Genomic DNA, 72,089 nt, shown 5'->3' on the forward strand with positions numbered 1-72,089 from the left:
TGTTTCTGATAAATGACAATATAGGACCGCATCCGAAAATAAGCCCTAGTGTTATTTCTCGAAAGAAAATTTAGATAAGACCCAGTCTTATGCCCGGGGAAACACGGTATGTTGCTATAGCCTACATGAGAATGAATAAATCAAAGGTCAAGTAAGAGTGAAATATTTGTATTAGTGTTAATTAAATCATCGAACTAAAAAACGAACTCAATCCTATAACGTTCTGCCCGGTGCGGCCGCCTCTATGCCACCCCTCTGGATACGCCCTGGGTGGTCGCATGAAAGTTGAACCCGATAAAGGTAATTTGCGCTGACAATTGTAAATTCCCTTGTTCGTAGCGAAGGTCGTGAATGATCGTCGTATAAAAATGAGTAGTCTGATTGGAAGTCAACCGGTTCAATGAATTAATTGGAAACTACCGTCAGGTATTGCAGTCTGAAAACATAAATAAATCTATTACAGAATTGCAGTCGTTTCATTTTTATTTGTCTGACGCTTTTGTGGGCCGCACTAAACTTATTCATGGGCCGCATGTGGCCCATGGATCACAGTTTGTCGGCCCCTGTTCTATTGCATAAACGTACAAAAGACATCTTAGCAGAAGAATGAAGACGAGGAAATATATCCTAAACTTTTCTTGTCAAAACATACATTGCAGAGATACTTGAAAAAACTTTTTTTCGAATTATTTTAATTTGACATAGTGTTGTTGAAGGTCTATTCCAGGAGTGGCCAACCCGCGGCTCGGTTTTATGGGTTTTTTCGCCTTGGTTATGAAAATAATACCTTTCAAATTACTATTTATCATGTTTTGATTAAACATATTATGATACACTGAGAATTCTTCTTGTACGTCGTCTTGCGCTTTCTTTGACTTTACCGTGCAGTCGCCCATTATTACGTTCCAATCGCATTCTTTGTTGTGAAAAGCATTTATTGCACTACAACGGTTGTCGTAATCGTATGAAAAACGAAATTCGGCGGCTAACGCGCACTATACTATTTGAATGTAGTAGTTGAAATGCAGATAAAACGTCACAGATTGCGTGGTCGACGACTCATTTAATTCTAAGACGGATTGTTTAATATGCCCTCAATATGCCTCAGATGAGGCTGCAACTGAGTTGAAGATGATCGATCTTAAAGGAGGCGATCAACTGAAATGCGCTTTAAGGGGCCGGACCATTGGGTTATGAAAAAGTATGCCAATGGAAGAATACTCAGATGCCAAACGTTCTGCGCTTTGGATATTGTTAATGTTTGGGTCAACATACGTCTGCGAATCTGTGTTTTCTACCCCAAATTACGGGAAAGCACGTCATTAATCTGCTCTGATTGACGCCCACGTGAAGGAACTGCTTCGATTGGCTACAACGACATACAAGCTAAATTTTAAGAGGATTGTTCAATCCAAGAAATGCCAGAAGTCCCACTAAGTAGCCTGCATAACAATGAATGGTTCGCCATATGATTAGGCTGTCTTATCGACTTTCTTCTCTTCCGGATTTAATTTGAAAATCCCATCTCATGATTAAGCCATCAATGAAAACATGAAAATTAATCGTTACCCGAAATCTTTTGCCAACATAGACTGGTTCAGAACAGTCGAGCTGGAATCGGCTAGAAATTTGACAATAATGAAAATGTATCCCGCACTTGTGTTATCAAAACCGGTATTCCAGAGATTTAAAAACGCAACCATATCTGCTTAAATTATTATGTATAAAATATGGTGCGAAAATAAGCTAAAAAATTCCTTGTAAACTCAAAAAGAATTATTCTTACAAAGCGTTTTTTTACAATATGACCTCAACAAAGCATTGAGGAACTCATCTCGAACTTTGACTGCAAAAAAAGATGGCGACAATTTGAAGTTTTTGTCTGAATTGATTCAAATAATTTACTTTTCGATTCAAAATGCCCAGCCCTAGTTAGAACCAGAGTGGTGGAATGGGAGTATACTGTAGTCAATGTAGGAGCCGTATTTTCAATTTTCGGAGTCGTATTCCACAGAATATGTCTCACGAAAATATGCCGAACTCTTATATGACGACCTAGTACAGGGGTGGGCAACCCCTGTTACGTGAGCGAGGCCTCGGAAACGAGATCATTCTCCTTCAGATAAAAAGTTTCAAGACTGAATTATCTGATGAAACTGTCTGTTAACAATCTGTTATTTATTTTTGTCCCTTTTTGTCCTTTCATGACGTATGGCTACAAAGAAATATAGTATGACGTAACAAATGAGTAGTGAGCTTTCGAGAAAAGCGCTGCATTCATTTTGCTACATTCTGAATTAATATAGTTCGTCTGTGCCACCCTTTTCCTTCATTTATGCTTGATTTATGAAGTCGTAAAGCTCATGTTAGCTAGAGTTTACTGCTATTAATGGATTTCGAAAGAAATATAAGCAATTAGGAAAGGGAATACAAGAGAGGAGTGCAGAAAACAAACTATTGCGTGATTGGGATGCCATTCCGACAATTTTTCGTGTCCTAAAAACTTGTCCTAACTTCATGTTTTTATCTATATATGCTTATAAATCTCTTCTTATGAATCTCTTGTTTTACTTTATTAGGTCTCGTATTAGGAGCAGCCTGAAAGATGAAACCAGTAGTTGGTGTATTTTTCAGGAAGGTATAAAATATAAACCCAATGTAAAATCTCTATCAGCTGTAATGCAGCAGCAGAAGTCTCACTGATATAGAATAAGAAAAGTAATCAAATATATTTGTCGGACCGATATTTTCCCGATTAATGAATCTGTCTGTACATGTTTGAAAGGTTTATAATTGTGTATCTCTGCTTTGATAGTGGCAAAGCATTGTTACTTATCGATTTTAATCGGTAAGTATGTTGATAGGTATTTGTCTGTATGTCTGTTAGATGCACGCGATATCTCACGAAAGCGAGATTGAATCTGCTCCAGATTTTGCATGTGCATTCATCTTATCTTGGACCAGAAGCCTATTGATTTTGGGCGAATTATGTCGTATAATTAGCGAGTTATCAATCAATTATTGATATAGTGATCTAGATTTTTGTAAAGCGAGAGAATTTTGAGACCCGCCGAGTGTGTGTGTGCGATGCGCAGTGCGCAAGTTACAAGAGCGGATGAATCTAAACTGCAGTTTATGTTTTGGGGGATCCCCTAACAATCGATCGATAAGTCTTCGGTTTCCAACCGATGTTCTCGTTTTTAATTTTGGTCGGCACGCGGAATAATTTCGTTGTTAAATTTATCCGATTTTGGCACGCGAACCGAAAGAGGTTGCCCACCCCTGACCTAGTAGATCCCTCGTTATTACAAGATATGACACCGTATTATGCAACACATTTTTTTAACTTTTTGAATGACAGCCCATCGCAGAATCGGAGGCCAATAGTGCCAACTAGCGACAACAATTTTTCGAGATAAGACTAAAATGAAAACCATATAAATTACCGATTAAATCGTAGCTCCTCACATACTGTTAGATATCAGTGGGTGACTGTACACCAGGGGTTCCCAAACCGCGGGCCCGCGGGCCAAATCCGGCCCGCGTAACAATTTAAAATGGCCCGACGAGCTTACGTGAAATAGTGTTCAACAGATTTCATTTCTACCTTTTTGCGATCTAGATACCGCTAATTTATGTCATTATCAGAGTTCAAGCATGTGTTTATCGTAACAATTCAATTATACCAGTATATCAATTATGGGTACCGGTGTTAGGATTACATAGGGCAGTAATTTAGTTATCAGCCATATAGGAAAGCTTAAAGATGTCAGAAATCAAACGAAAACTAGACTCAGAAAACTGACGTTTCTTGAATAAATGGCACTATTCGTATTTCTCCATTGAAAAGTATCAAACTTTAGAGATTTGTCTACTTTGCCAACGAACTATTCCAGTTCTGAAGGAATACAACATTGAGCGCTATTATGAGTCTAACAAACATGTTTCAAAAAATGTCAAATGAAAGTGAATCCACTTTTGGGCGCTACATTCTTCCGGCCCGCAAACATCTTTCCGATTCTAAGTTTGGCCCGCGGCCAATAAAGTTTGGGAACCCCTGCTGTACACGGTCTTGTTCGGAGTAAAAGATGTGCATAGTCATAATCTACCATTTTTTTTATAATGTCGTTTGTGCCGTAAACAAAGACGACGACAATTTTCAATTGTATACATATGTATTGTGACGCACCATTGCATTTCTACAAATGTATTATGATGTAACATGAGATCTCTTGTTTCACAATAAATGAACGATACAGTGATATACGAGAGTTAGAAAACAGAGAACATGCCTAGGTTGTATGTATATGTGGCCCATTTTTGATAGATTGTAACATGGTCTTCTATCAGTACTTCTTCCACTTTTATTTGAGGACTCGCAACCTTACTTCGAGCAAACTTGCAACCCCTCTATCAGTACTTTTTTACTTTTGGTTGAGGACTCGCAACCTTGCTATGAGCAAACTTGCAACTCTGCTATCGGTACTCTTTATACTTTTAATTAAGGATTCGCAACCTTGCGTTGGGCAAACTTGCAACTCTTCAATCAGTACTCTTTCTACTTTTAGTTGAGGTCTTTAGAACTTGCTTTGGGCAAACTTGCAACTCTTCTATCAGTACTCTTTCCAATTTTAGTTGAGGGCTTGAGACCTTTCTTTGAGCAAACTTGCAACTCTTCTATCAGTACTCTTTCCAATTTTAGTTGAGGGCTTGAGACCTTTCTTTGAGCAAACTTGCAACTCTTCTATCAGTACTCTTTCTACTTTTAGTTGAGGTCTTTAGAACTTGCTTTGGGCAAACTTGCAACTCTTCTATCAGTACTCTTTCCAATTTTAGTTGAGGGCTTGAGACCTTTCTTTGAGCAAACTTGCAACTCTTCTATCAGTACTCTTTCCACTTTTAGTTGAGCGCTTTAGAACTTGATTTGGGCAAACTTGCAACTCTTCTATCAGTACTCTTTCCTATTTTAGTTGAGGGCTCGATACCTTGCTCTGGGCAAACTTCCAACTCTTCTATCAGTGCTCTTTCCATTTTTAGTTGAGAGCTCGGGACCATGTTTGGGCGAACTTGCAAGACCTCTATCAGTACTTTTTCCCGTTTTGGTTAAGGGATCGCGACCTTGCTTTTAGCAAACTTGCAACTATTCTATCAGTGCTCTTTCCATTTTTAGTTGAGTGTTCGAGATCTTGCTTTGAGCAAACTTGCAACTCTTCTATCAGTGCTCTTTCCACATTTAGTTGAGAGCGTGGGACTTTGTTTGGGCGACCTTTCAACATCTCTATCAGTACTTCTCCGTGTTCAGTTAAGGGCTCGGGACATTGCTTTGGTGAAATTGTTACTCTTCTATCAATACTCTTTCCACTTTTGGTTGAAGGCTTGGGATCTTGCTTTGAGCAAACTTTTATCTTTTATCAATACTATTTTTATTTTTAGTGGATGGCTTGAGACCTTGCTTTTAGCAAAGTTGCACCTCTGCTATCAGTACTATTTCCAAATATATTCGAAGGCTAGGAACCTTGCTTTGAGCGAACTTGCATCTCTTCTATCAATACTCTTTCCACTTTAGTTGTGGGGTCGGAGCCTTGCTTTGGGCAAACTTGCAACTCTTCTATCAGTACTCTTTCCAATTTTAGTTGAGGGCTCGGGTCCTTGCTATGAGTCAACTTGCAAGTCTTCTATCAGTACTCTATCCAAATATAGTTGTTGGCTCGGGGCCTTGCTATGAGCTTATTTGCAACTCTTCTATCAGTACTTTTTTCCACTTTTAATTAAGGGCTTGAGACCTTGCTTTGAGCCAACTTGCAACTGTTGTATCTGTACTCTTTCCACTTTTAGTTGCGGACCTTGCTTTGAGCAAACTTGCCTACTACCCTCATTTAGTTGAGTGCTTGGGACGTTGTTTTGCGCAAACTTGCAACTCTGCTATCAGTAGGCTCATTCTCTTTTTAATTTTGTGCTCGGGGCATTGTTTCGCGCAAACTTGCAACTCTTCAAATCAATACTCTTTCCTCTTTTAGAGGTGGACTCGGGGCCTTGCTCACATCAATATTACACACGTCTCTTCCGCATTCTCAATTTTTGATCAACTCAATTTTTTTATTATTAGAAGTCGCTTTCTCTAACTTAACACGCAACCTTCAAAGCAGTGGTTCCCAACCGGGGGCTCGTGGCCCTCGAAGGGAGAGCAGTTGGAGGAGGCCACCATGCCAGGCACAAAACTGATATTCTTTTTCACTCACTTCACAAGAAAACTCTCCGGTATTCCTAGTTCCATTGCTTGATAGGGATACTTCACAGGGTGTTTTCACTTTTTTGAGCGTGCATTGTTTGAACACAATGCACAACACACGGAACTCGTGCTTACGCTTACTCATTGTCTAAGTCAGGGGTTCTCAAACTTTTGGTGTTGCGGAGCCCGTGAAGAGGTTGACCATTATTCACGGAGCCCTAAAACAAATTTTAAAATTGTTACTTTCCGATTAATATTATTGAGTGTGTTAAAAGTACTTTACTTGATTTAATTGCTAATCCTTTTTTAATAGGGTTAATACAAGTCATAAATAAATCTAAATTTCAATGATAAATCATATATATTGAGGCTGTAAATTTGACATTCGACAAACATATTAATAAACTAGAGGTAGAATCTTTTTCCTTTTGATATTTTTGGAAGACTTAAAAGGTTGCTGCGCGATTGTATTTTGGTCCATTGGCGACTGTTTTCGAGGGCGTGAAACGTTATACCTTAAACATCTTTACGTCGGTGTTTATTCTCCCTAAATCAAAAATTTCCTCCGGCATATATGTGTATTGTTCCACAATGACAACGATAATTGCTTTTTTGTTCTCGTGGGGAATTATGAATTCGATGTGAAGAACATGTTAATTTAATATAGTCATCGGCGACGAGATGCTAAAATTAATTAAAAAAGAATCAGCGGTGAATCCGCAACTCAAATTTTTTGATTGAAAAGCGGCATTATGTAATATTAAAACTAAAACTTAAAACGGAAGATAACAATATAAGTTTTGTTTCAGCAGACTCACGATACGACATGACAAACACTTTTTTAGACATTGCAAATGACAATATATATTTGATGATATGTTAGGTTTACTTTGGTTATTCATCATAGCAACTGAAATAGAAACACAGTCACAATTGTGCGCGCTATGTACCTTTTATTCATTCTGAAACTACCAACGGAGCCGCATGCGATAACATAAATTTCAATCGTTCGTATTTTGCCCAGACCTTGTTATTTTTTGGACGATGATATCTTGCAAAGAATCTGAGTGGCAGACCTGCGATAGGGTGGAGTCAGTGTTGCAAGAAAGGCTCAAAGTTGTCGAATTCGCTAAATCGTTATAATCCACCAATAAGTCATGATTACGATTATGATCGGGACGGACACAAATATCTTATCAAACTTCTGGCACCGGTAGTAGGTATGTATGTTATTTTGTGGGCAATATGACTTCGTTTCTAATATCTTATGATATCAGCGTTGTTCAGGATATACAGTAGTCCACAAGAACTTCGTTCACTTAACTTTGTTTCATTGTTTCTCATTTTATGTCCGCGGACTGCCGTGGTTATTTGAGAAGTAATGATTTTCTATTGTGAGTGACACAACCGCAGGTTACGTTTAACAGAATTATCCCAATAAACAAGTCATTTCAAATATGCCCGCAATGGTCATAGATTGCACAATTTAACGTCGACCTCGGAATTTTTGTAACGGCGATATCTTGCTTAAAAATAATCTCGAGTGCGAAAAAACAAAAGTTTGACAAATCCCAAGATCGCAAAAATACCATTTCAATTTATTTATAGTTGGCAGTTTATCACGTATTTTATGGTATTTTAGAATAGTAATTGTTATGACAGTTTATTTATTATAACCAAAATTATGGCTTCAAGAAACTAAAAACGCATCTTAACCTAAACACAAGAACATGCAACATAATTACATCGAGTCACTAAGTATAGCCAAACTTAACCGGACTACCGTCTAATACTCGTAACGGCACGTAACTAATGCAGTAAGGCAAATGCAGTCTGTTGTCGCTTGACGATAATCAATGATCACAACACAAAGAACGATAATGTAATAATGACGAAATATAAACAAAGTGTAGCACACTGCAACAGGAATAACTGAACTTAATTCTCATAACATTCTCCCCGTCTATATTTCAAAACCATAGCGTTCTGGTGGAACACCAATGTTAGTTCGAGTTGAACGACGTGTGGCAATCCTTTCATTATTAGCATTGTCAGAGCTAATTGGAATTTCAATTTTGAACTCTTCATTTCAGTCAACGTTGCATCCATCATATAGTGGTGACGCATTAGTACTTGTTTCACTATCTTCGTCCATATTGAATTCAGGAGAAAAGTCTTGAGACTCTCTATCGTGACTTGAAGATCGTTGGGAGACTGGACAAGGGGACAAGTCTCTTAACGATAACGATACCGTACTCTCCCGCCCATCAGAAAAACGAACTCGAGCATATGCGGGATTCACATTTTTTAGTTCCACTTGTTCAACTAAATCGTCATTTTTGTGCGAACGAACGAATTTCCGCAGAAAAGCACGTTTTGATTCGCACAACCAGGTAGGCAATGAATGACCACTGGGAGAGCGGTGTTGGAAGTTGAAAAATAGTTCATGTGGAGTTGCATTGACTGCTGTGCAAAGCAAAGATCGGAGCGATTGAAGAGCTTTCGGTAGCACATATTCCCAATGTGTGATAGGCAGATTATATGTACGCAAGCATAAACGCACGGCTCTTCATATGATTCCATTGAATCGTTCAACTTGGGAGTTTCCAATTGGGTGATAAGGCGAGGATTGACTGGTGGCTACACCACGTTTCAGCAGAAAATCCCTTAGTTCCGCAGACATAAAAGATTTTCCTCTATCAGAGTGTATATAACCAGGTATTCCGCACAGAGCAAATAATTTTTCAAGGCAGCTTATTACTGAAGCGGAAGAAAGATTGGTGCATGGAAATACAAATGGAAATCTAGAATATTCATCGACAATGGTTAACATGTATACGTTCCTTGTCCGCGATGGCAAAGGTCCCTTGAAGTCCATACTCAGTCTTTCAAATGGCCGTGTGGCCTTGATTAATGTGCCATACGGTGGGGAATAAAATTTCGGTTTAAGTTCCGCACATACGCGGCATAATTTACAAGTTCTTTTTACGTCATCAGTCGAGGAAGGCAAATTTTTCGATTTGACGAAATGTAGAAGTCTTGTGACGCCCGGGTGACATAAACCTTCGTGTATTTTTTGCAATGACGTGGGAAAAACTGATGCGCATGTAGAACGTGTTAAAGCATCAGGTGCGGCATTTTGTTTTCCAGGTCGATATCTAACGTCGTAACTGAAAGAGGCTAGTTCCAGCCTCCAGGACTGAATTATATTATTCTTTATTTTGGATCGACGACGGTTATCTAGCATGAAAGAAACCGATCGCTGGTCGGTCACGATAGTGAATGGACGTCTTGCCAGAAAATGGGCCCACTTTCGCACAGCTTCAATGATTGCCGTTGCCTCCTTTTCTACAGCGGGATAAAACCTCTCGCTCTTCTGTAGAACACGCGACCAAAATGCCACTGGTCGCCCTCCTTGATTCAGTGTGGCTGAAATTGCAATCTCCGATGCGTCGCATTCTACAACAAATGGAACATGCTCATTTTGTCTGAAAAGTTTACAATCCATTTCGAATAATACGCAAAAAGTCCAATTATTCTTTGCAGAGCGCGACTATTTGTTGGAGGTAGGAGTTCTCTTAATAGAGCTAGGCGTTCGGGATCTGGAGCTACTGAATTATTACCCACTGTATATCCCAAAATGTTAATTTTTCGTACACTTGATACTGTTTTTGCATCATTTAATGTTAAATTGTTTTTCTTAACAGTATCGAGAAATTTCTTCACGTTATAGTCATGCTCCTCTTTTGTATGTCCAGCTATAGTTACATTGTCGAGGTATGGAAATGTATCTTTCAGATTGCCTTTTTCCACAATTTCATCCATTAGCCGCTGAAAAGCTGGTACTCCATTGGTCACTCCGAATGGAATACGATTGAATTCCCAGAGTTTACCATCGCCTTCAAACGCAGTGAAAATTTTATCTTGCTGGCATATTGGAATCTGATGATACGCGGATTTCAGATCGTAGGTGGAAAACCAGGAATATCCAGCAAGTTCGTTAACCATATCATCAATTCGCGGCAATGGATAGGCGTCTAGCTCTGTATAAATGTTTATCGTTTGTGAATAGTCTATGCACAATCGTCGTTTTGAGGTCAAAGGGTCCTTCACAACTAAAGGCTGTGCTCTCCACGGCGAAGAACTTGGCCTGATAATTCCTTCGTTGTACATTCTCGAAACTTCTTTAGCGATGAATTCTTTGTCTAACGCGCCAAAACGGCGAGATTTGACGGCTATCGGATGACAATTTTTCATGAGATTAGAAAATAACGAAGCCGGTGTGTAGTTTGCAGCAGCTAAACCACATACTTTTGATTCATATTGAACTAGAAGTTCAGGACGAGAGCCGTTAAAAGGGAAAATGACTCTTTCATGTTGTCTTTGAAAGTCCTGACCAAGCATAACAGTAATCTTTTATTTAAGTAATTCTCATAGTCATCTTGAATCAAACGTCAGTAACGACGAGCACAGTTAAATTATTATGACAAGACATTTTAAATGCTCGAATCAGTCATGGATTGAATATTTTACGTAACAGAAATCTCGTTATCCATTAAAAAGTTTTTTTACTTAATCGCGAATAACGTTGCGCGGAAATTTCCGATTTCAATTTTGATCCCCCTCCCTCTTAAGAATCCTGGCTGCGCTCCTGCTTATAAATAATGTCATTTTTTAATTCCGCCTCTTTGCCATATTTCGAGGCTATTTGTTGTCAAATTTTATTAAAGCTGTTGTTGCTTACTTGGACAGTTACAAAATTAGCTAAGTCAGTCTTTTGGAAAATAATCAAATAGCTCGCGGAGCCCCTAGGCTTCTCTCGCGGAGCCCTGGGGCTCCGTACGGAGCACTTTGAGAATCTATGGTCTAAGTTATAGGTTGTCTCTACCGTTATCAGATACAGTTCGTGTTGAGAGTGAGCGAGTCCGAGACATGAGGTCACGCTGGAATGTGGATAATTGATACGTCTCAATAATAACACATCGAAGCGCGAATACGCGTTGCGTATAAGGATCCACGGGAGCTTTGTACACAGAACATGAATGAATTGGTGACCGTACATTTGAACCCACGTACATTTGAACCCATGTGTATATCCACGGGTTCAATCTATATGTGGGTGCTAAACCCATGAGTTAGGGTTAGTATGGGTTCAACTATCTGTAAAACAAAAAAAATTCCATAGGTGCAATAGCATACAGGTGCAATTATCATCGGTTCAAATGTACGTGGGTTCAAATGTAATGGAACCGAATGAATTATTCATGTTTCTAAGATAAAAATAAGCACGCAACTCAAAAATAAGCACCTTACTTAGAAATAAGAACATCGTCACTTTATAAGACCCGGCTAGAAAATAAGCACAAATCTTATAATTAAGCACGATATGCTAACCCTTGCTATAACGGAGGAATTATTACTGTTGTCTGACTGTAACTTTTGTGATAGAAACACAGCGCAATCAATTCAGACATCTGCACAATGCCAATGTGGAATGCCTATTTCCAGATACCCTTGGTTCCTCGATTCATTATCGTTATTTGTAGAAATATTAGGGTTGAATTTATTTGAAAATTGCAAAGAGGCGAATTAGAGAATGAAAGCTGAGGAACATTGGTTATAAGGATATACAGAGATCAAAATCGACAACAACAGACCGATGCGATATAGATTTCTGAATATTTTCTACATTGCTGTTCGTTGGCAATGTATAGAATGTGACGTAAAGCTGATGCCAGACATATGCAAGTTCAAAGCGGCAAAATGTTAAACGCTCGTTTCCTGCTTAATGGTTTATTGTCGTGTAGTGATCGATTAAAATTTTTGATCATAATTATCACGCGATGGGCTGTAATGAATTGGAATAAAGTCAAAACAGAGTTTATGTCGATTACTCAATGTTGAATCGGACAAAGGTCGAGAGTTAGAAATATCAGTGATTATTGTTGTGTTATGCAACGTGGCCTTATCCTTATGTCCTTACAGTGGGATGGAAGTAACATATATTTTGTTTGCGTTTCAATGTAACAATCGAGTAATCAACGTTATACGACGCTCGTAATACTCGTACCGTTTGCTCCGATCAAAGCCAGATAGAAGCGGCCACTGCAATATCTCGACAGATTAATCTTCGCTGTAGAAGTTATCATCTCGGTTGTTTCATTTGGACAAACGATTCATGAAAAGTCCGTTTTTCAGTAAATCCTTCAATAATAGAGCAAAATGGTGTTTGAAAAATCTTAAAAATTTTTGCCTCACTGCAAATGCCGCAAAATTACATTTAAAAAAAATGTTTAAAATTTGGTCATTACTGCAGCCTTATCAGGGTAATGAATATTTTTTTAGTAATAGAATCGTTGCAAATTATATTAGAGCCAATTTCATTCATTTATTACCAAATGTACTATGTTGATCGTGCATTTACCATCGGTAAATGGTTATTAACCTCATATATTTCAAATGATATGTTCATTAAAACTAATGGTTTTTGTGTTTTATAGAGAGGTTTTGAGTCATTTTACGACCATTTTTACCACAGCCCTGGTAACAAATTATTGATAACAGGCCGCTTAGAACGAGAAAAGTGCGCGAGGCATCATGGACTGTGAGAAAAAAGCTTTTCTCACTCGCTGATATTCACTATTCTATAAATACCGTCACTTTGGGTGTGGCAGTTCATATTTGTCAGGAGATGGACAATTTAGGGAATATTCTACAGTGTGTCCATAAAGTCAAATTTGGAAAAATTCATAATTTGGCTTTATAATATCAATCTTAATGTCTTTATGGACATCCTGTTAAACATTTATTTTTTTAGAATTTTATACGTTATATTCTGTTTTAACCTGTCTAAGACTGTAGGTTTTTATGTGTAGTAAGCGTTTTTAAAAACGAACTATGCCTCATTTAAAATAATCTGATATATGACAAACGGCGAAAAGGATTGAGAATGCAAATATTTCGTATTATGTACCGTTGTAGGCAGGGCCTTATAAAGTCCTTATTTCTAAGATTTGTCTATGTTTTGAAGGACTTTGTCTTGGAAAGTATTTTTGTCCTTATTTCTCAGAAATGCCCTTATTTTGGACATTTTTCCTTGCTTTAGTTTTATTTTATGAGTAGAGGTTCTTATACCGGGCACATAGATTGTTTCATTCGGATGATTGATTTTCTAGAAATGATATTAATACCTCATTAATTTCTACGCGCATCCATGATGTGATAGCAGCGAATTAATTTCCACAATTACAAAACAATAGATACTGGCAAAGATCAGTTTGTGTAACTTGAGTCAAAATACTGTAGTGAATCAAAGATTTGCAGTTGACGAGTAGACTTGTTTAAAATCACATCGATTTGATAAGTGTAGCAGTAGCCTACTTATTGAGTTTTCTGCCGTTCTGAACGACCCTCTCCTTCTCAAGCATTTCGCATGTGTTAATTCCGACTTGATAACTTAATAACATAGTCGAGAATCAGTGATTCAGAAAAAACACGATTATACCGGTAAATTATACTTCAAATTTAGTTATCTTATTATTATGTTTCCCAGATGTCCGTTTTTTTGGGTTCATATTGATGGCAGCGCTGGTTATAGGTTTTCCTCAACATCGGCCCGGTCGATCCAATTCGCGAGCATTTGTAGGCTTATTTGTCAGCCGAATGTTTTTCACCACCCGGTCTTGAATTCTGTGAAACATTTTTCGGATTGAAAGCGTGAGGTAACGCCCCATGAAAATATTCTGAATCCATACTCTGGCTCACTATAACACTACTTTCAGCGCACCAAGTCCACTAGAAATGGATTACATTTTTTTTTCTTATCAGTTAAGATACTAAACAAATGAATATGGGTAACATAGGTGCAGTAATATCGCTATGTCTATTGTGCTTGATAGCTCCTGATCCAGTGAAAGCAGACAGCCAACACATGATATGCAAGACTGTTGAAAGTCTGCCTCATCCATGTCCACTCGGCCCACCTGGTGAACGCGGTTTACCCGGGGAGAAAGGTGAGAAGGGCGATTCTGGTATCTTGAACTTCGACAAAATCAACTCAACAATACAAGAAATGGTTCAAGCAGGTAAAAAAATAGGAAATATTCAAGTGTCGATATTGCTCGACTGCTTGGTCTGTCACTAGTAGACTTTTGTTACACTTTTGTAAGACTCTCACAACTTTGCTCCCAACAACGTTTAAAGCAAGCAATTATTGATTTATTAGAATTTTAATATGTTGTTTGAAACATCCGAAATCTTTCTAATTTGCCATTGTCTACCCAGAATAAGACTGTACGGTCATAGACTTCATTCGAACCAATATTTACGGTCTATAGATTGGATCAATCCGTGTTATAGACTCATATATATGCATTCGAAATCCATACATATAGTACTCTTATATCTGTTCAGGTATGGACAAAATGGCGAACATCCTGGAGAAAAGTATATTAGAGAACCTAAGAAATCAAACAGGTGAGAGCAAAAACTCACATTTGCCAGTATTTCCAAATGTTTTACTTCGACCTATTTTTTTTGTTGTTGTCTAGGAGGTGGATTGAATCCCTAAGTATCTTCCTTCGCATTTCCTAGATACCACGCATTCTAGCTTTTAATTGGACGTGTTTGCGTTGTTTCATGAACGTTTTATCCATTCAGCGCCCTGCTCGGTACCGTTTGAAAATTCTATAAACTTGAAAGCTATTAATAGAATATCTTCCGCTGATGCGCATTGACTACATGAGAAGCTACGATGTTTTTATTGAAGGAGAGAGATCTTCCTGGTACAGCACTGCCTGCATAATTTATACTGATCGACGCAATACTTAAAACAGTTCGTGTCATTACAATCTTGAAAACTAGCTCCAACTCCAACAAGCATTTTGTTTATTTATTTTGAATGACTAATTGACGCCTAACTTGTATAAAAAATTGCGTACATGATCATTTCAACACTTTCTTGGGCGAACAGAAATATAAATGTAATTTCATCTTTACAGAAAATGAGGCGACCACAGAAAATACTACTCCAGTAATTGCGACCACTCAAGGGCTCTCAACTAAAGGTATAATAATTCGAATTAATACTTGGCGTTTGATAATGAGGGGTAAAAAGATTACGTGCGGCCAATGGACTGTATGAACATTATAGAATACGATGAAGATATTCACTCAGAACAAGGCGCTGTACAAACGGCTATTGATAGGTAAGGAGCTAATATTTCTAAAATACCCGTGGGATTTTTACACATTGAATGGGAAACTCTGCAGGCAACCACTGATACTATTGAATAATCGTGGCTTCCACTGGCAATCATGTCGGTTGCCTACGAAATTGTGTCATTGATTTTGAAAATTTTAGTTATCTCATATTCACTACGTAATAAGCTGAATTTTTTCAAATCCAATCGGTCTGTATTATCCAGCGGATATTTCAATGCTATATTTCTTTAGCTTGAATAACTCACCAGTAATTAGCCCAGAGATGCGTCTAATTTATCTCTTAGTGAGCTTGCGTGACCTTGCGTGGAGGAAATGAGATGAAGTAAGATCAAAACCACTAAGGGGCTCACAATCATAAATTTTCGTGTTTTTGTTTATTTTGAATGACTAATTGACGCCTAACTTAAAAACTGCGTACGTAATCATTTCAACACTTGCTTGGGCGAACAAAAATTTAAATGTAATTTTATCTTCACAGAAATTGAGACGACCACAGAAAATACGACTCCAGTAATTGCGACCACTCAAGGTCTCCCAACTAAAGGTATAATAATTTGAATTAATACTTGGCGTTTGGTGATGAGGGGTGGGGTATAAAGATTACGTGCAACCCTACCGTATGAATATTATAAAAGCATGATATAAGACCTTCACTCAGAACAAGGCTCTTTATAAACGTCTACAGATGGACAACTAACTAATATTACTAAAATGCCCGGGGGATATTTACACATTGATTGCAAGTAGGAAACTGTGCAGGCACTACTATACCGTTGATTATTCGTAGCATTCACTGGCTTGCGTGTCGGTTGTCCATGAACTCGCGTCGTTAAGACAAGAAGTTTTTTTTTAAACTCCAGGTATCTAAAATTCAGTACGTTATAGCTTTTTCCTGATCGAATTAAACTCAATTTTTTCAAGTCCAATAGGTCTGTATTATCCAGCGCATATTTCACTGCTGTATTTTTTTAGCTTGAATTGCTCAGTTGTTGCACGTAATTTGCTTAGAGAAACGTTTACTTTATTTTTGAGTGAGTTTGCGTGACCTTGTTTGAAGCAAATAGGATGACGTATGATGAAAACTACTGAGATGCTCACAATTAAATTATTGTAAAGTAAACTATAAATGACAATTATTTTGAATTAAATAAATGGAATTTATCAATGAAAATAAATAGTCCTTTTTAGTAATTGTGTTCTAAATATCTGACTTCAAACTTTTTTGGTCTCTACTGTCATTTATCTTTCAGAATGTGGCTTTATCTATAATTTGAAATGTTTCCGAGCGATCGTATATGACACGCGGAACGTCTCATTAAGCGTCGCTGAATCTATTTGCAAAAACAAACTTGCTAACATTTATGACATCACACACTACCAACTGCTTCGAGATTATTTACGACCAATGATCCCTGATTGGTGGCCAAGAATTGGGATTCGTACGGGAATGACTTACAAGGTAGATCGAGTCTGAATCATGTTGCTTATATGGCCATTCATGAAACTATTGTAAAATGTGGCCGATATTGTTACCGCATTACCATGTGCTATCATATTTTATCTTGAGGGTAAACCGTCATGGCTTTAGCACAGGAGATAAATTTCGGTTTGAATCGGGTCATTTATAACACTAATTACTGATATGAAATTTGACTTTCTTACCGGATTTAAAAAAAATTGTTTGCCAGCGTTCTCCAGTTTCTATCCAAAAATCAACCACAAACTCTCGCCTCCTCTATATTCTCAAACTGCTATTTTTTATATTTCTCAAAATCTATTTTTTATGTTAACAGAACGGTCAGAAATATTCAACGACGGGTCAACCTATATCTATGCCACCCGAGGTTTGGTATCCTGGTAATCCCCATACCGATGCATCGTACACAACTGTTGGTGTTGATGTCAGTAGAGACCCGGAATACGCATATCAAGGGGTTTATAATGTTCCTCCTCTCTTAGAATCTCACGGAGCCGTATGTGAAAATGAATTATAACTTTGAATGATTGATAAACAAAAAATATAGAATTACTTGAGTTTAAAATTGTTATTCACATTTGTAATTTAACACCATTTACACAGTTTAACTTACTTGAACAAGCACAAGTAGTAAATAGATCTTGCGTGAGGTATATAACTCTCACATGGGATAGCGACGGGGTGTAGAATAACTACTAACGTGTTTGAAAGTTTAATTTACTGTTACTTTTAGTTAATGAGTGCTCATCTTTAAAACGACATGATGATAGAGTTTGCGTGAAATCCCGAGACTTTCTATATTGTGTCACTGTGAACAAGGCTCTGTATATGCGGTCACTTACACCTGGAAAACCAAAAATCGAATATTTTTAGCTTCTAGACCGAGAAGGGCTCGAATCGGGATACGTAGAACACAATTGGCCAGGGATACATAGGTTAGATTATACTGTTTTGCTTTAGTATATTATCTTTTTTTTTTCTTTATATCTTTTTTAACGATCGGAAACTTTTCAGAATGTCATATCTTTACTAAAATCACTTTGTTTGTCATAAAAGTACTTTTGTTGAGGACAACCGCTTTTACTGACTGAAATATTTCAATTGTGTTGACTGAGTTTTCAATTGTGTTTTATATTTTGACACATTTTTCAATTTTTATTAAATTAAAATTTCATTATGAGCTGGAGGAATATAAGAAATTTAAGTTTTTCAAAAAGTTATCAAAACTGAAAGCAATTTACAACATTGTCTTTGCTATACAATCAACCAGTTTTATTAATGACGCCCTTCTTTACATTTTGTTTTTCTTGTGTGTGAATTATAGGAATTGATATTTTTTATTGTATTTGTTCTGGCATTTTATATGTCTAAATTTTACTGGATCACGCCATTAAGTGGAATATTTTCCAAAAAAATGATTCCCGGTTATTTGATAGTTAAAAAAGCTTTCAAACAATTTAAAATATAAGTGTGACCTGGACAATATAAGAAAATGTTGAAAATTCATCAGAATTGAGAGAAATTACAGCCTTATCTTTTCTTCAAAACAAGCAAATTTTATATTTTGTATTCCCTCCCCCCTCTCCCGGGCTCTCAAAGCATGGCAAAAAATCAAATCATTTGTTTCGTTTTTTAATTTTCTTGGTGTGTGAATTATTGAGATATACAAATTTTTCATTAACCTCGCTCTTGTATTTTATTTGTTGGATGAATTTCTCAGAATTTTTTGGCAAAATTTACTTTCAGTAGGAGTTCAATTTATTTTTCACCAACTGAACTGCAAAAATGAAATTCATCAAAAATATTGTGAACTTTCAATGATGAATCTTATTTGCTACTTTGTGTGAATAAAATTGTCTTGTAAAGCGTTATCGATGTATTTTTAAAATGATGTAGACTATATTTATTCCCCAGAAAACTAAGAAATTGAAATTTGAAAACAATTCTGTCGAAATAAAAATAATTTCTAGGAAAAATCGTCGAGCATGGCGCATTGTAGCATAGAAAGGTGGGATATGATTTATATATTTTATTCCGTGAAGAAATAAGCCGATAAAACGGCTTAATCATATGACGTACCATGGCCTCTCATCCAATGTCAATGTTGTTTCTGGGATTAGTTGGACAGTTATTCGTTTTATATGCATGAATTGGTACACCTGTAGAATGTGAACCAAGATGGCGGACACCGAAACGTATTATGTGTACCAGGTTAGGGTAAGAACTAATCTGGTCCGCCATCTTGGTTCGCATACTACAGGAGTAGTCATGTATTCGATATAATAGAATAGGAAATAAAATCCCTAAAAATCTATTTTCAACTACGAACTCCAAGCAAATCAAATTTTGTCTGGACTCCCAAAGATTCAATTTTTGACTCGGAATCACAAAAAATTAAAAACTAGGTATTTGCAAATTTTCAAAAATCCAACGTTACTATGAATCGCGGTATTTCAATGCATTTCTATGTATTTTATCGTATTACATTATTATATGTATTCATAGACAAATGTCTATTTTGAAATAAAAATACGAAGAAAAACCGTGATGTCTGGTATACTTTGCGAAATGTCTAGACCTGTGTTCAAAATTGCCGACAAATACCATAGAAATGCATTGAAATTCCTGGACATAAAACACGTTGAATTTATCCACTTTGAAAATTTGCAAGATGTTCGCTTTATCGCTTGATTTGTAATCCCATGTGTGCGGGATTGCAGACTTTCAATGACAATAAAATGACTCAAAACTTTTCAATAAATCTCAAAAACATTAATTTAACCGTCTTTCTAATAGTTTTTTTTTCGGCTCGGCATTGTTTACCCACCCCATTTGTGACACCTTGGGTATGGAATTTGAACCCAATATATGAAAAAAACGCTTTAACACCGCACGAGAAATGTTGCCTTACTTGTAAGAATTACAGTTATTTTCTACCTTTTTAACGTAAAATTACGGCTTTATGGGGCAGACTAGTTTTATCCAGGGCGCGATTCTACAATATGAAATTGGTCTGGTCCAAACTGGCTTTGACATAAAAATCAATGAGCGCGCAATGGTGCTTATGCTGGCAAAAAGAGTAACAAAAAAATGCATTTTTTTCTGTTCTAAGATAAGCTCATACTCAATATACCAAAATATTGATAATTTGTTGCACGTTCCATCAAAAACTACAAATTTCAATTAGTTGGTATTTTAGTGCAGTGATATTTAACCGGATATACTATATACCCAAGTGTATACTAAGTCAGATCCCAGGTATATAAATAACTATTCCGAACGCGAAAAAAACATTTATTGGTGGAAAGATAAACAGAAAATCTGAGGGTACCTTTGTTATTTGCGAGATACATACGAATGAAATAGATTGAATAGCACTGTTTAGTGTATTAGATTGGGATCATTCGTACAAAGCCCTCAAAACCAATGCAAAAATGCGAGATATGATAAAAATCCCATTGCAAATCAACAACCCTCGAAATTGTGACCCAGCGATCAAGAGGGTCGTATTTTTAAACTTTGTCATGGCCGCAATTTTGCGTAGATACATCCCTGCAAATAATTCAGAGTTTTCCCCAAATTTATGAATTATTATTTATTTGGAATGATCTGTCAGTACATTGTGTTGCACCTCGTCATATAAATTACTATTAACAAGTGTGTTATATTTAACCTTCTTATGAGAGTTCTCTTTATAGTCACAGATAAATGCAGACCTAATTTCATAAGATTCTACTCGCCGTTTTAGAATATAACAGAGTACAAATATTATTATTACAAGAAACTACCCAATGACGTTTTTTTCATTCGTAGCTCCCGCTTGTTGTTCATTCATGATTTTCGTTGTTACTCTTTTCTTTTTCGTTTTTCCCATTTGCTGTATCCCATCCTTTTTTGCTTTTCTCCACTCTGATCAACTGATAAACCGCTCTGATCTTTTCACAACTACCAACCGCTGGGCACCACCAAACTACCAACCAACCAACCCTGCCGCTGTTCCTATTTCATTATTCTTCCGCCTTGATGTGATTTTCTCCTTGGTTTCCGTTTTTCCCACATTCCGCTGCATCCATCCATCCTTTTGCTTTTTTCGTTCGTTATTAATTTCTCCACTCTCGCTCGATAATCTTCTTTGGTCCTGCCGCTGATCACCTGGTAAGTTGGATGTTTTCTCGTATAGCCTATTTCATTCACTCTCGCTCGATAATCTTATTTGGTCCTGCCACTGATCTCCAAGTAAGAAGTTGAATGTATTCTCGTATAGCCAGCCCTGTTTCATTCACTCTCGCTCGTTTTCTTCCAGCCTTGATGTGATTTTCTCCTTGGTTTTTTTTTCGTTTCCCACATCCCGCTGCATCCATACATACATCCTTTTGCTTTTTTCGTTCGTTATTTATTTTCTCCACTCTCGCTCGATATCTTTCTTTGGTCATGCCGCTGCTTTTTTAGATCCTTATTATTTTCTCCACTCTTGGTAGTAAAGTTGGGCCCTATTTCATTCACTCTCGCTCGTTTTGTTCTTTTTCCGTTTTTCAATCCTTTTCCTTTTTTTGTTCGTTATTATTTTCTCCACTCTCGCTCGATATCTTCTTTGGTCTTGCCGCTGATCTCCTAGTAAGTTGGATGTTTTCTGGTATAGCCAGCCACCAACATGGGATCTTGCGCCTTATCGCCTGATCTGTTTTCACTGGGGGGCTTTTTCATTTTTGTTGGTCCTGCCGTAAGTAAGTAAGTTTTCTGGTATAGCCATCGCTCTCTTCTTTAATTTTTTGCTCTCTCTGTTCACGCTAGCCTAATATCGCATTTTTTACGGTCTACTGATTTTGGCATACTGATTTTGGTCTTGGAATTATGGTCCTACATCCGGGGCTTTGCTCAGCTGCTTTCTAGGATTGTGAATAGGATGAAGTGTGCTTATCTCAGTTTAGGGTTAGTAATGCTAAATTTTGTGGGTTTCTGGCCTATATGGGTTTCATCAGACAAACTTTATATAGATGTATGATTTTATATTGTTGCAGATTTTGTTGTGCTATGTACGCTGAACGTTGTTAATCGTTTGCTATAATAACTGATATCTCAATTTTGCATTGCCGTTTGCCGTCTTCAATCTTTACAAAGAAAATTACATTGCTGCATTGGTTTTCGTTTCTACAACTTGTGTTCTGTGTGTTTCACTGGATTGGGTCATCGCTGTCAGTTTTTCAGTTCAAGGTAAACGCATTTCAACCAGCAAACTGGCAAACCAGAGAATTAGGCAACATCAAATCTTAAATTATCAATAGAAAACGCTGGCATCTCAAGGGGTCTGGCGTGGGATAGTTCTAAATGATCACTGTCCTGAACATTAAATTAACAACGAGGCGCAAGTTTAACTAAAGAATTTAAAACTAGATCGTATATAACAATGGCTGAAGATTCTGCACCGCAATTGCAACATGTGATCTCCTCTGGAACACCAGTTGCTAAGCATGACGATGCAGGCTCAACTGGTTCAGCTCATTCTGTTATTTCTAATGAGTCTGTGCGTGCAGAATACAATCTAAAGATGGCTCAACTCAAGTTGGAGCAATTTGATCAGGAAGAGAAACTAAAATCTGAGCTGTTAGAAGCAGAGAGAAGAAAAGCTGCTGAATTGCAAAGATTTCGGCTTGAACAAGATTGTAAGGAAGCTGCTCTTATGGCTGAAATGGCTGATGTGGAATCTAGTGATGGTTGGAAGTCTGTTGACTTGGCCAATACAGCTCTGGGAGATGCTCAGAGGCCTGTGGCTGTTGGTTCCTCAAATGTCAAAAGAAGATTATGTAAGAATAGGTTTCCTGAAGAATTCAATTCTACATCACCTGAAATGTCAGTTCAAGAAAAAGTTCATTTTCTGGGAAATGTTTCTAGACCCAATCAAACGGTTAGTCCAGGCAAAAATGTTGACAATTCAAAGAGTAAGGCTGAAACGCAATTCTCTGAACATCTATACAAATTGACTCAAGCGATGCAGCAAGGCTTTTCACTTCCTCGTGCTGAGCCATTATCATTTGATGGTGACCCTTTGAACTATTTTTCATTCATGAAATCTTTCGAAAATTTGATAGAAGGCCAGGCATACGATTTTCGCACTAAATTTCAACAATTAGAACGTGCATGCATTGGTGACGCTAAAAGGGTTATTGAGCGTTTTACTTATGAAGAAGATATCGAAACTGCATATTATTCTGCTTTGAATGACCTAAAAGAGGAATTTGGTCGCCACGATCAAGTTATTGAAGCTTATCGTCAGAGTTTAACTGAGGGCCGTGTACTAAAGATGAATGATCTGTCTGCATTGCGGGAATATGCTTCTGAATTGAAAACATGCCTTGCAGTTTTAAAGGCATGGAAAAAGCCAAATGCAATGGATTTAAGTGAATTTCTAACTAGAATTTTTGCACGTTTGCCAGAAGATCTTCAACGAATGTATTTTGCGGAGCTCTTAGCTTCTTCAAAAAGGTCAACGTTTGCTACTTTGGTAGACTTTGCTTGCAGAGTAGCTCGGATTACATCTGACTGTTGTGTAGCGTCTTACATGAAAAATGCTGCTCGGGTATCTGATAAAATTGCTAAGAATCGAACAAGGGATGCAATTTACACTGCAGTTTCGTCATCCGTTGACGATCAACTTGAAGCATCCGATGCCGTTCCCAGCTCTACACTTCCAGAATGCTTGTTTTGTAAAGACTATCACTCCATATATAAATGTGAAAAATTCATGGTGGAGCCTGTTGAGTCTCGTCGAAATTTTGCTCGCGTTCAACGTTTATGCTATAACTGTCTAAAGCCCAACCATATGGTTGGTAGTTGCCCTTCGCAAAGTAGATGCAGGGCTGAAGGATGTGGTGCTCGTCATCATACGTTGCTCCATATTGGTCATGTGAACAGAAATAATCAGTCAGTCCCTGCGACAGTACATGGGGCCGGTAATAGCATTTTTTCATCTCTTTCAGTCAATAAAAATGTTTGCTATGTTAGACTTCAAGTTGCACCTGTTAGGGTATTTCTCAATGATATGAAAAAATCAATTGAAGTGTATGCCTTTCTCGATCATGGAGCTACTCGCTCATTTTGTTCCAAGTCTTTATTAGATAGAATGAATATTTCTGGTTCTTCTGAATCTTGTTTGATTAATGGTATAAATGACCCAAGGCAATATATTGGCCACAGGGTAAACCTCAAAGTACAGGGAATTGGGGAATCAACGGTTGTGAGATTAGATAATGTTTTGGCTTTAGACGCTCTTCCCGATTTAAGAGGTTCTTTACCAAGCAATGATATTACTGCAAAATATCCACATTTGTCTAATTTGAAGTTTTGTAACTTGAATGCTGATTACATTGATCTTTTGATCGGTGCTGATGTTCTTTCCAGATATCCACCAACAGAATATTTGCAAGGCGATGACAATGCTCCTACAGCATGTCATACAATTTTTGGTTGGACACTGTTTGGTCCGGATATTCTGCATGGAAACTCAGAAACCGAAGAAGTGTGCGATTCATTTTCTAATGCTAATTGTGTTTTTCATATTTCCAATCCTGTTGTCAATGATTGTGATAGTTTCAGTGCTCCAATGTGTAAAGTTTGTGCCCATGAATTTGCTGATATTAATTGTGACCCATGTTTAACTGGTTTGTCTGTCAATGACAAGAGAGCTCTTGAAATTATGGAAAAAACGACCATCACTGTTGATGGTCGTTTGCAAATAGGACTCCCGTGGAAGAGTGACAACGTCAAACTTCCCAACAATAAAAGAATGGCAGAGACCAGATTAAGGTCTCTGAAACGTCGTTTTGAAACTGATAATGATTTTTTCTGTATGTATAGGTCTAAAATGAATGAGTATATTGAAAATGGTTATGCCGAATTATGCCCTGATGCTTTTTCACATACTGATAGAACTTTTTATATTTGCCATCATGCTGTGATCACATCGGGAAAATTTAGAATAGTTTTTGATGGTAGCAGTGTCTTTCAAGGCACTTCTCTGAACCAGAACCTTCTTTCGGGTCCCGACTTGAATAATGGCCTATTGGGTGTTTTGTTGCGTTTCCGTCAAGAACCCATTGCGTTCACTGGTGACATCAAGCATATGTTCCACCGAGGTAAAGTGAGCCCTATTGACCGTGATTCCATGCGTTTTTTGTGGTTTGAGGATGGTGACATGACAAAACCTGTCCTTGAGTATAGAATGTCGTCTCATTTTTTTGGTTGTGTGTCTAGTCCTTGTGTTGCTACATTTGCTGTGAGAAAGGTTGCTGATGATAATTTGAGTGGTGCTGATTTTGACACTGTTCAAACACTTGAGAGAAATATGTATGTTGATGATGTTTTGAAAAGTTGCGAGTCGTCTGAGAAAGCTATTAGTTTGATTAATCAATTGTGTGAATTGACTGAAACAAAGGGGTTTCATATGACAAAATTTGCTAGTAATTCAAGTGAAGTTAATTCATCAATTCCTAATTCGGAACTTGCTCCCTCACTGAAATGTTTGGATTTGAATGGGTCTGGTGTTCACCACGCCCTTGGTGTGAAATGGAATATGGGGCCGGATGAACTGAAAGTGTGTGTGGATATTGAACCAAAGCAAGCAACTCGTAGGGGTATATTGAGTGCTGTTTCGTCTATTTTTGATCCACTTGGCCTAGTCTCACCTTTTGTTTTGCCTGCTAAGCGTATATTGCAAGATTTGTCTAGTGAGGATTTTTCATGGGATGATACTATTTGTCATAGTCATAAGGTTCGATGGGAGAATTGGGTTTCACAGTTGGGTTCCCGAGTGAATGATAGTTCTCCCCCTTCAAGTAGCAATTTGAAACCATCCACGAGTAATTCTTCGAAGTTATTGTTGAAGTTGAATCCATTTTTTGATGAAAATTGTCATGTGTGGCGAGTTGGTGGACGACTGAAGCATTCCAATTTGCCTTACAGTCAGAGGTACCCAATTATTCTGCCTCAAAGTCATCATGTCACTGAGTTGATTGTACATATGTATCATTGCAGGGAGGGTCATTGTGGTACTTTGCATACATTATCTGCTCTAAGAGGAAAGTTTTGGATCCTCAGAGGTCAGTCTGAGGTTCGGCGAATATTGGCCAAATGTATGGTTTGCAAGTTACGTTCGGCAAAGTTTAGTAGTCAATGGATGGCACCTCTCCCTAAATTTAGGATTGAACCTGGTCGAACTCCTTTTGATAAATGTTCAGTAGATTTGTTTGGCCCACTCAAGGTTAAATGCGGTAGGCGTGAGTTGAAACGTTATGGTTGTATTTTTACATGTTTAGCCACGCGAGCTTGTCATATTGAGTGTGTTGAGTCGATGGATACACCATCTTTTTTGAATGCTTTGTTTCGTTTTTCTGATGTAGGAATACTCCGTCACTTATTTATTGTGACAATGGTTCAAATTTAATTGGTGCAAAGAATGTGTTGGCTCAAGGCATGAACAATTTGGATTCTACCCGTATTGAAGGTGAATTGGCACGGAAGGGAATTAAATGGGAACATAGTCCTCCTTCCGCCCCTTGGCAAAATGGTGTTACGGAAAAGATGGTTCATTTAACTAAACGTATTTTGTATGCTCTTGTAGAAAGACGAACATTGACAGATTTTTCCCTTATTTCATTTCTCACAGGCGTTGAGAGAATTTTGAATGATAGGCCAATCACGCCACTGAGCGATGATTGTAGAGATTTTGCGGCCCTGTCGCCCAGTGCGATTTTGCATGGTTGTCTTGACACCTCCCTCCCTGCCGATCGATTTTTGAAAACTGACGAGTATAGGGATTGTTGGCGCAGTGTTCAACGTCTATTGGATATGTTTTGGTCAAGATGGACCAAGGAGTATTTGCCCCTCTTGCAGTCTCGCAAGAAGTGGACCTTGTCTGGTCGTAATCTGAAAGTTGGTGATCTGGTTCTTGTTCATAATGAGAATTTACCGCGTGGTTCTTGGCCTAAGGCCATTGTTGAGAAAGTTTTTCCGGATGGTGATGGCATGGTGCGTAGGGTCGAAATTAGAACTGCTACATCTAGTGCTATGCGGGATGTAAGACGGCTGTGCTTACTTGAGGGTAGTGAATGATGTTGTTTGATATTTATATTTTCTTCATTTTACTATTATTCAGCTTAATTGTATAATTACACCGTTTTTGGGCCAAGTGTTTTGGGCTAGCTGTTTGTGTTTGGTAAATGATTCTTAGTTTCCCTGAAATTTGAATAATTTCCCGGGGCCGGTTATGTTCACGCTAGCCTAATATCGCATTTTTTACGGTCTACTGATTTTGGCATACTGATTTTGGTCTTGGAATTATGGTCCTACATCCGGGGCTTTGCTCAGCTGCTTTCTAGGATTTTCGATGTGAAGTGTGCTTATCTCAGTTTAGGGTTAGTAATGCTAAATTTTGTGGGTTTCTGGCCTATATGGGTTTCATCAGACAAACTTTATATAGATGTATGATTTTATATTGTTGCAGATTTTGTTGTGCTATGTACGCTGAACGTTGTTAATCGTTTGCTATAATAACTGATATCTCAATTTTGCATTGCCGTTTGCCGTCTTCAATCTTTACAAAGAAAATTACATTGCTGCATTGGTTTTCGTTTCTACAACTTGTGTTCTGTGTGTTTCACTGGATTGGGTCATCGCTGTCAGTTTTTCAGTTCAAGGTAAACGCATTTCAACCAGCAAACTGGCAAACCAGAGAATTAGGCAACATCAAATCTTAAATTATCAATAGAAAACGCTGGCATCTCAAGGGGTCTGGCGTGGGATAGTTCTAAATGATCACTGTCCTGAACACTCTCCATCCTTTCTTGCTGCCGCTGTCCCATTTTTGCCATGCTCACTTTTCTTTCTTTGGGCCTTTTTCATTTTTGTGTTCTCTCGCTCTTCTTTATTTTTTGCTCATCCTTTTATTGCTCCCGCTGCCGCTGACCCTTTTTCCTGCTCACTTCTTTCTCTCTCTGCTTGCTGCTGCTCTGGCCTAATAATGCAGGCTGATTTACTGCCTCGCTCTCTCTTCTTGGCCGCCCCCTGTGGGGGTTCGAGGCCACCCCCATTCTTATCGTGTTATTTTAACTTTCGCTCGTTATCGCTAGCCACGCTGGTTTCACTATCATTTGTCTCCTAGCTCCATTTTCATTCGGCCCTCGAAGACACTCTTGCTCGTTATCGTTAGCCTCGCTGGTTTCACTCTCATTTGTCTCCTCGCTCCATTTTTACTCTGCCCTGATCGCCTGGCCTTCCCCTTCCCCGTGCTATGTATCTTTCTATTCATTCTGACACGCGTCATATTTCCCCGGACTCAGATGAAATATCAACTAATCAATGTGAAGGCTATGGTCAAACAGTCTTCTATTCTATTATAAATGCATTCATTCCGGCTCGTTTATGGGATTTTCTGCCCCATTTTCATGGGCTCCTTAGCACGTGATTATTTTGACTAAGAGACAATCCATAGTATGGATTAGTAGTAATAGTAGCACCAACGACTAACATACTATGATGCGCAACTAAAGCCTTGACCAATGAGAAGTGTCTAACGCGATACGCTCCATTGCGGCAACTTGATTCGTTAACGCCCACTCGAGTTCCAAGCGTTTTGCTGCAGTTTCACCATATCTGTTGGTCGCCTCGGACTCAAGGGCTGTAGTTATTATATAATCAGTGGCTATTATGGCTAATAAAGGTAAGTCTACCATTTATATACGTTAGATATATACTATCAGTATGTTTCCATTAGCGGGTGACTATTCAGGGAGCTACCATGTGCTGATATATGACAGACAGAGTTTAAATCCCTGAATCAGATCTTGAATTTGATGATACATTCAGACATTACCTGTCTGCCTGTACCGTACTAGACTCATTCATGTTAGAGGATCATAAACTGACAGTATTCATGGATCTTGACGAGGCAAAGGAAGAAAAGTTTATCTTGAATGAGCAAAAGTAAGACAGCTATTGAAAAGAGAGCTACAGACAGACAGAGGGCAAAAAGTGTTAGGAGAGATTTAAAGCAGGGCCCCCAACAGATCATGCATTCAATTAACTTACCATCAATATATTTTCTGGATTTCATTCTATAGATAGAGACATACTTAAATGTGATATTTTCATGACAATAGTTTTGCTAATAAACAACCTATTCTGAGATTTATAAAAAATAACTTATGTTTTATTTCAAGGTGCTCAACGTGTCAAAAGTTATTTTCCAGCGTGGCATCTTTGGCTCAACATATTCACAAACAAGGTAAGATTTACATAATTATAGACTCCTACATAAATTCCATAATTACTAATACAACTCCCACAACTCAAGATAAACATGAAGTGCAAATTTTTTTTAACCACCATGGGAGAAATCTGTCAAAATAATTTGAATTTATTTTTAGGCAGAGATATTAGTGTGGGGAGAATTGTAGTGGAAAAATTGTTGCTGAAGAAAAGTCCTGAGTGATCAAATGTTGTCCTTCAGTTAGCGTTATTCCTCACACTCGAACAGAGTATTCCAGGTTTACTATACCCTCCAGTCTGTCGGGAAATTATTTGATAGATTCACAGCCAAAGAAATGGATAAAACGAAAGGTGTGGTGCTTAATATTTGTCTGGATTTGAGTATGTTAGATACCATAATTTTACGGACCATATGACTAACTGGGTTTTTATTCATACATAAGGCTATAAAACGCAACTGTTTTCTATGCAATATTGGTTTTGAGTGTAGGCAATAAAGCAGTACCTGATTCATACATTGTGCGCACCAGCTTAACAGGCGCTTGATCGACATTCATGGTAATCAATAATGCGATATCCTAATATTACACACCTGTTCCCTATGTTTTCCAGATTCACTGGATTAAAGTTCTATCATATTGAATGACGATGAGGTCCATATAATCCAATACATTGCTGGGTTTATTTTACAAAAAATGCAAAAGCGATGCTAAGACCCGGAAGACTGCAAAAATTCAGTCATTATTTAATCCCGAACCGGACTGTTTGATAACTGACTCTATGATTGCAGTAATGCAGGAAACAGAATATGGACGCCTAACCGTACCATTGTCCAGTGTCCAAGCTGCTCGAAATTGAATTTAGATTAAACTATGCTCATGAAGGTGTTACAGCCACAGTTTTTGAAAATTTTAATATAGAATCATTTGGTATCGCCCAAAACGATACTAGCATGCTGGACATCGTGGAAAAATAAGGTGCCATCAAACAGAATTTATCCCTACAAAAACTGCTTAAAAATAAATGTAGATGAAGAGCATGATCTCTTTTCACTTTATTTTGCAAGGTAGTGCGTTTAGATGTGATTCCAGTTTTATTTTTATTACTTTAGCAGTAATTAAACAAAGCAATCTATTTTTCAAAACAAAATTTTCATTGCAATATAGCATATTTTCATGACAATAGGCAATGTAAGTTGCATAATAAAAATACAGCATATCTAGAACTGTTTGAGTTGTCCCAGCGACAGATGATTTCCAGTTGCGTATTTCTGGAATGAAAAATATTTTCAAGCCAAATCAGACGCTCATCAATGCTATGGAATGGTCGGAGCATTTTTTCAGGCGCTCCCGTAGTATGTGTACCAAGATAGCGCACAACCTGATAACCCCAACCTGGTACACATATTACGGGAGCACCCTTTTTTATAACCAAAATTTGGCCAAGTATTCATAATATCAAACCATTTATCCATAGACCATGCTGACCAAGAGCTCTGGCCCACCTCTCTGCTGCATCAATCTTGCAGCAGTCTTAGATAGTACCTGGGCTGCATATTTGACACACACTTTTGGGTAGCTTTGTAAGCACAAGTGGGATTCCGTCAATTTGCAGGAGCGGAACTCTTCGGATGAAAAAGAAGGGTACTGCACGAAAATGGTCTTCTTTTTTAATAGACGAATTCCACCAGCGTGACTCGCAAACACATTATTGCGTACTGTGTTGAGTAAATGAAATGATCAGAACCATTGAAACATGTATATGGGAAAGTTAACCTCAAATTATTTAACTCATGGAACATTTTACGGTTTGCATTGAGTCCATCTGTAATGAGCCCCAAACCCACTTCTCCAACACTTTCCCAGAGAGTGCTAGCGAGATGGTCTGAGCGGATAACGTCAAAGGCTTTGAAAACTTCCCAATGAAACCATGTGCATAAACTTGCAGTGTATTGTGTGCAGGAACTTTTTCTCTGCTTTTCTCGACTCTCCAAAGTCAACAAAGCCATCATATCTTCTTTTAAATTGTAGACAATATTTTGTTTGACTAAAAAGATAGGTTTATTTTCAAATATTTTGAATCGACTAAGTTATGTCAGGTTTTGAACCAAATTTTGCACATTAAAGTTTGTTTACTAATACTAATTGTACAATTATAAATTTGGGCACTCAACTAATTTTGTTCGCCTACTTTACATCAATTTGTGTAAAGGAACTGAAACTTAGGTGTATGTATATTCAATTGGCTATGAGTCCCTGAGCTCGTAATAGAAGTGAAACAAGGGAAATCTTCAAAACACTGTTCCCATCTTTTCCCAGATGAAATAAATATTTCACAATTTAGTGATCTAAAATAATGATAAAAGAAATTTCTTATTATTGCTCAGAGGAAGTGCCCACATAGCAGTGTTGTTATGTCATTCGCAAGATGATACTGTTAATGGAAGTAAAAATAGAAGGTATTACGCTCAGACAAACAAGCTGAAGTTACTGATTCAAGTACTTTGTTAGTGAAAAAATTGTAAAATATTCAAGGTATTAACATGATGATATCAACACCAGTGGTGAACATTGTGAATTCTTGAAACAGATGATTAGAAAAATATGTAATACCTTAAAGCAAGCAATCTAAGCTGTGGAGGCCCTTGTTAGAATTAGATCTCGAAAAGGACACCTCAAAATGTTGACTTGTTGTAGAACTGGAATTACTGCTGCCAGTTATCCCCTCACAAATGATCGATGTTCAAATAATATGCAGAATATTTGATAAAGTTGTTTCTTTTACATCAATAATATTTAGGACTTCCGATGTTACACTAATCCAGCCATGATAAATTGCACCGATCTCCAACTCTGAATCAATGTTTATAGCTAAACTTGATTGCTCTGCAGCTGATAAGGGCTTGAGAAAAAATTGAATATTGTCTTCTAAATCCTGGTATTGCCAGTTGGAAGGTGAATAAGTTGATGCACTTTTTTTCAAGTCTTGCAAATTTTTATGACATATTTTTTCAGCTACTTTCCTCTTTTTTGAAAAAGATCTATTCAAATTTGACGTTCATCTTGAGTATTGCACCAATTCAAAGACGCGACTGTAAGGCTTTGTTGAATATTTCTCTTTTTTTATATAAAATTACAATCTTGAACATACTGGAATGCAACATCGATTTCTCATGTTGATGAGTGATGTGAATAAATAGCCTATAACAGTATAATACAAGTTATGCAATTCTAAAAAAAGTAATACAAAAACGTAAAGAAGAGATAAAACGAGTTGACTTTGAAAAAAAAAATGGCACTTTTGGTGTTTGGTAAATCTGTGAATACTATCAGACTATAGCGCTGGTATGTTAGTCGTAAGTTATAATAGTAGAATTATATCTCCTAGAATGGAGGGTGTGTAACTAAAAAGATCGTAACCCAGTACCGGACTCACAGAACATAACAAATAAAGTAGCCTAGGCCCAAGTTACGGTAATCGGGTAGAATATAGCAGTATTGAGGTCTTTCATAGAACGCCAAGTTACCGTACCGTACCTGCGTTGTCTTGAGGGGGAAATACTAGCTGAAGCCGAAAAGTAAATCTAATCTATCTTGAAATAAACTAAAGAGACCGAGCTTAAGATGGACAACCGGCATTTGATTAAGGTAGGTAGGTAGGTAGTTTATTTCGAAAACTCCATAACAAACCTAAATTTAAAATGGAGAATTCTGGAGGGCAAGCAAAACCTACAAAAAAGTTTAAAACATGAAGTATCTCATGTGCCTGCTCACCAGCACGCACACAAAAACACAAGCCCAATTAATGAGGCTTGGGCCAAACTTAAAAAACAAAATACACGATAGTAATAAACTTTCGGGCTGTTGTACTCTCTTTCAACAATTACGTTGATAATGACCAATACCTACAACCTCATGCAAAGACAATGTGGGGAGTGGAATGTAATAAATTTGCGACGATAGTCATACTCATGGAGCCATGAAAGCTTTAAGAAAAACCAAGCCATGAAAAACTACACTGATTGCTAGATTGGGCATTGCGGAAAAGGTGATAAGTGGTTTTATGTACAAACAAACGCAAAACCATGGCGGCAAATTCGGTGTGAGGACACTCATAAAAGCAATTATTAGGAAAAACACTAATCACACGTGAGCAGGTCTGTAGCCTAATTGATACATTGACGTGGCTAACATTGTTAAAACAGTACCGGTATACACACAGAGAGAACAAATCAAAAATATGCCAAAAGTATTGAACCAACCTAATTAAATACTAGGCCTATAGGCTGCTGAGCTAAAAATATACAGAGAGACATTTTGTGCACATACCACCGTCTTCGCCCATTCATCAAGCTCCGCGCAAATCAAGTGACCGCAGAAACTTGGAACGCGAATTACTTAACAATGTGGGCGTGGCTTTCTAGACTAGTTTCATCCCCCTGAGTAGCACATAGTATGGATAAGTAGTAAAATCTATGTGTTGTGTGCATTTCTTAACCCACAGAATGACAAGAAGATTAAACCAAAAATGAAGTGCAAAATAGCTGTTTTTGTTATTATGTTGTTGTTATTTGTCGTAGAATTTTATGGTTAGGGAAAAAATCGCTTCTCTCTTGAATTACAGGACCGATTGTTTTGAAATTTTCGATGGTTAAAGATTGAATTTTTTACTAGAAGGCTATCACTTTTATTTATTTCAAATATTTCTGTGAGCACTATGGGATTTGTTTTTGTGTGCTATGAAGTCCGGTTCCGCGAACGCACATCAGCTGATTTCGTGCTCAGCGAACGTCGGTGGATCTGGTGATTAGCGAAAGTGGGGAGTTTTGATGGAGAACGGTGGACTGTGGGACCTGATCTGGTAATACAGAAGTGAATCGCATCAGTTAGTATTTCAACTCACGTTGAAACTGAATCACGGAGATGGATCATCGTCATAGAACCTTGAAAAGCTACAACAGTACTTGTAGTACCGTCACCGGTATCCTGTGTAGTGAGATTTGTCCGTTTACCCGGGTCGAAGAAAAAGCCTTCCTCGATCGAATATCAGGCCTTACAGGTAGGCTACTGGTAAGTTACCATAACGCATATGCTTATCGATATTTTGTCCCTGGTAATGGAGAATTGACTCGTATCACTCAGTATTTCAATTTACGTTAAAATTGAAGGGAGAAGAATAGATCATTGCCACAGCACATGGAAAAGCTATGACAGTCACCGTACCGTTACTTGTACCCCGATTCAGGTGCTGGTAAATTAAGACGTATATGATATGGTTTAATGCGCCACCTGAGTTGGTAATACATATTGTTGGCGCAGAGCCTTGATTAAATCTTAATTGTAGATCGCGGACTTTGCCCACATAGGGTGTACGGATGGCCAATACCAATACTCTTGACGACCAGGTTGCACTCCCAAAAAGACGCGTAGGCTACTATCACTGTATCAGCATAAGATGTATTATTTTCTTGTGATGTGTTACAAACAGTGTAAAACAATACGAACAGATACACAGTACGAACAAACAACGTAGTACGAACAACAATACAGCTGTACGAACAACGTAGTACGAACAGGTGCACAATACAAAGAAGATAACATGAAAATACACAAATAATAACAAGATCGTGGAAGTATCGTATCAGTAGGCCTATACCAAACCAAGGGTCTCCAACACGCGGCCCGCCAGCCAATTTTTTTGCGGCCGGTGTCATGTTTGGGATTTTTCCACAAAAACTAAAATAGTACGATGTCAACTATTCCTAGGTTTATATTGTCATTTATCATCAAGAGTCCGGTCTGACAAACTGTGAAAAGTGAAGCAAATTTCCCCCTGTTGTCCACGTTCATATTTTGTTATGATGCAATTATAAATGCGATAATTTCATTTCGCATGTTCATTGTGACGAAATAAACGAGTTTCGGTCAGTCCATTGTGCCCGAAGAAAGGTTTGCAAAGCTAATTGCACATTCACTTTGCATACTTGCAATTTTTGGCAGTTCTTATATTTGCGAGCAGTTATGAAAGTTAGCAAGCCAGCCCACCGCACACGACTAACGGACGAGCATTTGCATGTTGTCTTAAGACTAGCCCACCAACGCAAAATAAGGCCAAACATCGAGACCAAATATCCATCACAAGTGAATGAATATGTTTCATGTCTCGTTTGCTGTGAGATTCAAGCGTAATTTCAACACAATACATTCAGATACCCATTTTTGTACCTAATTTCTTGGTTTGCGGCCTGCGTAGTAGATAAATTTCAAAAAGTGGCCCGCGACATGTTTTTAGTTGGAGACCCCTGGCCTATACTATTGTAAACAAACCTAAATATCATTATTACGTCACACAATCAACTAACGACCAAATCTGGCATCACTAACGGTTATAATAAATAAACACATAAATTACCTCTGCCGGCACTTTCAAGGCCTGACAGGAAAACAAATACAGACCATGTACAACTTAAAATACAAAACTATACGTATAAACTTACTTGACGTTGTGTCCTCAAGGGTCGTCAAGAAGTAACTTGAACATTGAATCGCAATAACGTGACTGAATTATTTAGCAATATTACAATGACAACTGAGAAATATTAATATTACACTATTATTATTAGTACAAATAAATACCCTACATAAAACCAATGAACATATATACAATGAGTGAATTTTATAATCTATAGACCTACACCAACAGACTAAAGGCAGCTAAAGATTAATTTTGCCTGGCTAGTCTGCTAGTGAGCTATAAAATGGATTACCATGAAATTTATGACTGTACTGCTGTATGACACCTGCTGTATTATCATAGCTGGGGACACGATATTTCAAGGCTTATATATTTCAACACCAGAAATGTGGAATGACCGAATAAGGATAGGGCCGTGTCTGAATGTGTAGTCAATACTCTACTCGTATTTTGCATAATTTTTTACAAGAGGTGACAATTGGGGCTTAAATTTGTGGGGGACGTTTGGTTTATTTAATTTTGTAAAATACTGTGCCGCAGGCCACGGATTGGACGACCCTGCACTAGAATGTAGTTTTTCAGATTTGTCTATTAGAAAGTAATGTTTTTTATAGCATTATTTTCCTTTTAGTTGCAAGAAATGGCATACGTGTTTTGAAGACTGTGGGGATTTTATATGACATCATCACCACAGTTTTTTTTTATTCTAATCTTTACATTTTTACCATCGCATTTAGTCGCAAGCTTTTCAGTGCTATCATTATTAGGGACAACTCATCTGGTTTCTGAATCCCTAATCAAAGGATGGTGAAGAAGTGCAGGGGGGAAAGATGAACACGTGTCACATGACGCTATACAATATTTCAAGTTATTACATAAAGAAAACTCAATGTTGAGGTTCAGCTGTGACGCAGTGACTGTAATTCCGAGTCTCTTCCCATCAATAAACTGTGACACTGCTCTTGAGCAAACGCGCATAATTTTTGACCATTCTGAGCAATTTCTGGATGAAAAAGATAAGTTACAAGCAGTTGAAATAATAGTCACATATGAGGAATTGACTATAGTGGAATACATAGGGGGGTTTATTTTACAAAAATTAAGAAAAAAATCAAAGACGGAAATGCCGAGTTGTAGTTATTTTTGAGAACCACAGAAAATTATGTACCATTATTTATTATTGTGTGAAAGTCTTCTGACATTTTGGAATCGACAGGTACTTGAATATTTTTATCTTGAAGCATATTTTGGACTTGTTCTTTCAATCTACAATCTAAAAAAAAATTATTGAGTTCACTTTCATGTGTTTTGTTAGTATTTGTCTAACTAAATCAAAGCTAGGCAAAAATTTTGAATGCAATGTACGGTAAATCCTCATATATGGAATTTGAACAAATACCACAGAAATTAGTATTGTTAAAAACTACATCTCCAAATTGACAATAACAATCGACATCTTGTATTGATATTCAACAAAACATGATCAAAAAGATTAAAGACTACCTTATGGCTTGGTGTTTCATTGTGGCTTTGTTACGACAGTCTAAGGCAGGGGTCCGCAACTACGGGGTCCTGTGCTCTGCGTCGCAAAACAATTTAAATGTGCCATAAATATGAGAATCGCGTCAGTGTAGCGTATTTATGTATAACAACTTTATAAATCTCTGATTATAATTATATATGGATGTTTACCCGAGTATACACTCCGTTATTTACTGCCGTATTGGCCAATCAGCATAAGTGCAAGTGCTGACATAACAACAAACGTTGCAGAAACGCTCAGACACTTTTGCCATTCAGACAGTGATTCGGGGTTGTAAATATTACCTCGTTTTGGCGGTTTTCGCAAGCTATTTTCAGTGGTGTTTTGGTAAATATAAGTCCCAATCAAATAACTCAATAATATTTTTGCTTTGTCGGAGTTTTATTTTAAATGCAGTAATCAAAAATTAATCTAGAAATAGCTGTAATAGACTAAGCCAAACTTCCATACGGCACATTTAAATGTAAGGTTGTTGAATGTATTGAATTAAAATGATAGTTTGAAACATATAAACCGGTTTATATAGGCGCCAACTCTCAAAACCATTCTTGAAATATGTACCAATAATTTTGCAATGGTAGAGTATAAAGATGAAGAATTTTGCTGGGATTGAAAGTTGGGGAAACATTCATTACGTGGTTGTTACTTATCGATTTTGATCGGTAAGTATGTTGATAGGTATTTGTATGTCTGTGTGTTAGATGCACGCGATATCTCACGAAAGTGAGATTGGATCTGCTGCAGATTTTGCATGTGCATTCATCATAGCTCGGATCAGAAGCCTAATGATTTTAGATGGATTATCGTATATTTAACGAGTTATTAATTAATTAGTGATGTGACACACGGTGTCACTATGGAGTAAGACCACTGTTTTGGGGGATCCCCTAACCTTCGATCGATAAGTCTTCGGTTTCCAACCGAATTCTAGTTTGCATTGTTAATTGGTATTATCCTACTACGTAGACAATTGTGTTGATTGGTAGCAATGCGAGGTTAGCAGTAGCCGTGTGGAATTGCTTGATGGAGACAGATGATGAGATTTTTTTCATTCTAAATTAAATAGTCAGAGTCCTGTTACACTTGTTATTGTAAGGCATTTTTGATTAAATTCAAAACTTAGCGGGGTTAGGAATTTTAAAGGTAGTTTTAGTCACAAATAATGTTGACAAACTGCATGGTTACTGAAGAATACTCCAAAAAAGCCGCGAGCGGAAGATACAAATGAGAAATTAAGTGAGAACAGAACACCGCATGCACCTTCAAACATCTTCGCGTCTTCAAGCAGTGGGGATCAACGCCCGACAAAAGAATCATCTTCTCGCCTCATCGAATAGAAATACATCACTCAAACCATCTTTATAAGCGGAAGTACAGCGAAGAATTCATAAAGCTTGGTTTCACGTGTGTTCCTATATAAATGAGGCACGTATTTAATGTGTTGTTCGTTCCGATGTTTTTGCCAACGAGAGCGTGAAAGCAGTGAAATTGAAACGCCATCTTACAGCAAAGCATCCAAAATTCATTGACAAACCAATACATGTTTTCCGCCGATTAAAAAAGAATTGTTAAACGAAAAGAAAACAATGACAAAATATCTAAGCGAATAACAAGATCGAAGCTTTCAAAAAGAAAATTCAACACTGGACTGCCCGAGTCGAAAATGGATATGTTTTCTGAGCTGAACGATTTTCTCGAATAAAACGAGTTCAGTCAAAACATTGTGAAATAGTCCATAATCAGTCATGATTTTAAAATATTAGATAAAATTGCTAGTGTCAATAATAATCTTAAAATCGATAACTAGTTACATGTTTACCAAATGCTTGGGTCGCAAAAAATTAGAAAATAAAATTTTGGGTCGCGCTGAAAAGTAGTTGCGGACCCCTGGTCTAAGGTACCAGATTTGAAATGTTTTAATGGCAATTGGCAAACTTTTTTTCTGTAGGAAGTTTTTCTTATTGCAGTACTTTGTATTCGCTTTTCGTCCTTCATACATTGCTCGCATTTGCTTCCCGATGATATGAATATGTCACAGGTTGTTGATCTGAAAACAATAAATCTGTATTAAAATGACTTTGCTAATATTTCTTATAAGTTACAAAATAACACGGAAAGGTTGGAAACTAACGAATTACTTCTTACCGGAGAGCTAATTTCTGCATGACAGGTGCATCACAGATAGGATTTTCCTTATCAGGTTGTAACCAGATAACCTTTTGGTGCATATGAACACCATCCATTTTGATGTCATTGCAATTGGAAGATATGCCTTGGCAAATTCTACTATTAGTAAAAAGGTTTAAAATGCCGCAAAGAGTCATTGTTGCAACATCGACTTCACTGAAATGTTTCCTAGATACCGTTGTCCAGTCATAATATATAGCAAACATTGCAAGTGATTTGGTAAAACAAACTGTGAATGGAGGAATATCAGTCCTGGAGGCCGTTTTATGATAAAATAATATGCTATTGTTTTGAGTTTCGAAATCCCAGTGCTGTGGTAAATATTGCATTTCGCTCTTTTTCAAATCTTCAATGTCTTTATGGTATATAGTACTTTGATATTTCCGTTTTTGTGAAGGTCTAATTGCATGAGCTTTATAGTTTCTAATTTTGATAGGCATTTTGAATTTAGGAATTGCACTCAACTTCAATTCAGTCCTGCAGCCTCCTGCATACAAACAATAACAGAATCAGATAATTTGAAAATGAAACCATTAGTAGGATAGCAAGTAAAATTCATACTAGAACCTGTCTATGGGGGACGTTATGTCAGTATGTAGCAGTAATTTTACATACAGTACAACTGAATATGTAATATTCTTTACAGCCTAGAATTACTCACAAAACAACTATTACTCACAAAAACAATGAAGTAAGTTCACGTGATGTAATTTTGCAGGCAAGAAATACGTGAAGTCCATGCTTCCGAAAAAAAAAACTAACTAATCCCATACCCGACTTGGAATGGTAACCGCATGAGAGGCCGTGGACCGAGGTTTGCTGCAATATGGATAAGCCGTCTTATCGGCTTTCCTCTCCCCCTGGATCCTATCTTACGCATATTACTGCATTATGACACTGTATCACAGCAGAGTTAGGGGGGCAAAACTCCTTTTGATGTAATGTATGATCCCTCCTTTAAATGAAAGTTCTCTAATAACTAACTTTGAACTTTGTCATCATCTGCGAAATGCTCCAAACAAATCTTCACACTATCGCGTTTGAAAAGAACTTTGATAAAACGATCATCTCTGATTCCCAAAATGATTCTTTCCAACTCGTCAGCCCACTCCCTTTTTTCACCTGAGCAAAATCGTTTCGCTGGCACCGCACACAAACCTGAGGTACTTGCGATACTGCTGCATCCCGGAACACAACAATGCTTGGACATAATGGCAATTTTTGTTTGTTACAGATACAGAAAGACGGGTAGGAAACGTGAACAGAGTGCAGGGCAAGCAAAGAGAGCGGAAGATAGGCGACGACAGATATGTGCATTGGAGCGTATCATAAAATACAATCTTTTGCCTCTAGCTTTACGGGATGACGTCAGAGTTTCCCCTCATTGTATATATGCTCATTGATAAAACTAACCCTACATGCATAAATCGTTCATTAATTAATTAATTATAAACCCTAAAATAACACTCTCAGACCGACGTCAGAACAGCCATCAGCCAGAAACTTTCAGAACCCTGCAGCGTGCGCGGTCCCCTGACGTAAATTCCACAAAGTCATTGTGGTGCAATAACCAAGCATCCGATAAGCTGGTCCATGGCGCCAACTTGCGAGAGAAAAAATATACTTCAAGATATTTGCGGTAACACATATGTGACTCAGATCCCGTGATATTGATGTTCAAATTGAATCAAGAAGAATAGATCATCGTCACAGAATCTAAAAAAGCTATGTTAGTCTCTGTACCGCCACAGTATCCCAATACAGGTACTGGTCAGTTACCGAATATGATTTTCGTAGAATTGCTCTCCGTGTCCATAAATTTGAGCATTGCTCTCTTGATTCAAAAATATTCTCAGGCGAACAAGTTGATACCTTATAATCAAGCAAATACATTCAGTTGTCATTTACCGTTTTATACGTGAGAAATCAGCAATTACGATTTTGGCGTCAAAATTGATTTATTACTTATTAATTTGTCGATCACTGCGAATGTATGCTCCAGATCTAACTGATAGTAGAGCTGGCGTCTTACGACTCAATAAAATATCGCGAGATGTGTTATTCAGCTTTTGCCCTAACATCTGGCGACTTGCGTCGGTGAGTGAATATTTTGTAAATTTGATGAAATCGTCTTAGGTGACGCACGGACGAATTTAAAATACCGAATATAATCCATTTCGAGTTGATTTGGATATTTGATTCGTTTTGAACGTCAAACGAATTTTATTTTTTATTATAATAAAACATGTTCAACTGGTAGAAAGATACAATTCACTCAATGCCTTAGATCAGGGGTTCTCAAACTTTTTGTGTTGCGGAGCCCTTGAAAAAGTTGACTATTATTCACGGAGCCCCAAAATAAATGTTAGAATTGTTACTTTCCGAATAATATTTCTGAGTAAGTCAAAAGTAATGTACTTATTTTAAATGCTTAACCTCTTTTAATAGGGTTAATACAAGTCATAAATGAATCTAAATGTAAAAGATGAATTATATATACTAAAGCTGTAAACTTGATACTTGACAAACATATTAATAAATTAGGGGTCGGATCTTTTACCTTTAGATATTTTTGAAAGACTTAAAAGGCCGCTAATAACGTACTCGATTGCATTTTGTTACGATCGCCGATTGTTTTCGTCAGCATGGCGGTGTTTATTCTCCCTAAATCAAAAATTTTCCTCGACATATACATGTATGATGTATTGTTCCACAATGACGACGAGTATTGCTTTTTTGTTCTCGTGGGGAATTATGAGTTCAATGTGAAAAACATGTTACCATATTATAGTCACCGGAGACGAAATGCTAAAAATAATAAATAATAAAAGGTAAATCCGCAACTCAAATTTCTTGATTGAAAAGCGGCATACTGAAATATTAAAACTAAAACTTAAAATGGGAGATAACACTATAAGTTTTGTTTCAGCAGACTCACGTCAGATTAAAAACACGTTCATAGACATAGTGAATCAAAAATTTGGTGTTATGTTGGGTTTTCTTTGGTTATTCGTCGTAGTAACTGCGAAACCGAAACACAGTCAATTGTGCGCGCGATGTACCTATTTTTCCATTCTGAAACTACCGACGGAGCCGCATGCAATGAAATAAATTTCCATCTTTCGTATTTTGCCCCGACCTCTTGTTTTTTAAACGGCGACATCTTGCTCGTGAGTGCGAAAGAACAAAATCAAGCTTGACAAATCCCAAGATCGCAAAAATACGACTGCAATTTATGTATAGTTGGCAGCTTTTCGCGTATTTTATGTTATTTCAGAATAGTAGTCTTCCATTTCAGTAATCCTAATAGTAAAATTAGCCAATTCAGTATTTTAAAAAAGTAATCGAATAGCTCGCGGAGCCCCTGGGTTTCTCTCACGGAGCCCTAGGGCTCCGTACGGAGCACTTTGAGAACCTATGCCTTAGATGTCAATACCGGTGGTCAAGCCTTTCGATTGAGCGTTATATTTAGAGAGTAAAATTTGGTTGAATTCGTTAGCAATGGTTAATATGTGCAAAATCTGATGCCAGGGTTATGCTAGTTCAAAACGGCAAAGGTTTCAAACGTTCATTTCCTGGAATCAAACGGGTCAAAAAAGTTGAAAACAAGTTGATCAGGTTAAATTATTATTTATATCGATTACTCACAGTAGGAGAAGAAATGTTAGTGATTACTGTTTTGCTATGCAACATGGTCCTCTCTCATGTCCAATCGCTGAGACTGTTTTTTGCATAGCTATTTTGTTTGCCGTGAATATAACATTATGTACAGCAAATTTAACACTGAATATATCAGTCAAGGACCTGATTATGATATTAATCGAAGCACTTTTCAGATTTCTCCGAAAACTGACACAACACACATAATAATGCAAAAAATACCGCGATTCAAAGACATGTAACACTTTGAGCCCTGGCTCCGATTACAATTTTAATCAAAGTACTTTCTACAAACTGAGATATCACATATAAAGACTCATAAAATATAGTGATTCAGGGACAAACAGCGCGCTGGATTTTAGCTGTGCTTGAAGTTTCAATCAAAAGTTTCGTCTCTATATTTATTCGAAATCTGAGACAACACAAATAAAAATGTGTTGAGTTACCGTGATTCAGGGACGAAAACACGCTGAACTTTCCCTTTTTTAAAGTTGGTGATCACTTGATCAAGTGATTTTGACTCTAAAGTAGGTCTTGTACAGATAGCCACTAAGTATATGTTATATTATCTAAAATTCTAGAAGAATGCTGTCTAATAGTGTAAATTTTTGATTGAGAATAAGTTTCATACGAGAGAAATTATTACTTATTAATTTGTCGATTTGCGATTTTATGCTCCAGAGCTAAATAATAGTTAAGCTGGCGAGTTTGCTTAATTTCGTCCGAGAGTGAGTTTTTATAAATTGAATGAAATCGTTTTAGGTGAAGCAATGTGAGATTTCAGGTGTTAAAGTGACAAATTTTAAACCGAATATAATTAATTTCGAGTTGGTTGGGATATTTGATTTGTTTTGGACGTCAGATTTAGTTGCCAGATGGGAAGAAGCCGGGCAGGAATGATACTCGGAAGAAACACTTTCCAGTCTTAGCAGAAATCCCCGAACCTCGAGTCCAAGTCGAGTCAATCACTGTGTTGAGTCTCATCGGTGGATAGTTGCGTCCGAGTTATTCAATCGGGTAACTCGAGTCAATTCAGGTCATTGATAAATTGTCATTCTAGCTCTCACAGCGCTGCTACTTTCTCGTTGCGATATTTTACATTTGCTTCAATGTTAAAATAAATTTCGTGGGGATGGTTATTCACCACTTATAGAGGGGAAGTGTAGGTAAATTACTGTCTCTAGTAATAAATGCAAAACTGCTTTTAGCTTTAGCCCACGTTTCAAACGAATTTATTTCTTATTATAATAAAACATGTTCAACTGGTAGAAAGTGAACAATTCAATTCAGTCAATGGGTTGGATCTCTGCTGCCAGGGTTATGCTAGTTTAAAACGGCAATGTTTCAAACGTTCATTTCCTGAAAACGAACAGGTCAAAAAAGTTGAAAACAAGTTGATCAGTTTAAAATACTATTTATATTGATTACTCACAGTTGAAGCATAAATGGCAGTGATTATTGTTGTGTTATGCAAGGTGACCCCTGCTCATGTCCAATCGTCGAGACTATTTTCTGCACAACTGTTTTGTTTGCCATCTATATAACATTATGTAAAGCAAATTTAACACTGAGTATATCAGTCAAGGACCAGATTATGATAATAATCGAAGCACTTTTCAGATTTCTCTGAAAACTAAGACAACTCACATAATATTGCAAAAAAAATACCTCGATTCAAAGACATGTAACATTTCGACCCCTGGCTTCGATGACAACTTCATTTAAAGTACTTTCTTTAAACCGAGATATTAAAAACTAAGTCTCAGGGGCAAACAGCGCGCTGGGTTTTAGCTGTGCTTGGAATTTTCAATCAAAATTCTTTCCCCATATTTCTCCGAAAACTGAGACAACTCATATAATATTGCAAAAAACAAAATACCGCGATTCAAAGACATGTAACATTTTGAGCCCTGGCTTTGATGAACTTTAATTAAAGTACTTACTTTCTTTAAACTGAGATATTACACATTAAGACTCAGGGGCAAACAGCGCGCTGGATTTTAGCTGTGCTTGGAATTTCAATCATAATTCTTCCCCCATATTTCTCTGAAAACTGGGCCACTAAGTATATGTCATGTCATTTAAAAATCTAGAAGATCGCAGTCTATTGTGAATAAATTTTTAATTAAGGAAACGTTTTAGACATGAAAAATCGGCAATTACGAATTTAGCGTCAAACTTGATTTATTACTTAATAATTTGTCAATCACTGCGATTTTATGCTCCAGAGCTAAATAATAGTTAAGCTGGCGTCTTACGACTCAATAAAATATAGCGCGATGTTTTCAGCTTTAGCTCCAACACATAGAAGAGCTCTGGCGATTTATTTATTTCGTCCGTGTGTGAGTTTTTGTAAATTAAATGAAATCATTTTAGGTGACGCAATGTGAGATTTCAGGTGTTAAAGTGACAAATTTTAAACCGAATATAATTAATTTCGATGTTTTCAGCTTTAGCTCCAACACATAGAAGAGCTCTGGCGATTTATTTATTTCGTCCGTGTGTGGGTTTTTGTAAATTAAATGAAATCATTTTAGGTGACGCAATGTGAGATTTCAGGTGTTAAAGTGACAAATTTTAAACCGAATATAATTAATTTTGAGTTGATTTGGATATTTGATTCGCTTTGGACGTCAGATTTAGTTGCCAGATGGGAAGAAGCCGGGCAGGAATATTACTCGGAGGAACAACATTCAAGACTTTGCATAAATTCCGTAACTCGAGTTCAAGTCGAGTCAATCACTGTGTTGAGTCTCATCGGTTGTTAGTTGCGTCCGAGTTATTCAATCGGGTAACTCGAGTCCATTCAGGTCATTGATAAATCGTCATTCTAGCTCTCACAGCGCTGCTACTTTCTCGATGCGATATTTTACATTTGCTTCAATGTTAAAATAAATTTCGTGGGGATGGTTATTCACCACTTATAGAGGGGAAGTGTAGGTAAATTACTGTCTCTAGTAATAAATGCAAAACTGCTCTCAGCTTTAGCCCACGTTTCAAACGAATTTATTTCTTATTATAATAAAACATGTTCAACTGGTAGAAAGTGAACAATTCAATTCAGTCAATGGGTTGGATCTCTGCTGCCAGGTTTATGCTAGTTTAAAACGGCAATGTTTCAAACGTTCATTTCCTGAAAACGAACAGATCAAAAAAGTTGAAAACAAGTTGATCAGTTTAAAATATTATTTATATTGATTACTCACAGTTAAAGCATAAATGGCAGTGATTATTGTTGTGTTATACAACGTGGCCCCTGCTCATGTCGAATCTCCGAGACTATTTTCTGCACAACTGTTTTGTTTGCCATCTATATATCATTATGTAAAGCAAATTTAACACTGAGTATATCTGTCAAGTACTAGATTTATGATATTAATCAAAGCACTTTTCAGATTTCTCTGAAAACTGAGACAACTCATTAAAATATTGCAAAAAAAATAATACCGCAATTCAAAGACATGTAACATTTTGAGCCCTGGCTTTGATGAACTTTAATCAAAATATTTTCTTTAAAATGAGATATTAAACATTAAGACTCAGGGGCAAACAGCGCGCTGGATTTTAGCTGTTGTTGGAATTTCAATCAAAATTCTTTCCCCATATTTCTCTGAAAACTGAGCCACTAAGTGGATGTCATAGCATTTAAAAATCTAGAAGATCGCAGTCTATTGTGATTAAATTTTTAATTAAGGAAAAGGTATACGTGAGAAGTCGACAATTATGATTTTAGCGTCTAAATTGATTTATTACTTATTAATTTGTCAATCGTTGCGATTTTATGCTCCAGAGCTAAATAATAGTTAAGCTGGCGAGCTTGCCCAATTTCGTCCGAGAGTGAGTTTTTATAAATTGAATGAAATCGATTTAGGTGACGCAATGTGAGATTTCAGGTTTTAAGTGACAAATTTCAAACCGAATATAATTAATTTCGAGTTGATTTGGATATTGGATTCGTTTTGGACGTCAGATTTAGTTGCCAGATGGGAAGAAACCAGGAATGATACTCGGAGGAACAACATTCAAGTCTTGGCAGAAATCCCGAACCTCGAGTCCAAGTCGAGTCAATCACTGTGTTGAATCTCATCGGTGGTTAGTTGCGTCCGAGTTATTCATTCGGGCAACTCGAGTCAATTCAGGTCATTGATAAATCGTCATTCTAGCTCTCACAGCGCTGCTACTTTCTCGTTGCGATATTTTACTTTTGCATCAATGTTAAAATAAATTTCGTGGGGAGGGTTATTTACCACTTATAGAGGGGAAGTGTAGGTAAATTACTGTCTTTAGTAATACATGCACAATTGCTTTTAGCTTTAGCCCACGTTTCAAACGAATTTATTTCTTAATATAATAAAACATGTTCAACTGGTAGAAAGTGAACAATTCAATTCAGTCAATGGGTTGGATCTCTGCTGCCAGGTTTATGCTAGTTTAAAACGGCAATGTTTCAAACGTTCATTTCCTGAAAACGAACAGGTCAAAAAAGTTGAAAACAAGTTGATCAGTTTAAAATACTATTTATATCGATTACTCACAGTTGAAGCATAAATGGCAGTGATTATTGTTGTGTTATGCAACGTGGCCCCTGCTCATGTCCAATCGTCGAGACTATTTTCTGCACAACTGTTTTGTTTGCCATCTATATAACATTATGTAAAGCAAATTTAACACTGAGTATATCTGTCAAGTACCAGATTTATGATATTAATCAAAGCACTTTTCAGATTTCTCTAAAAACTGAGACAACTCACATAATATTGCAAAAAAAAAATACCGCGATTCAAAGACATGTAACATTTCGACCCCTGGCTCTGATGACAACTTCATTTAAAGTACATTCTTTAAACCGAGATATTACACATTAAGTCCCAGGGGCAAACAGCGCGCTGGGTTTTAGCTGTGCTTGGAATTTCAATCGAAATTCTTTCCCCATATTCGTCCGAAAACTGAGACAACTCATATAATATTGCAAAAAAAAAAATACCGCGATTCAAAGACATGTAACATTTTGAGCCCTGGCTTTGATGAACTTTAATTAAAGTACTTACTTTCTTTAAACTGAGATATTACACATTAAGACTCAGGGGCAAACAGCGCGCTGGATTTTAGCTGTGCTTGGAATTTTAATCAAAATTCTTTCCCCATATTTCTTTGAAAACTGTGCCACTAAGTATATGTCATAGCATTTAAAAATCTAGAAGATCGCAGTCTATTGTGAATAAATTTTTAATTAAGGAAACGTTTTAGACATGAAAAATCGGCAATTACGAATTTAGCGTCAAAATTGATTTATTACTTATTAATTTGTCAATCATTGCGATTTCATGCTCCAGAGCTAAATAATAGTTAAGCTGGCGTCTTACGACTCAATAAAATATAGCGCGATGTATTCAGCTTTAGCTCAAACACATAGAAGAGCTCTGGCGATTTATTTATTTCGTCCGTGTGTGAGTTTTTGTAAATTAAATGAAATCATTTTAGGTGACGCAATGTGAGATTTCAGGTGTTAAAGTGAAAAATTTTAAACCGAATATAATTAATTTCGAGTTGATTTGGATATTTGATTCGCTTTGGACGTCAGATTTAGTTGCCAGATGGGAAGAAGCCGGGCAGGAATATTACTCGGAGGAACAACATTCAAGACTTTGCATAAGTTCCGTAACTCGAGTCCAAGTCGAGTCAATCACTGTGTTGAGTCTCATCGGTTGTTAATTGCGTCCGAGTTATTCAATCGGGTAACTCGAGTCAATTCAGGTCATTGATAAATCGTCATTCTAGCTCTCACAGCGCTGCTATTTCCTCGTTGCGATACTTTACATTTGCTTAACTGTTAAAATAAATTTCGTAGGGAGGGTTATTTACCACTTATAGAGGGGAGTGTAAGAAAATTACTGTCTCTAGAAATACATGCACAATTGCTGTTAGCTTTAGCCTACCTTTTAAACAATTTTTATGTCTTAATATAATAAAACATGTTAAACTGGAATACAATTCAGTCATTTCTTGGATGTCAATGCCAGTGGCGACTTACTTATGCGCCAATGACTTACCTAATCGCAACTAACTTACTTAGGTAAGTTGGTGGCAAATAAGGAAATCGGTCGAGATTAGGTAAGTCGGTGACAAAAAGTAAGTTAGTGGCGACTAAGTAAGTCAGTGGCAAATAAGTTTGTCAGTAGCGAATAAGTATGTCAGTGGCGATTAAAAAGATCAGTGGTAATTAAATAAGTTAGTCTTATTTATGTAAGTCATTGGCGCATACAAAAGTCATCGGCAATTCAGGAAAGGAATGTCAGGCGACGATTAATTAAGTCGGTGGCGATTAAGTAAGTCGGTGACGACTAAGTAATTCAGTGGTGATTAGGGAAGTCAGTGACGATAAAGTAATGGTGAGAAGCCTATCACTGAACCCGCTACACTTTGAAGGTAATTTTGTGTTGCCGATATTAGATTTGCCTTTATATATATTTTAGAGCATATAAAATCCAAACAAAAAAGACGTCTTAATATAATAAAACATGTTAAACTGGAATACAATTCAGTCATTTCTTGGATGTCAATGCCAGTGGCGACTTACTTATGCGCCAATGACTTACCTAATCGCAACTAACTTACTTAAGTAAGTGAGTGGCGAATAAGTAAATCGGTCGAGATTAGGTAAGTCGGTGACAAAAAGTAAGTCAGTGGCGATTACGTAAGTTAGTGGCGACTAAGTAAGTCAGTGGCAAATAAGTTTGTCAGTAGCGAATAAGTATGTCAGTGGCGATTAAAAAGATCAGTGGTAATTAAATAAGTTAGTCTTATTTATGTAAGTCATTGGCGCATACAAAAGTCATCGGCAATTCAGGAAAGGAATGTCAGGCGACGATTAATTAAGTCGGTGGCGATTAAGTAAGTCGGTGACGACTAAGTAATTCAGTGGTGATCAGGGAAGTCAGTGACGATAAAGTAATGGTGAGAAGCCTATCACTGAACTCGCCACACTTTGAAGGTAATTTTGTTTTGCCGATATTAGATTTGCCTTTATATATATTTCAGAGCATATAAAATCCGAACAAAAAAGACGATTAAACAATTCAGCGATTAGACATGAGCAGAGAAAGGCCACGTTGCAAAACACAACGATATTCAATGATATTTCTGATTCAACTGTGAGTAATCGATATAAATAATATTTTAACCTGTTTAACTTGTTTTTAACTCTTTTGATCTGTTTGGTTTCAGGAAATAAGCGTTTGAAACTTTTTCCGTTTTAAACTAGCATAACCCAAGTATCATATTTTGCACATACTAACCTTTGCCAACTAAGTAAACCAAATATTACACTCACGGATGTAGTAGTGACGTCGTCGTCATTGTTTTATTAAGATAGAAAGAGCAGCATTTACTAAACTATCTTTTTTGTGATGCAACACGTATTCTGAAATATAAAAGATAGAAAACAATTTCTCTTTTCGCTCTAGAGTAGTGAGTGAGCTTGCATAGGATATATTCCGATGCGAATAGGTTAAAACGTCATTCTAACCTATGCTGTACTGGTTTTCAGTGTCTCCACCCACCTTGTAAATACGTTCCTTATTTTATTCTACTCGTATATGTAAGTTGCATATTTTCAGAATTGGTGGAAAAATAAATTACTGATTACTGTTCGGGAATCAACTTTCATCGAAGCAAATCTGACGAAATTCCTGGATTCGAAATGAAGATTCCGATTCAATACATCCTTCTTATTTTTATTGAGGCATTTTCATTGATTAAAGGTCAGTATAACCATGCATGCTCTGTTGGGTTTGCTTGCTTGCCTGTTTTTTTTTTGCAAATTTAAGATTCGTGTTTTGCTCTTTGGATTACATATTTGTATCAGGGGGAAATATCTATTTATCCCGGCGTATAGAAGGCGAGTATGGCGGTGGAATGATATGGGAAACCTCGATCTCTCGTAAAGGTTGGATTAGGTACGGAGAAAATCTAATTAGATCTTCGTTGCACTCCACAAGCGGAGACCGTCATTGATACAAAGATAAATGATGATTGGTCGTATTCATTGCGTTGCCGAAATGGTCGTTCTTCCATCATAGTATATATATATATGCAATACAACGCTTTAGTTTTAAATTCTCCAATAAGAAGATCGTCTCATTTAAAACGTTTTAGTTTTTAAACCTAACTTTTTTCTTTCGTAATATACACTCGGATCGTTATGTTCAGACAAGATAATTCGATCATAGATTAGCAGGCGTGGTGACCCAAGCGTTGGACTCGGATATTTTGGCATTACGGGGTAAAATCTCTGGGTTTAATTTTATAACCACCACCACACCCATGGTGTTGTAAACTGAATGCCGAATCAGCAAGATTGCTGCCTATCCAAATATAGCAGCTAATTACGTATCAGTGGTCGTTCACACATGATCTTGTTCGGGTAAAAAGACGTATAAAACGTCAAATAAAAATTATCAAAAGATGTTACATGAACTACAGAAGTACTCTATGTCTATACTATGTGAACCCGGACGAAAAGCCCAAAGCAGCAAACTATTCTCGAAATTGAATCGCGGGTATCGATCAGATCTTAACTCATGCTTGCAGTAACGTTAAACATTATTAGGTTCCCCAATGGCGGGCGTAATAATTTAAATTTGATTCGACCAATCATCATAGAGGGAAATAGTTTGCATGACGTGGGTAGCAGTATAAAATTATATATGAAAGGAGCGAATGCGCGCCATAAGAAAATATGGCGCTCCTGAAGTATGTGCACCATGATGGCGCACAACCTGAACCTCAACCTGGTACACATACTATGTTCAGGTTTTGCACCAGGATACTTCTGGAGGTCCGAAAATAGGTACTAAATTAGTCTTCGTTTATCTGTTTTAAACCTACTTTGAAATGAACAATTCACTCGATTTCTACTTCAAATTTTTTCTTAACAGGAGAGAAATGCTGGATGCCCATGGTTTGCGACGGGAAACCTACTTGGAGAGACCTTAATACGGTGAGAGCTTTAGTAGTAGTTTCATATTGGTGATTTTATTTGCAGAAGTAAAACTGTTTTTGTTTGAAATCGGAAAATTGAACTTTCTAGCGATTTATTCCATCTATAAGTACTGAAGGTTGGAAACTTACTTTAATCGATATCTCATCCCATATTTTACCTTTTCACTTCAATCCATGGAGACACTTTTTCACGGCGTATGGGAATACTTGCTCAGCTAAGGCCTCACTGCACGGATGTGCAAGCTTTATGTCAATATATTTAAACATTCCTTTTTTCTTCTATTTCAGACGAGACAGTGCACAAAAGACGAAGAGAAAGCTTTGAAAGGTTCGTGTCCACAATATAATTTCCTTCGAAATACGTTTGCTATTTTTTCATATTTGTCAAAAGATCTGATAGCAAACATGCCCCCAAACTATCGTTTTATAAAAATAAATCAACCATTTTATAAGTTAAATTCAAATAATTTCATGTCTTTAAAGCGCCATTTTTAACAATCAGATCATGACGTGTAGTTTAGCAATACCCAACTCATATCCTTATTTTTTTTACCAGAGTAGGAGGGGTGCATATCTTTTTACAACAAATTCACTGATACGAATTGTATAATTGAGGGGTCAATTTAATATCTGTTTTTTTATTTATGTTTCGCAGCTTTAACGGAACGATTAGACGGGATGGAGAGTAAGCTCAATCAATTGGAAAAGACGATGGAAGAATCAATGACGAACTCAGTGCCGCCCTCTGTTGTAGATGTCAAAGAAACGACCAAGCCCTCTGTTGTAGATGTCAAAGAAACGACCACGACTAAGGGTATGAAAGTTTATGTCTTTTGGTATCGCATGCACTAGAATATATATTAAAAAAGTTCATTTTAGTCATAGTAATCAGTAATAAGACACTCATGCGAAGACGCTGAAATAGAAAATAATTCAATTCAGTTTTTCAATTCAGACAAGAAAACTTCTTCGACCCGTAATTCAACCGTCGCTGCTACATCCTCAACTAAAGAATCCTTTCTCTCTACTGTGCGCCCACAAACTACAAAAGTCGAACAGAGTACAGGTTGGTGTGGCCTCATATTTCTCGTTTTTTTACTCGGAAAATATGTCTCCCTAAATGTTTCTAAGGGCGCGTCAAATATTTTAATTTGGAATTCCCAAGCACCTGCGTTCCAGAACAGAAAAGATAGCGATACTTCCAAGAAATAACGATCTCTATGTATTAGTAATTGTCTTGTCTAACGCCTTTTGGAGCGAGATGTAAAAACGATTCACAAAAACACTAAATCTATTTGCTTGAGATTATTTTAACTTTCTTTATCCCCGCAAGAAGCATATAGGACGGAATAAAATTGTCCTAAGATGGCGTTCATAGTCTGAGCGTTGTCTCGCTTTATTCCCTTTGGGGCTGCCGTTTCGCCGCGGGACTCGAGAAATCGGGGTCTGGTATGGTGTAGTAACACGAGTAATTATATTGGGCGTAGCATAACCGTTTTGCCATGCGTTATTGCGGACCCTCATCTCATTACGTCATCCAAAAATAAATCTCTAAAAATGGCCGTATATTTTGGCGGACATTTCTAGGATGACGTAGACATATGCAAAAATGGTTAGGCCATGCCCATTCGAAGTAGATGTGATACTTAATTAAACAAGATCCAGAAATAACCGTTTGACCATTGACTTATGCAAAAATAAGCATCGCCGCTGTGCGAGACGGTTCTGAGCGTCTTTCAAAGACCTAGTTGGAATATTCCGTTTTAATAATTTTGCACTTGAATTCAAAGTTTTTTTCCAGATAGGGCAGTGCTGTCAGTTTCATGTTAATTTTTTTTTGCATATTTAATGGAGGCTGATATTATTCATATCTTTCAATTTAAGTTTGAAAAGAAATCTAATTTCTTTATGGGGTTGTAAGAAATGTTCACGACTTCCTCTAAAAGCTGATTGACCACAGAAAAGGCTGTGACGGGTTGTAGTTTGCCCATCAAGGCTGGTAAATTTGTTGAGAGGTTTGGTCTGCACCCTATAACTGTTTCAATGTTTAGTTACAGTACTCGCCTGCCCAGCGCCTGCTGCTCCAGACAACGGGACTGTAGACACCGCAACTGCTTTAGAGGTCAATCAGACTATCGAATATTCATGCAATGCTGGATATGTTCTTCAAGGTTCAAACATCGGAAAATGCGAAGAAAATGGAACCTGGGGGGAAGTGCCCACTTGCGTAGGTAAGTGTTCACAGAGCGCTGTGTATTCGAGGATAATTTTTCAAACTACGAGGTGGCTGATGCCTCGTGCCAATATTTAGATATATCTTTGTAATCGCACTTCCAATTATCGCACTCTCAATTACCTTGTGTTGTTTTTAATTTGAAATCCAATAGGGTATTTTATGTGCGAGAGGATTGCTGGACTCCTCGCCATTGCAGAGTCAGTGGTTCACGTAACCGCTGCTTTCCGCCATCAATGTCTATGTATATATTCTACTCTTAGTCCACTCTACTCGAAGTCTGACTCTCATTTAAAACGAATTTGCACTTCATTCCAATTCATGCAAGCCTCCCTAAATAGACTGTTAAGGTTTCCTAGCAAACTTGCTTTTTCAGTTTGTATTGATATTTTTGACTTGTCACCATTGAAAGTCTGACATTCCGACATTTGATTATCTTTGGACTTCAGAGTCGAGTCGGAGTTAAAATTGTTTCACTCCGATGTCGATTGTGAATTTCATCCGTATATACAGACCTGTTCAGAATAAAATAATATTCAGTTTGGGCCACAATACAAGGCTCTGACTCTAAAAATGTTCTTTTGTGTTTTTCAGTCGATCTTACATGTGATTTTGAGTCTTCAGCCAACCCTACATGCGGCTACACGAGACTTAATGGAACGTTTCAGAGAGAATACACAGATGAAGACGTTACAGGTATTCTATAGTGTATGTGAAATGCCTTGTTTTTAAAAAAAATTGCTCACTGTATGGCGGTTGGCGGTAACTTTGCTTAAAAGTGAGTCACATTTGCTACTGAGTGAGTGCCTGTAACTTTGCTCACAATTGAGTCTTCCTTTACTTCCGAGTTGAGTGCCTGTAACTTAGCTCACAATTGAATCTTCTTTACTTCCGAGTGAAGGCCTGTATCTTTGCTTACAATTGACTTCTCTACTTCCGAGTGAGTGCCCGTAACTTTGCTTACGATTGTGTCTCCTTTACTTCCAGTGAGTGCCTGTAATTTTGCTTACAATTGAGTCTTTCTTACTTCCGAGTGAGTGCCTGTAACTTTGTTTACAATTGAGTCTCCTTTACTACTGAGTGAGTGCCAGTAACTTTGCTTACAATTGAGTCTCCTTTACTTCCGAGTGAGTGCATGTAGCTTTGCTTACAGTTGATTCTTCTTTACTTCTGAGTGAGTGCATGTAACTTTGTTTACAAATGATTCTAGCGGTTACGTGAACACTCCATGTCTGAAAATACTTGAGCTTTACACCGATTCTCAGCTCACACCTCTCATTTTTTTTTAATTCATCCTAGGTTATGTTCTTTCTGGTAATGGTACAATCAGGTCCTTACCCAAGGCTTTGACTGGCAATGAGGAACTATGCATGAGTGTCGACATAAAAGGGACATCTGATGGAGAACTGGTGGCCAAGGCTCACAATGGAACTGTAACGTGAGTAGCTAAGACAGAAATTATTTTTTCACCCGACTATTTGACGCTTTCACTCCAAAGCAGAATTTGTATAGGAAGTCACTGTACAGTAAAGAATTATTTGTTTTGAATATATACATTGAATATATACTGTATAGATTTTAGAATGGTGAATTATTCGATTTTAGTCTTTCCTTGTCAGGTTAAGATTGCATTACGTCTTCAATGCTTCGAACCCCCATCAGCAAAGCACTGAAACACTGTATTCAAAGCCATCTTATTTGGTTTTTGAAAAAATGAAGCTCATTGACGGCTTCACTCCAAGTTAGGTGTGTACAACCTAATACAAAAGGGACAGATACAAATAACCGGGTGAAACCGCAGGCCGCACCTTCATTTAACTTAGACTTTCTAGTAGTTACAGGCACAGAAGTTCAAAATTGGCACTGTAAAATTGGCACTTCTATACGGACCGCACATTTTTCTTGTGGGCCCGCGGGCCGCAGGTTGCACACCCTTGCCCAAGGTACTCAGTAGGGATGACTGAGCGTCTTTACTTTCTTTTCTTTTTACACTGCGCTCTTAACACCAACATCGGTCAACTTTGTGTGGTTAACGATTAAAATTCGTTGACTTTAACTTTCAACGACGAATCATATATTCACAAAATTGTGTATTTTCCCCCTGAAAAAGGCTTCAAGAACAAACAGGAACTGTTAGGCTTAGTGTACTAAGAATGTACGGATAGTGCTATCCAACAAGTTTGATTGCTAGTCATTTTAGATAATCTTACTAAATGGATTCATGGCATTTTTGTGTGTTTCACTCCGCACAAGAGTTCGAGCAGTCGCTGATAGGTAAAAAGCTGCTAGTCAGATGCCATTAGTGTAAGGAATAGTGTAAAAAATATACTTTGAATATCACGTGTGAGCCCAATGTAATGAAAAGAGCTGCTGAAACTATCAATAACTATAACAATTCATTCCACATTAGTACATACTGATTGGCGCAGTTAAAGTTGATGCGCTCAATACAAAAGCTTAATAATAGATTTCATATAAATGAAGTTCCTGGAGAAAGCTGAACATAATTAATTTTTGATTTATTGTCTATTCAATGTAAAGACAGGAATGTTTTGTTTTAACATTTTTAGGAAAGCAATCTGGCCGTTTTCTGCCTCAACTACCTGGAAAACAGAGAAATTCATTTTAAAGAATGTTCACTCTACAGATACAGAGGTTTGCAACACATTTGTTAGCAGAAATATTTTTAAATCGGAATTGCTTTGGATGTGAATCCCATCTCACATGACGCAAAAGTTTTCCAAGATTTTGGTAGGGTGTAGTCTAGCTTCATCAGCGTGCAGAGGGTTTTAATCAATGTCTTTGCATAATTGAAGTTTTTCTAGAATCCCTTCACAAAGTGGGAACACATATTAGCCGTTTTATCACCTTTCCTGTCTGCATTACACCTTAAATATATTTCTTTTGACTCTGTGAGAATCCACTCACAATTCTGATCTATTTAAGCACGTAGTCCATATTAAAAAAAAAATATGATTCTAATTACTTTACTTTGAGTGAAACCAAGAAACCAAATCTTGTGACTAAAATTTCAGCTCATGCAAGCCTGTTGAGAATGCTCAGAAAAATTGATGCTTGTCTCAATCTGTCTAAAATTGGTTTTTGATTATCACATTTACAAAATCTGTAATCCAGGTTGCTGACTTCATAGTTAGAAAGTTCTATTCCAAATTATCAATGAAGACATTTTCAACTTCTACCTCAGACTCTACTTTGCAGTCCTGCTCGAACTTCATTTTTTTTAAATTCCGTTCAGGTCCAACTTGAGCTTGAGTCATCCGGGAATGTAGAGTTAGACAACATAACAACATTGAACTCTTACGAATGTTATGGTTTGGGTAGGTGCATTAAGATTTATTTAGTCAATGGCAAAGTTGTTGAAGATTTGAATGTTCTCTCCGATCTTCTCGGGTTCAAACCACATTTCAGTCAGGATAATAAATTGGGGTAGAAAATGCCGCTGTATCAGTGGTTGCTTGCGCAAGTATATCAGTGTCTGCGCAAATTCATGTTTAGAGTGAGTGTGTATCAGTGGCCGCTTGCACAAAGCCTTGTTCGAAATGAAAAAATTTTCATAAATTTAAAATAATCACAAATAAATTCATTGCTGGTTAAGTTAAACTTCTTCATCATTTTATTTGCAGCTACACCATGTTTCAAGCGAAATCTTGAAAACGGAACAATTTCTCCTGAGCAGGACTTATACAGTGAGGATCAAGAGGTGCGTTACTCTTGCAGCAATGATTCCAAATTAGAAGGGGGACAGACGGGAACATGCAAAGCTGAGGGGTCATGGTCCACAACACCAGTTTGCACTCCGAGTAGGTTTTTTTCTTTAGTGATTAAGACCATCCAACTTTCCACATTTTAACCTGTTGTCTATATGGCAGCCTAATAGCCCTGTATGGAGGAGACCATTTAATAGGGAATTTGGGGTGCTCCCGAAGTATGCGAACCAAGATGGCGGACATCGGAACGTAACATGGGTAACAGGTTAGGGTTAGGCGATAATGTTTTTCCAATTTTCCTCATTTTAGTCCTATTATCAGTTCGAAGACTAGCCAAGAGCCTCCCGTAGTATTTATACCTAAAATTATGGCCTAGCCCTAACCTAGTACACATATTACATTCCGATGTCCGCCATCTTGGTTCGCATACTTCGGGAGCCCCAAATATTGTTTATATTGTTTGGCCATATAGCCATCCCTAGTCCTAACCTGCTGTCCATATGACAGCTTACTAGCCTCTCAAATCCTCCGAATGTTATGGTCTAGGTCAGGGGTCACCAAACTACGGCCCGCGTCGTCATTTTATCCTGCCCGCAATAACACGCAAATATGGCCAAATATTTTTCCAAAAAAAATTTTCTCGAGCATCATCTTCCTTGTTTATTTCGTAACATTGGCCAATCAGCAAGATGCAAAAAGTGACGTAATATTGGGCCTTTTGCATCCGCTCAGACACTTTCGTCACTCTGACAGATTTTCAGTCGTGGTTGTAAACAACTTCGTTTTTGCGATTTTAAACGCTATTCGTTAGCTTCTGGTTGTGTTTGGAAAATTTAAGTATGAATCAAATAAGTCAATCATCATTTGCCTCTTTAGGAGTTGTAGTTTTAATAGTAGTAATGAAAAATTAGTCTAAGAAATAGCTTTGACAAAATAGGCTAAAATTCTCTATCGGGAGGCAACGTTTTCTGCGAAAGATGCACTCGTGGCGCGTGCATTCGACGAAACTTCACGTCTCTGTGCTAAAATGAACGTCGAATGTGCATTTTGCGCTAACAGTACTGTAATCCCTCGCGTACTGCTCCAATTTCACAAGCCACACTAATTTTTGTACTGCTTAATTGCTGATATTCATGTAGGTAAGTTACAAAAAAAATAAAATTCATCCGATTTGAATAAAAACTGCGCCAGAGAGTTGAGAGAGAGTTTATTTTTATTTGTCAAACCATGAAACTCACAATACATGCATGAATATATAAATATTGAAAAAACAGATGCTTTGGTATAAGACTGGGAGACAACGAACGATACGACCTTTTGGGGTCATCAGAGTCTGTTGCCACCCATACAATTATATTATTAGTAATAAAATGAATCATCAGGTACGGTGTAAGGAAATACAATACCTCTCGTTTATTCATTATATACATCATTTACAGTACTTTGCCTTTTTTTTAAATAAGAAGTGGATAGATCTGAGTGAAAATCAGAAAACATTACCCAGTTTATAAAAAACGGTCAAGAAATAACGGAGATATCGGAATTTTAGTACCGCACGACAGGCCCTTTTTTCCATAAGGATTGTATCATTTTTTTGATAAGAACTGTGATAAATATGAAAAAAAACACATATCAATCACTAATCTTTCGATCTGCGTCACATCTATAGAATATTGAGATTTTCAGGTAGATATTTCAGGATTTTATTCTGGCAACAGTCTTGACACCGCCGAAAGATCGTCGCAAATAAACGCTGGAGTTGTGCATGTTAGTTTGACAGTGGTCCATTGTGGGTAATAATAAACGATGTTCTGATTGTACAGACTTCATAAAAATTGGTAAGTATCAAGTTATGAAAGAAATACACACGTTCACATATATTTTATTGGTGTCCATAGACAATATCATCAATTTGCACCACGTATAACTTGAGCGTAATTTTAAAAGCTCCGAATGTTGGGAAATTTATGCGCTAATGAATGAAAACCAAATACCATATAATAGTAGTTTATTTTATCTAAATTATGTCAAAATTTCATGGAATTCCATGCTACAGCAGGCAGTCCGGTGTCGTTTGTATGAGCCGTATTCCGACACGGCGTATAGTACTTAGCAGACGTTATGCGTACATATTTGGGCGGGAAAAAGCAGATTTTGTAACATTCCTAATTCATGACTGCAACGTTTTGATAACAGCTAAACTCAGGATTGTCGTCTATATATAGAAATCTTGTATATTGTTTTCCTAGGATGATCTCGATCTATATTCTGCGATATATATATATATATAATTTAATATTCAAGTCTTCAGAAATGTAGAATATATATTGTTGAATAAATTTAATGGATTTCCCAATTTTTGTGAATTTATTGTATTGCATTGACAAAAATATTTGTCCGGCCCGTTTTAACACAGTTTGAGTCCTGCCCGGCCCGCGATTAAAAAAGTTTGGTGACCCCTGGTCTAGGTAAGTGCATCAAGATTTATTTAGTGAATTGCAAAGTTGTTAGAACATTGAAGGTTCCCTACGATATTCTCGGGTTTAAACTAGAAATGTACTCATACCACTTTTGTCGCCGATACCGATCCGATTCCAGCTTAAAAATCCGATATCGATACCGATATTCGAACACGACCGATATTCCGATACTATGTAATTATCACCTCAATTGTGCAGGGCAGACGGTTTAAAACAATGGTCTTTGAGCATTATTAATAGTGCACATTATTTCGGATGAAAAAAGAGAAATATCACATATTAAGAAGCAGATGTTTGATCTTGATGATCCAAAATGTGTTGATTGATTCAGATGCATTGAGCACTGGCGCTAGTAATCTTGGTGTTCAATTAGAAAATTATTAGGATTTGGCTACTGTTAATGGTGAAATAAATAAATGTTTAGCCTACTTATCGTATGAAACTGATACATTGAGTTACGTGCGCAGGATTTTGTGCCAATATAACGTCGTATTTTAAATTTTACACATTGGAACATCTAATATTCGATTGATATATTTCTTCATAATTACCATGTAATAATAAAAATTGTAATACAAAAATTTTCCAGCGAAAATACTCAAATTGATTGAGCCAGTTTGGCTGATAAATGGCTTAAAACAGGTTAGAATTCGATTTCCGTTTTTACATAGCGGGGGCGGGAACGTCCATGGCTCATAGTTCACGATATATCCAAGCAAAAAATAATTTCAAGATCAGTATTCTAACCTATTTTTTAGAACCTTCTGAATCATATTGAGAAGCTAAAGATATTGGAAATATCGGTCTAAATTTAGCCAATACCGATACACTACCGATACCGTAAAATTGGCCGATATTGCCAATACCGATACCCGATACATCGGTACATCTCTAGTTCAAACTACATTTCAGTCAAGTTGATAAATTGGGGTTGACAGTGCTGCTGTATATTCTAAACCTGCTTGCACAAGTGTATCAGTGGCGGCTTGTATAAAGCCTTGTTTCGAGTGACACAATTTTTTACAGATTCACAATGTTCACAAACAAATACTCTGCGGGTTAAGTTAAACTTTTTTATCATTTGAATATTTTGCAGCTACACCATGTGCGAAGCGTAATCTTGAGTACGGAACAATTTCTCCTGAGCAAGACTTGTACAATGAGGATCAAGAGGTCAGTTACGCTTGCAACAAGGATTACATTTTGGAAGAAGGACAGACGGGAACATGCAAAGCTGGCGGTTCATGGTCCACAACACCTGTTTGCACTCTGAGTAAGTTTTTTTTTTCTTTATCGATTAAGACCATTCAACAGCCATCCTCATTTTTAACATGCTGTCCATATGGAATCCATTCAAATAGCGATTACAACCAAATATCCATCCCCATTCTCAACCTGCTATAAATATAGCAGCCCAATAGCCCTGGTAATTTAAATGGTGATTGGGACCATATATCCATCCCTATTCCTAACGTGCTTTCCATATGACAGACTAATAGCCCTGTATATTTCGTGGGACTTAGTGTTAATAGTGTAAAAACATATCAATTCAGCGACCCATACCCTATCTCCATCTTTTCACACCGGATCTGGGATATGGACGTGCCATTAACTGATATTGTACATATCGCCGTTGTGCCGTACCTCTTTTGTCTTGTGTATTTTACTAGGGTTTTAATCGTATAGTCAATTTCATGTCTGTTGCCCTAATACAGCGTTTCCCAACCTTTTTTGGTCGCGGACTATTTTCTCACCGGCGAAAACCTTTGCGGACTCAAGGTGCGTTTATTGCAACCGTACTCTGTGTGGAAAAGTAATAAAACCAAACACAACAGAATTTTAACGAATTTCAAAATCGGAAATTCGCTGCAATTACGCGTTCGTTAATTAAAAGAGCCGACTTTTCTGTCGCACAATATTCAATTCATGACAACGACGAAAATTTAAAATGTCTTTTTATTTTAATTTAATTGTGTTTATGGTAACTCGCGGTTGCGTCGACTTACGACAAGATGGAAGCATTACTTCTTTAAAATGCCACGGCAATCAGCGAACATACTAATATTAGAATATATTGCACGATTATATTTAGTTTTGATACATATTTTTTGCGATCTCGCAAATTTGTTATCGTCGTTAGAAAAATCCTATTATCTGGTATAAATTTCCAGAAAGTACAAGTTGATTTAGTACTTATTTAAAATATAATTGAAGTTTATTAGTAAATCAAAATACATATTCACCGTCTTGCTTTATTTTTGATTTAATTGTGATCATTTTAATCTGCGGTTGTGTTGACGAAGTAAAAGCAATACTACTCGGAAAATATCATGACAATCCGTGAACAAAAAAATGCGTGGTGAAGTGCCCGATTATATTTTGTTTTGATTCGTATTTTTGTGAATTCGACAAATGTGAGCTGTTCGTACAACACTTACGGCGCTCCAGTACTGTACGTACCAAAGTGGAAGCAGTAAAGCAAAGTATCATAAGGGAAAATGCCCTGGTGCATATACTACGGTAGCACCCGAAATTTTGCGATTTGTAATGTCTAAAAAAAGCGTTTTTAATCGGTCGCGGACCATTAAATGTAATGAGCAAATTGCTATTCTAATAGTTGAATATTCGAATATATGCCCAGCCCTGCTTAGTAACCAGTAATTATTGACTCGATCATTGTTATGTGAATAAACTTGGGTTTTATGTAAAGTCTAACGTAAATCGATATAAACTATCTATCTATCTAATCGTTTTTATAGTTAAGTTTTGCGAAAACGTTTGCGGCCCGCATTGAATTTCTGACTCGTTGCGGACTCATTCAAACGCTCCGCGGACTCATTTGAGACCGCGGACTCGGTTGGGAAACTCTGCCCTAGAATAACGCAGCAGTCCTAAACTGCTGTTAATATTGTTAGGGGTACATGTCGCACATCTGTGTATTAGGCCAGTAAGGTATTAAACATGTATCCCGTCTCTGTTTTACTGTTTAAATATTATGCAGATACTGTTACATTTTTGAGGCAAATAAACATACCTACATACATGAAGGAGGCCATTTATATGATGACTGGGACCATATATTCATCACTAACTCTCTGCCATACGGCAGCCTAATAGACCTGTATGGAGGGGCTATTCAAATAGTGTTTGAGACCATATATCCACCCCTATTTCTAATCTGTTGTCAATATGGCACCCAATAGTCTTATTTCAAAGAGATCATTTCAATTAGGTATGGTGCCACATATTCTTCCGTTTGCCTCTCAACGGTTTCACATGTTTTTGAGCTCTCTTTTCGTAGTTTTTAACTTTTCCTCGTGGTACTTGTCGGTTTACCACCTTCTTTGGCGGGTTTTATTAAAAACTCCAATTATGTAAAATTCAGTACGTTCAGTAAATCAGCATAGCTTTCTCCTTATCATATTTAGCTCAATGTTTTCAAGTCCCATCGGTCTGTATGATCCTGCGTTATTTCATTAGCTTTAATAGCTCAGTAGCTGCCCGTGATTTGCTCAGAAAAATGTTTATTTCTGAGTGGATTTGCGTGACCTTGCTTCAAGCAAAATGACGTATGATCAGAACTACTACAGGGCTCATAATCATATTATTGTAAAAAACTATAAAAGAAATTATTCAGCATAAAATGAATAAAAGTCATTAATTAAAACGTAGAAATAAATATTATCCTTAATCATTGTTGCTTGAATATCTGACTTCAAACTCTCATGAATGATATTTTTATTTCAGGATGTCCGGTTGTCTATAAATCGAAATGCTTTCGAGCGATTGTTACTGACACACGGGACGTGCATTTAAGCGTCTCTATATCTAAATGCGGAGACAATCTTGCTACCATATATGACGTCACACACTACAACCTGCTTCGAGATTACTTACGACCAATGGTTCCCGATGGACAGTCAGTTTTTTATGTTCATACGGGAATGACTTACAGGGTACGTCGAGTCTGAATCATGCTGCTTATTGCGGCCATACATGAACTTATTATAAAATGTGGCCAATATTGTTTCCGTGTTATCATGTGCTATTACATTTATTTATAAGTCAAATCCATAAAGCTTATCATAGGAGAGAAGTTGCATTAAACCCGGTCATTTATAATTTTATAACACTAACGTTTCCGAGCAGATATCAAATTTGACTCTCCCACTGGATTTAAAAAATTCGTTTGCGAGCGTTTTTCATTTTTAATCACAAACTATCGTCACCATGTAACGTTTCCGGGAAATTAAACAATTAGCATCCAACACTCGTGTAACGATCCAACTCTACAACTCTGTTACTAAATCAGAGAATACTAATCCAAACCAATTTAATCCAAACTAAGTGTCTATATTCTATTCTATTCAATTTTTATCCGCCAACGGTAACCACCGAAGAATGACTGAGCAGAATAATCATGTGATGATGTCACGATTCATTCAGTTTCTTACTGGAGACAAATAAGTTAGTTTTGCTCTGTCAGATCATATGACAAGGATCACTGGTTTAACCATACTCAATTATATTATCAAACTGTCATTTGTTATTTTTCATCAAAATATGTTTTTTGTTTCAACAGGAAGGCCAGCTGTATTCATCGACGAAACAAGCTATGTCTCTGCCACATAATATTTGGCGTCCTGATTTTCCGTCTTCCGATGCTCGTAACACACATGTTATTGTTGTTGTCAGTCGGGACCCGGAGTCCAGGCTTCAAGGGATTTTTAATCATCGTGCTTCTAATGAATATCACGGAGGCATCTGTGAAAATGAATTGTAACTCTGTCTATTGAATGATCGATGAACAAAGACTGTAGAATTACTGTAGTTTAAACGTAATTGTTAATCACCCCAGTAGCTTTATCAAAACTTACTATTTCCACAGTTGAACAACCATAAGAAATACCCTGTTCATCCTTACCATAATACGTACCTACAGATAATACACACATGTATTTTAGCGCGGTTTCCGCTCCTCTCTTTCGTTGCGGGTGTTGGAACGTTTTAGGCATTCTTCTGCTTTTTGTTATCTATATATTGGGATTAATATGTCGTTTTAAATATTTGTCGTCCAACGGTCTGCCAATCGTGGTGTACTGTTATTTGACATTGGAGCATCATGATGTGATTATGAGATATAATTAGGGTGCAGAATACCTATCAAGACGGGTAATTTAAAGATACTTTTAATTGATAAAAGCCTTTAAAACGTCACATTGATAGATTGGCATAAAAGCTCGAAGAATATTAAATTCCTACTTTGAACAAGGTCCTGCACGGGGATATACTTATACTTGGAAAAATAAGTATCGTTTGTTTTGACTCTGCTCGAACTGGGATAAATAGATCACAATCGGCCTGTTGGACGGTTGCATGTTCGCATGATATTTAAGATAATATTTGAAACTACATTGAAAAGAGACCGATGAATCGGTGACTATGTTCTCTTATTTACTCCACGTAATCAATTCCACTAAATTCAAACCTGACGCATATATGTTGAATCGATGCGATTAAATGCTCACTTATTCAAATTGTCAGTCTGTCGGGCTTTTCTTAGGTAGGAATTTCAATAAAGCTGCATTCCCTGTTAGATTTCTACTGAACTCACCTTTTTTTGTAGATGTGCTCAGAAAATGTTTGAATTTAATAATATAACCCAATTTGATTCTTTGTGGTGTAAATCATTTTTAAATGTTGGCTATATGTATTATTCAAATATATATTTCACGTTCAAGAAATTTCAGTGAATTACAAGAATGTTTAATACTTCCTAAATAATGACTTCGTGTGTGTGTGTGTGGTATGGTAATATATGGTGCTTTAAACAATTTGAGTCTTTTGCGCCAGACAATTTAAATCAAAATTTTGTATATGCCTATAATACTCTCTTGGTAGATTTCACAAAATCAACAAGAGCAGGGAAAATGCTAGGGTCGCGTAAGATAGCTTTGAGTTGAAATTCAATGCCATAATCGCGGCATTTCATCTTTAGTATGCGTCTTTCATTTCTATATGCACGACAGTTCATTAGAAAATGTTCTACTGTCTCTGTTTGTAACTTTAAAATATCTACAAAGTTTCAAAAATTATAAAAAGACATTGTCATTTTATAAGTCTGGGAAATCAGGGAAAATTTGCAATCGATTCTGATCTTATTTTGATAATAAAAACAATTGTAAATGCAATCTTTTTTTAATAAACAGTTACGAACGGTCAGTAAAATTTATGTTTTTTCAATTTATAAGGAAGTTTCGACTTATATTGAAACCATTGAAAATCTACAATTCTGGCAAATTCAGACTCTCTCTTTCGTGGGAACTTGGCCGACTGTTACTCCACAGACCGTAAAGTTTGTCATCTTGCAATGAATCGTTTTATGCAAATTAGATTCATTTAGTAAACTCAAAATTACCATTTAACAAAAGTACAGAATAGTCTTGATTTTAACGTAATTGGCCGGAATGGATTTACATTACTTTTTCTTTCGTTTTCTCTATTTTAACTTTTTTTACCGACGAATACCTTTCCAGAAGGCCGCCTCTCGATTAAAAGCACTTTGAGTAAAAGATGTGTCGAGGATAATTGTTTTTAGAGTCGTTCTTGACTAAAAGAATTTGCATATAGTTTTCACATTTATCGAATCCAATTGTTGTTAACCTATTATATTAATTGCTACGTCCATATATTTCGATGGATATATTTCTCCCAGATTGGATGAGCTCTATATTTAAAAGATTTTCGCTGAGAAATCTTTGACAACTATAAGGTGTATTCACCCAAACTTTTGTGTCTGAATTTTCAGTTTGTATTTTAGATTTAAATTTGACATGTTTTTCATTAAATTAAAGTTTCGTTGTGACCTGAAGAAAATATAAGGAATTCAATTTTATCAGAAAACTTGAATTATTTACAGCAATTACATCATTGTCTTCGCTTTACAATAAACACGTTTTATTACCCACACCCCTGTCGACATATTTATTTTTCTTGTGTGTTAATTATTAGGATCGATAATTCTTTTATTTTATTTCCTCAGGTATTTTATATGTTTGAATTGGTTTGAATCATTCCATAAATAGGATATTTTACAAAAAAAGTCTATTCCTGATTATTTAAGGTAAAATAAAGATGATAAACAAATTGAAATTTCAGTGTGATTTGAACAAAATGTAAGAAAATGTTATCGAAATAAAAGCAATTGCAGCATTGTCTTATCTTTAATCTCTAATAATTCAAATGCCTCCTCCCCCTCTCTCGGGCTTTTAAATCATGACAAAAAAATTCAATTTCTTTTCTTTTCTTTTTTCTTGTATGCGAATTAATGTGATATACAATTTTTTCATTAACTTTGCTCTGGTATTTTATTTTTTAGATGTTTTTCTGAATATTATTATATTTCGGAATTCAATTTATTTTTCACCAACTCAACTAAAAAGATGAAATTCATAAAAAATAATTAAAATTTTATTTTCTTCTTTGTGTGAATAAAATTATCTTGCAAAACGTTATCGATGTATTTTTTAACATATAGAGACTGAATTTATTTTTTAAACTAAGAAATTAGCTTAATCTGAGAATTAGAATTTAAAAACTGTTCCATCTAAATTTTCCAAACAAGACAAAATTTCCCAGGAGCAATCCCCGATCGCGGCGCATTGCAAAACGAATAAAAATATAGAATAGGAATGAAATTTGTTTATCCCATTGTACCCGGGGCTGAATTAACCATTTTGAGTAAAATAAGCACGTGCTTGAGATACTAAGTAAAGGCGGCATATTTTCATAACCGAGTTTTTGGTCAGACGATTCAGACCTTAGAATTGGCCCGGTAGAAATAAATTTTGCCTTTTTTCTTTCTCAAGTATCATCCGAAACCTTCTTTGTAATGTTTCGTAGGTATGAGAACTATTTCCAAAAAACGTAAAATATATTAATCATAAATCGGCCTTCAATCAGTAATAAATATATTGTGAAACTTACTCATTCAATTATAGATAACACACAACAGAAGTCTCATTATTATTATATATATAAAGGACACGAAAGTCTTGAGTGCTTGGATCCTCTGAAGGCCATGATGCGTCCCTTGGAATAGTAAACCAGTGATTTGTTTCATATGCATGAACGATGACAAGAGTGATCCGGACGCTTAGCACGATGCATCAGACGTTCAGCCGTTAGCTACATCGTGCAGTGGCATAGGACTCCTTATTCATGAATCACGCAATAGGTAGCACTCGAGCTAGTCTGCTGAGAATCGTCTCCCATTCTGTCGAAATTTTCTCCATATATTGCATTGACCACGATTTCCCGAGTGATTGATTCTTCCGCCTCAGTTTTTTTGACATCCGGGGTGCTTGAAGTGACATTTGACCTGAGGTTAAATATATTATTTTTCAAGAGATTAGGTCACACCAGAATCTCCAGTATCCATCTTGGATTTTAAGATTCACCCCATGAGAGGGTGAAGTGTTTTGTTCAGGTAACTCTTCAAATCAGGTATGGGAATATTTAACCAGTTGGTCGCTGTAGTACCAGCGATCGTGCGGAGTGGCGCATCGTGCAAAGCGTTGGGAATAGGCACGTCTTACTACCCTGCGTGGGTTCGCAGGTTCGAATCCCATGTGGGGTTAATTATGTGAGAGAACAGTACGAGAGGATTCCTGGACACCTAGGGTGGGTGGTTCACACAACCGCTGGTCAGTTATGCTTTCTCCACCATCAGGTCCATGCTTCCAAAAACAAATAATCGACTAACTAATACCACACCCGACGTGGACTGGTAACCGGACGAGGGGCAGTGGTTCGCCATATGGATATGCCTTATTGTCGGCTTTCCTGTACCCGGGATAAATATGTAAATCGGAAATCCTATCTTATAAAACATTAGGTGTAGTGAATGATCCCCTGAAATGGTGCACCCTTTTAATCTTCACTCAATGTCTGGTATAACCCTATATTAGTCATTAAATTTACCTAATAAATAACAGAATCAATGCATGAATATATGGATACGAAGGTCAAAAAACTATGTCAACTAAGGGTGGAATCGATACATAAATAGTAGCTTACACACTTGGGCAGAATAGCAGTTTTAATGACCTCAAAATTTTGGCAGCGCGTACTCGTACAAGCAAGTTTTTTCACAGATGAACCATGTCAAATCCCCTGTGAGATCACTAATTTCTGACAGTCATATGGAAAATTTGCTTCGCATTGCTACATCGTCCTTTTCAGCGAATATTGACAAACTTGTTAGCGAAAACAGTGCCAAACTTCACACTAAAATGTCTACGGGTAGAAAAAATATTATTGACTTTACTGTAATTTCGTTTTTTTATTGTTCTTATTATTGAAGTTTGGTGCGACGGTTTTGTTTGTTTTTTCATAAACTTTTGGTCAGTGTAGCAAAACTAGAAAATAAATACCATGTTAAGTGGCCCGCGCAATTATTAGTAAACCCAATGTGGCCCGTCGTCCAAAAAGGTTGGCCGATCCTGCTATAGGGTGTAAAAAGCGTTCAAGTTACTAAAAATTGCTATGTATGATACAAAAAAAATGCCTTTTTTACATTTTAAAATGAGTGGGTTCGCCTCTCAACCCCCTGTATAGCGCCTCGTTCGTAGCGAAGATACGAAAATATTTATTCTTAACATACTGCTATTGCCCCACCAGTAATTTTATAAATATAGTGGTGGAACAATAACAGGATAGTAGCAAAGCATGGGAATTTCACCTACCGGTTTCGTATAATTACGACTCCGAGCACCACCCACGATATGACAAGCAATCCGATGGCGATTGCAAGGCCGGCAATCAGCTCGGATCCACCATGGTGCATCTGTGATGAATTGTCGCTTGTTACGTCGTTTGCCGTCACAAAAGAAGTCTGATCGGTAGATGAGTCTGTAATTGAGAATATTTCATATGATTGGATTAGAAGATGCGAGCTCTGGGCTCTATTAGTGACTTCAAAAAAGTTGCAAAGAACCACCAACGCACAGTGAATAGGATTGTCTTTGTCACAAAGATGTGAATAGATATGCCTGTTGACATGAAAGACGCCCCAATAATATGAAAAATCCTATGTTTATCATGCGGCTTTACGAAGATTTCTGTCAGTATTATTAAATGACGTATCGTACGCCGGGTAGTTCAGCAAACTTCAGAATGTTTAGCTATTCTACTTGCATCCTTTGATTCGAATGGGCGTTAATTTAATTGTGGAATATATTTTAATAAACTGAAAGGGGGGATAACTCCGTTTGAAATTTCCAGCCTACAAATATAGAAAAAATTCGAACTTCTGTATTCAGTTTCGAATGTGAGAATAAATATCTATACAACATAAATTGACACAATTACCCCACGAGCATTGGTGACCATATTCCTCTTGTAATAAAATTTAAAATCTGTTTATTCACGCCAATTGATGGTTTACTGCAACATTTCCCAACCGAGTCCCCAGAGAAGAATTTTGCCGTATTCCTATGGTGCCTTTTTACCCACACATTATAGACTACTTAAACTGTGTAAAAACAGAAGCGCGCGTAACACTATATAAGAATCAATTGAAGAATTGAACAATTATAATAGTTATGCATTGGGAGGGAAGAATGAAGAGTTCAGTCAGTCAGTAGGTTACAAAAATGAAAATACCCTTGAAGCAAACAAAAGCTAGGAAAAACATAAAAATGGCATTTCAGGGTGAAGGGTGACGCGAAAAAAATGTTGGTTTTTGAGAAGCGACACCTTACAAAATAAGCAAAAGATTTATTTAACAAAAAGGTAGCAAATGACTGGTTTACGAGTAAAAATGATTAAGGTCTATTCACTTATCGTATATAATACATTGCTCCCAGATACTTACCAGTTACTGTTGTTGGGTATTCGGTCTCCATCGTCGGGCATTCGAGATATTTGTACTGCAATTGAGCAAATTTGTCACCAGAATACTTGCCTGATATCTTCAATTTCGCTGGCATTTTCGACAGACGGAACCATGTGTAGTTGTCGCAGACCACGCCGTCTATATCCGGTCTTGTGAAAGTTGCTGTACTTTTTAGGCTGCATCCCAACGGCTGATAATATAGACATTTAACCACTGGTTGACTGCATATCCAACCTATTCCTGAAAAATACGGGTTTTTGATGAAATTAAAATATTCAGCTGTTAACAGTTTAGGTTTAGAGAAAAATAACTCTTTAATATTCACTTCTTCGTTTTTTTTTTACCGGTTTTGATACCAGAAGTGTGGGTGTCGCTTCTCGACAACCAGATTTTTGAGTGCAATTGCATTTTTCTCTCAATTTCTGTACAATTGATTTTTACTGGTTGAAATACTGAACTTTTGGATTCGTTGTGCGACTTCATGCGTGCGATAAAGTCGGGATACGCGTGGTTAATTACAAATATATACATTCGCTATAGTTGGGTTAAATGAAAATATAGCTGTACCTGACAAATACAACCAGCCCCTGCAGCCTGTACGGTTTTCCTCTGATATCCATCCATACATCGACACATGTTTGACAAATATAAAGAGTGTGTGGTTGTCCTTATATTCGGCAGGAAAATTCCAAGTCTTAGAT

At 37.0% G+C, this 72,089-nt stretch overlaps 4 protein-coding genes and 1 long non-coding RNA gene across 6 annotated transcripts in view; 4 read left to right on the forward strand and 1 right to left on the reverse strand.

The window, feature by feature from the left end:
* The first annotated feature begins 14,078 nt into the window (after nt 1-14,078).
* LOC120348156 (uncharacterized) lies at nt 14,079-18,776 on the forward strand. The gene is made up of 6 exons (XM_039418283.2): nt 14,079-14,313; nt 14,642-14,704; nt 15,229-15,294; nt 15,930-15,995; nt 16,702-16,910; nt 17,245-18,776. The coding sequence occupies exons 1-6, from the start codon at nt 14,079-14,081 to the stop codon at nt 17,443-17,445; spliced, it is 840 nt and encodes a 279-aa protein (XP_039274217.2). The 3' UTR covers nt 17,446-18,776.
* Nucleotides 18,777-22,332: 3,556 nt separating this feature from the next.
* On the forward strand, nt 22,333-27,032 carry LOC120329720 (uncharacterized). The gene is made up of 2 exons (XM_078117984.1): nt 22,333-26,020; nt 26,587-27,032. The coding sequence occupies exons 1-2, from the start codon at nt 22,333-22,335 to the stop codon at nt 27,030-27,032; spliced, it is 4,134 nt and encodes a 1,377-aa protein (XP_077974110.1).
* Nucleotides 27,033-28,534: 1,502 nt separating this feature from the next.
* On the forward strand, nt 28,535-29,379 carry LOC144429868 (uncharacterized). The gene is made up of 3 exons (XR_013479124.1): nt 28,535-28,638; nt 29,138-29,202; nt 29,345-29,379. It is a non-coding gene; the product is annotated as an uncharacterized LOC144429868 (long non-coding RNA).
* A 20,533-nt stretch (nt 29,380-49,912) lies between these two features.
* On the forward strand, nt 49,913-66,245 carry LOC120348137 (P-selectin-like). 2 transcript variants are annotated; one of them, XM_078118065.1, is made up of 15 exons: nt 49,913-50,041; nt 50,667-50,810; nt 51,987-52,048; nt 52,339-52,378; nt 52,706-52,864; nt 53,006-53,116; nt 54,102-54,281; nt 54,878-54,979; nt 55,583-55,721; nt 56,854-56,938; nt 57,540-57,621; nt 57,928-58,104; nt 61,588-61,764; nt 64,239-64,447; nt 65,074-66,245. In XM_078118065.1, the coding sequence occupies exons 2-15, from the start codon at nt 50,750-50,752 to the stop codon at nt 65,272-65,274; spliced, it is 1,785 nt and encodes a 594-aa protein (XP_077974191.1). In that variant the 5' UTR covers nt 49,913-50,041; nt 50,667-50,749; the 3' UTR covers nt 65,275-66,245. The 2 variants fall into 2 exon arrangements, with proteins under 2 accessions (XP_077974191.1, XP_077974190.1); XM_078118064.1 differs by having other exon boundaries at nt 49,998-50,201.
* Nucleotides 66,246-68,508: 2,263 nt separating this feature from the next.
* The window catches only part of LOC144429532 (uncharacterized), a 3,986-nt gene continuing 405 nt past the window's right edge, over nt 68,509-72,089 (reverse strand). The window contains exons 2-5 of the mRNA XM_078117606.1: nt 71,956-72,089; nt 71,368-71,628; nt 70,238-70,403; nt 68,509-68,871 (exon numbers count right to left, since the gene is read on the reverse strand). The exon at nt 71,956-72,089 is cut by the window's right edge and continues 94 nt beyond it. Coding sequence (XP_077973732.1) covers nt 68,706-68,871; nt 70,238-70,403; nt 71,368-71,628; nt 71,956-72,089 — 727 coding nt within the window. The 3' untranslated portion in view covers nt 68,509-68,705. The remainder of the gene's footprint in view (nt 68,872-70,237; nt 70,404-71,367; nt 71,629-71,955) is intronic.

The sequence above is a fragment of the Styela clava genome, chromosome 11, assembly GCF_964204865.1.
Source record: "Styela clava chromosome 11, kaStyClav1.hap1.2, whole genome shotgun sequence".
Taxonomy (NCBI): Eukaryota; Metazoa; Chordata; class Ascidiacea; order Stolidobranchia; family Styelidae; genus Styela; species Styela clava.

Excerpts from the sequence above, each read along its gene's own strand:
- LOC120348156 (XM_039418283.2), top strand. The coding sequence starts at position 14,079 with ATGGGTAACATAGGTGCAGTAATATCGCTATGTCTATTGTGCTTGATA. Across the intron at positions 14,314-14,641 it reads ACAAGAAATGGTTCAAGCAG|GTATGGACAAAATGGCGAAC; the intron begins GTAAAAAAATAG and ends ATATCTGTTCAG. Across the intron at positions 15,996-16,701 it reads TCAAGGTCTCCCAACTAAAG|AATGTGGCTTTATCTATAAT; the intron begins GTATAATAATTT and ends TTTATCTTTCAG.
- LOC120329720 (XM_078117984.1), top strand. The coding sequence starts at position 22,333 with ATGGCTGAAGATTCTGCACCGCAATTGCAACATGTGATCTCCTCTGGA. Across the intron at positions 26,021-26,586 it reads AAAGTTTTGGATCCTCAGAG|GCGTTGAGAGAATTTTGAAT; the intron begins GTCAGTCTGAGG and ends CATTTCTCACAG.
- LOC120348137 (XM_078118065.1), top strand. The coding sequence starts at position 50,750 with ATGAAGATTCCGATTCAATACATCCTTCTTATTTTTATTGAGGCATTT. Across the intron at positions 54,980-55,582 it reads CACAGATGAAGACGTTACAG|GTTATGTTCTTTCTGGTAAT; the intron begins GTATTCTATAGT and ends AATTCATCCTAG. Across the intron at positions 55,722-56,853 it reads GCTCACAATGGAACTGTAAC|GAAAGCAATCTGGCCGTTTT; the intron begins GTGAGTAGCTAA and ends TAACATTTTTAG.